The 72,089-nt window shown below is 33.9% G+C and overlaps 2 protein-coding genes across 2 annotated transcripts in view; both read left to right on the forward strand.

The window, feature by feature from the left end:
• The first annotated feature begins 10,095 nt into the window (after window positions 1–10,095).
• On the forward strand, window positions 10,096–58,860 carry LOC145243647 (divergent protein kinase domain 2A-like). Its single transcript, XM_080106688.1, has 4 exons — window positions 10,096–10,298; window positions 30,039–30,700; window positions 48,603–48,900; window positions 53,737–58,860. The coding sequence occupies exons 2-4, from the start codon at window positions 30,113–30,115 to the stop codon at window positions 54,060–54,062; spliced, it is 1,212 nt and encodes a 403-aa protein (XP_079962814.1). The 5' UTR covers window positions 10,096–10,298; window positions 30,039–30,112; the 3' UTR covers window positions 54,063–58,860.
• A 7,839-nt stretch (window positions 58,861–66,699) lies between these two features.
• LOC145243651 (uncharacterized) overlaps window positions 66,700–72,089 on the forward strand; it is a 75,961-nt gene continuing 70,571 nt past the window's right edge. Inside the window, exon 1 of the mRNA XM_080106696.1 lies at window positions 66,700–66,935. Coding sequence (XP_079962822.1) covers window positions 66,891–66,935 — 45 coding nt within the window. The 5' untranslated portion in view covers window positions 66,700–66,890. The remainder of the gene's footprint in view (window positions 66,936–72,089) is intronic.

Below are 72,089 nucleotides of genomic sequence, written 5' to 3' on the forward strand. Positions count from 1 at the left end.
TAACGATGAGCAATTAAATATGATATCAATAACGATGAGCAATAAAATATGATATCAATAACGATGAGCAATTAAATATGATATCAATAACGATGAGCAATAAAATATGATATCAATAACGATGAGCAATAAAATATGATAACAATGAGCAATAAAATATGATATCAATAACGATGAGCAATAAAATATGATATCAATAACGATGAGCAATTAAATATGATATCAATAACGATGAGCAATAAAATATGATATCAATAACGATGAGCAATAAAATATGATATCAATAACGATGAGCAATAAAATGATATCAATAACGATGAGCAATTAAATATGATATCAATAACGATGAGCAATAAAATATGATATCAATAACGATGAGCAATAAAATATGATATCAATAACGATGAGCAATAAAATATGATATCAATAACGATGAGCAATAAAATGATATCAATAACGATGAGCAATTAAATATGATATCAATAACGATGAGCAATTAAATATGATATCAATAACGATGAGCAATAAAATATGATATCAATAACGATGAGCAATTAAATATGATATCAATAACGATGAGCAATAAAATATGATATCAATAACGATGAGCAATTAAATATGATATCAATAACGATGAGCAATAAAATATGATATCAATAACGATGAGCAATTAAATATGATATCAATAACGATGAGCAATAAAATATGATATCAATGAGCAATAAAATATGATATCAATGAGCAATAAAATATGATATCAATAACGATGAGCAATAAAATATGATATCAATAACGATGAGCAATAAAATATGATATCAATGAGCAATAAAATATGATATCAATAACGATGAGCAATAAAATATGATATCAATAACGATGAGCAATAAAATATGATAACAATGAGCAATAAAATATGATATCAATAACGATGAGCAATTAAATATGATATCAATAACGATGAGCAATAAAATATGATATCAATAACGATGAGCAATAAAATATGATATCAATAACGATGAGCAATTAAATATGATATCCTATTGTTTTAAACTGAACTTCTTTGCTATTATCATTACTTCTTTGCCTTGTATCTGCTTTATTAGTTGTACGATCGATTGGTACGTTCATACCTCTCCCTCCTCTGCAACAATATATATATATATATATATATATATATATATATATATACACACTAGCTGTACCCTGCCACGCGTTGCTGTGGCTTAATTTTGTGTAATGGAAAATTCTAATAAAAAGAGAAAATGCATGTTTCTTATATTCTTAGTACAGCAATCCACTCCAAAAAGTAAAAAAAAAAAAAAAAAAGGCGAAAATGAAAAAAAAAAAATGGTACTCTTGCAGAATTGGATCCGGATCCTCGGGAGTTACCATCAATCATGGCTTGGGCTCGACCAACATTCAGTGGATTAAGCCGAAAGTTGCTAAACCATTGAAACGCTAAATAATTTTCTTTTTTATTGTATTCAAAAATGTGAGTTTTTAATTAATATTTGGGTAAGGGGGGTGTTACTATACACAGATTCGAAAAAGTTGTCCAAAAACGAATAAATGAAAGCAAAGATAAGGTAAATTACGTTTCTATCTAACTGGATAATTTTTTAGTGTTTTTGTTTAATGTTTAATCGGCTCAAAAAACTCAGTGTTTATCTATGTATTTTAAAAAGACGAATGGTCGCGGACTCTGTTGAATACGTTAAGTTTGGGAAAATCAGTTAAAAACTATACAAAACAGTGTCAGACACCTACTGATTATATGTTATTGTGACATAGGCTGACATATTCGGTGGGTTTCTGATAGTATTTTGTATAGTTTTTTAGTTTTAAATCATTTTCTCAAACTTAACATCATCAACAGTGTCCGTCATGGTTGTATTTTTCAAATACACTGATAAACACTGTTTTTCGAATCGACTAAATGTTATAGTAAATAAAACGGGTTTGTATTACTAAACACAGAAACGAAAATTTGTTGAAAAATAAATATAACAAATAAATGTTATCAAAAGCAAGATAAGTTACTTTTCTACCTAACTGGATAAGATTTTAGTGTTTTCATTTAGTGTAAAATGTTTAATCGGTTCGAAAACATGTAGTGTTTATCTGTATATTTGAAAAATACAAATGGCGGCAGACTGTTGAACACATTAAGTTTGGGTAAATGAGTTAAAACTAAAAAACTATGCAAAATACTGTCAGGAACTCACTCAATATATGTTACCGTGACATAGGCAGACACGTATTCGGTGGTTTTTAACAGTATTTTGTATAGTTTTTTAGTTTTAACTCATTTTCCCAAACCTAATGTGTTTAAAACAGTCTGCCGCCATTTGTAATTTTCAAATATAGCAGTAAACGCTGTGTTTTTTGAGCCGGATAAACATTTTACATTAAAAAAACAAAAAAATTATCCATTTTGGTAATAAAGTAACATATCTTGCCTTTGATAATATTTGTTATACATTTATTTTTGACAACTTTTTCAAATCTATATGTACAGTAGTACAAACCCAATAAAAACACTAAAAATTATCCAATTAGGTAGAAAAGTAACTTATCTTGCCTTTGGAAATATTTACTTGTTATATATTTGTTTTTGTTGACAACTTTTTCAAGTCTTTGTGCAAGTACAAACCCAAAGGTATATTTTTCTGTCTAATTTTATTTTTAGTACCGCGCTTAAATTCAAATTTCACAATATCTTTTTTGGGGGAGGGTATTTTTTTTACATTAGGTCCACATCCACAATTTTCGACTATGCTGAATAAGAAAATCTCATTTAAAATTTGCAGAGGCAATTAGTTTTTGAGATATAAAGACCTGTACTATGCACTATAATTCACTGACGGCCATGAATAAACGCTCCCAACCTCCTCATATTAAGAATGGCTTTCGGAATAAACAACACCCATGCCTAACCACATGTTTTAACCTTTTACCTGTCTTTCGTCTTTTAAAAACATATTTTGAAATAAATAACATCATTTTCCCATGTTAAGAACGGCTTTAAGAATAAACACCTCCAAACTACCCATGTTAAAAATTGTGGAGGTGGACCTAATGTGAAAATTTACCTTTTGTTTTTTTAATAAATTGTTAGTTGAAAGAACAGAATAGTGACAAAATACCATCCCCTCCCCTTGGTAAGAATAGCAAAAAAGCTAATGGTTTTCTTGGTAGAAACTTTTCTGTATTTCACCTAACAATTTCTGGTGCTAATGAACTTACTGATCCACGCTATTTTTTAAATCGTATTTCCAAGTTTAATTAAAGTTTTATGATATGTTTTTTTATTCAATTGTAAGGTTAAAGTACAGAATAGATACAAAAACCCTCCCCTCCCCATGTGAAGAATGGCTTTTTAAATAATAATGTTATTATTTCAGCACGGATCACTCTCTACATGAGTAGCTAATATTTTTTTCAGTCATTCTTACCATAGAGAAGGGATGGTGTTTTGTAACTATTCTGTGCTTTTTTAACTAACAATTTATTATTAAAAAAAGATATTGTGAAATTATAAAAAAATAAAAAGATATTGTGAAAGTTGAATTTAACTTGAAAAAAAAAAAAAAAAACACAATGTGAACGGTGCATCCAACATTGTAGCCGGAGCTTATTTGGCAATAAGGTCACGTGAGTCGATTAATGGGTGCTAATGCACTTACTGATCCGCGCTATTTTTTTAAATCGTATTTCCAAGTTTAATTAAAGTTTTATGTTTTTTTGGTATTTTTTTAGATTAGGTCCACCTCCACAATTTTCTTTTAAATGACAACTTTTAAAGGTTTCCGACTATGCTGAATACAGAAATCGCATTGAAATTTTGCAGAAATAAGTAGTTATCGAGATATAAATAGTTGTTTTATGCATTGTATTCTTTGGTGGCCATCTTTGTTACACGCATAGATTTGTTTATGACGTGCGCAAGCATGTAAAAAAGATGGCTGCCAGAGATTACAATGCATTATACAAATTTTTAATATCTCGATAACTACTTATTTCTGCAAAATTTCAATGCAATTTCCATATTCAGCATAGTTGAAAACCTACAAAAGTCGTTATTTAAAAGAAAATTGTGGAGGTGAACCTAATCTAAAAATTTACCATTTTTTTTTTTTTATTCAATGGAAAGGTTAAAGTACAGAATAGGTACAAAACACCCTCTTCTCCCCATGTTAAGAATGGCTTTTTAAATAATAACGTTATTATTTCAGCACGGATTAATAAATGCATGAGTACCCAATTTCTTTAAAAGCATTCATATTTTCTTATATAAAAACAACTTCTGTAAAAAAAAAAGAAAAAACGTGCGCTTTCAATTTTTGTTAAAAAAGGTTTTCTTAAAAAAAAACAAAAAATATGGTAAAAAAAGCAAAGAACAAAACGTTAATCAGTATTCATGCAGAGAGTGATCTGTGCTGAAATAATGTTATTATTTAAAAAGCCATTCTTAACATGGGGAGGGGGTTTGTACCTAATCTGTACTTTAACCTTACAATTGAATAAAAAACATATCATAAAACTTTAATTAAACGTAGAAATACGATTTAAAAAATAGCGCGGATCAATCTCTGCATTAGCACCGAAAGTACAGAATAGTTAGGAAACATCCTACCTCCCCATGTTAAGAATGGCTTTCTAAATAATGTTAATGCTTCAGTACTGTTCCTTGTCTGCTTAAGTTTAATTTTTGTTTATTAAATTGTTAGGTGAAAGTCCAGAATAGTTACAAAACACCCCTATTCCCATGTTAAGAATGGCTTTCTAAATAATAATGTCATTATTTCAGCAGGGTAGCTTCTCTGCATAAGTACCATGTTTTGTTTTTAAATTGTTAGGTGAAAGGACAGAATAGTTACAAAATACCATCCCCATGTTAAGAATGTCTTTCTAAATAACATTATTTCAGCACGGTATTTTCTATGCATACGTACTATCTATTTTTGTTTATTAAACTTAGGTGAAAGTATAGAATAGATGCAAAACTCCCTCCCCATGTTAAGAATAGCTTTCTAAATAACGGTAGTACTATCTTTTGTTTATTAAATTGTTAGGTGAAAGTATAAAATAGTTACAGAACACCCTTCCTTTCCCATGTTAAGAATGGCTTTTATTTCAGCACGGAGCCTTCTCTGCTAAAGTACCATCTTTTGTTTATTAAATTATTAGGTGAAAGTATAGAATAGTTACAAAACGCCCTCCCCATATTAAGAATGGCTTTCTAAATAACGTTATTATTTTAGCACGGTACTTTCTCTGCATAAGTACCATGTTTTGTTTATTAAATTGTTAGGTGGAAGTACGGTACTCATGCAGAGACTGATCCATGCTTAAATAATAACGTTATTACTTTAAAAAGCCATTCTTAACATGGGGAGGGGAGGGTGTTTTGTACCTAATCTGTATTTTAACCTTACAATTGAATAAAAAAAACATATAATAAAACTTTAATTAAACCTGGAAATACGATTTAAAAAATAGCGAGGATCACTCTCTGCATTAGCACCAAATATTATTTAAGCAAGTTACCAATCCATAAAATTTATTCGAAAAAAAACTGTACTTTTACCAAACAATTTATAGTGTTAATAATAAAAAAAGTTAATATTTTCTTATATCGAAAAATAAAAAAAACAAAAACAACAAAAAACAAAAAAAAAAACGACTTCGACTCAAAAAGCAAGCGACAAACTTTTTTTTTGCCTGATATAATAAAGAAAAAATGTTTAAATTAAAAAATTTGGAACATAAACAAATGAATTGTTTTTTTTTTTGTTTTTTTTATCGAGTAAACAGAAAATGAAATGTTCTAGTTCGTTTCGTCAATTCGTGGGTGTGAAATGAATCGAACCGGAAGTTCAGTTCTATCAACAAAACAGGTTTGCACTAACGGCTTACGAAAATATATTTATTTTATTTAATATTTTAATAATTGGCGATGTAAATTTATTTTAATAACATAAAAACATCCCTCGACTCCACAGATGGATTGTCTGAAAATTTCAAATAAATTGGTAATGTAGAAATATGGTTGTATAAACTTTGAACGAACCAAGAATTACATTTTTATATATATAGATAGAATGTTAAATGTCCACGTATGCTTCTAGGATAGTGATTTAAAGGTTATGAGGGTTTTTTGAAGCATGAAAAACAATGTTACTTTTTGTATTTAATATGTTTATTGCTATTTTTTATATTTCAAGCGGAGCTCCTTGTTTTTTTTTTCAACGGCTTTCTTTTTCATTTCGCTACTTTTTTGTGACCAAGGGTGGAGGTCTGCTTGAAATATAAAAAAAATAGCAATAAAAATGTTAAATACAAAAGTTAACATCGTTTTCATGCTTTAAAAAACCTTCATAACCTTTAAATATATATATATATATATATATATATAAAATATATATAAAAATCTGATGAGAAGGAGAGTTTCATTAAATACTTTTACATGCAAAATCCGATCCCGCATTTTGCTAATTCCTGCCCTCTGATGAGAAGGAGAGTATTTCTTCGAAACTACGCGGATTAAGGACTATCCACTTATCTTGTGCTTCCTTTTTTAAAATTAAATATGTTTTTAACTCTTTTTCAAGATGTCTTTTAACATATTTTATTAATCATTTGTTCATATATATATATATATATATATATATATATATATATGGGGGAGTTAAAGAAAGGGAATAAGAGCAATTCTTTAAGAGGATACTTATCAGGATAATGCAAAGCTCAATAAATTGTTTTGGAGCATATAATAGAAATCAATGAAGAAAGAAAATGATGATATAAAACTATATGCTAATATATATATATATATTTATTCAATTAGGGGTGTAGGATAAGTAAAACTCTTGATACCAAGGTATTTCGAAGCTTAATGCTTCTCATCACAAGAGGAGATGCTAGGTAACATAATAGGGATGTTGAACCTTGTCAATGAGCGAGAGACTAGTAGCAGATGCACCAGCCCAAATATGACAGCAATACTCCATACATGGGCGAATGGTGGCCTTATAGAGGTACAGGATACTTTCGGGTGTTAGTAATTTTCTAGCACGGTAGAGAGAGCCTACCTTCTTTGCAGTGGCCCTGGCAATGCTTTCAATGTAATTGTTCCAACTCATGTTTCCTGTGAACGTTAGGCCAAGCAGTTTGAAAGATGTACTCTCTGATAAAGTGTCGTTGGCCATTGCTATAGGTGGTAGAGAAGGTTTCTTGTATTTATTGAAGGAAACTAGTTTAGTCTTGGCGGCATTGAACGTGACCATTCATTTTTGTCCCCGTTCCACTACAGATCGGAGGTCGTCCTCTAGTGTTTTTGCCATTTCTTTAGATATGTATTCATTTGTTTTCCTGTCATGCCTGTTATAGAGCGTGGTGTCATCAGCATATACACCCATCTCAGAGGCAATTTTGTCGGGGAGGTCATTAGTAAATATCAGGAACAATAGAGGTCCAAGAATAGACCCCTGAGGAACTCTCGCATTTATATCATATTGTTTAGATGTACGACCGTCGAGGACAACCTGGATTTTTCTCTTATCTAAGAAGGATTTAATTATGTTTAGTATTCTACCAGTGATACCGTATGATTTAATTTTCCTGAGAAGACCCTCATGCCATACCCTGTCAAAAGCCTTAGATATATCTAGAGCTACCGCTCTGCCCTCTCCGGCTTTGTCCAGTGAGTGGTATATACGTTCAGAGATTACAGTTAGGATGTCTGCTGTGGAACGGGCTTGCCTAAATCCATATTGTCAGTCAGTCAGAAGTTTAGCATCTGTAAGGTGATGGACTAGAGCATGGTTAATTAAGGTCTCAAATATTTTGGAAAAAAGTGGGAGGAGGCTAATGGGACGAAAATTTAATGGGTCCGTTCATTCTCCAGAATTCTTGAATACTGGTACCACAGAAGCAGTTTTCCAACAGCCCGGAAAGTAAGATTCATTAAAGCATTTGTTGTATAGTTTGGAGAGAACTGGAGCTACTTCAGCTGAGCACTTTTTTAATAGCACAGCTGGGATGAGATCGGGTCCACATGCCTTTGAAGTGTCAAAGTCCTTTCCTACTACTAACCCTAAGTATGAGTGGCAATACAAAAAATATAGCAATTACATGTGATTTTATGATTTTGCTGATCGGCCTTAGAATTAGTGATAAAAATTTTTTAATTGCTTAAAAAGTTATAATGTACCGAAATGGGATCAATTTACATTATATTTATATGCACAACTGAACCCCCATTCTAAATTCTAAAATAACGTTTCGGTGTGCTCACACATAATCGCCTAAAAAAGTAGAATCTCATATGTTTTGGGTATTTTAAATGTAAATGAAATTTTTTTTTAAGTTAACAAACTCAATGTTTGCTCTTCCAAAGTTTTGTTGATAGTTTTCATCTATATTTTCACTTGTGCCAAAACCAAACAAAATATAAGGAAACATGAAATATTTTAAAGAATGTGATGATCATACAAAACCAGCACCAGAAAAAAAATTCCAACCATGTTAAATCTTTGATAATAAAGTCCGAAGGCTCTTATAGACACCATATGTCCATTTATCAAATAGGTGGGGAAAGCTTTTAAAAATCTGTGATATTGAATAGCCAAGTGAACTCTAGAATATTTACTTTGCTTACAATAAAAACAAATTAAATTATGTTTGGAGAGTATGAGGATTTTTTTGTGTCCAAAAAGGTGCCATAAAACTAATTATTTCAGAAGAAGCTGATGACAAACATCCCAATGTTCAGCTAGCGCCAATGGAATTTACCCCCCCCCCCGCCCCCTGCCCGCCCAGAGCATTTAAAACTTGTTATTAATCATATGAACTTTCTCAGATGAGGGCACATAGACATTTTAGCGAATAGATGCTAAACGATTACAAAAATGACTAATAAATAAAATAAATTAAATTTGCTAATCAATGTTAAATCTGTAAATGAGATTTATAACTCATTCTGTGGCCCTTCTAAGTTTATGTTGTAAAGGAAAAACTTCTAATTGAAAAAAAAAAAAAAAAAAACAATTTGAGCTTGTTTCATTTTTCATTGAAAAATTTTAAAGAACCAGTTTGGAATTGGAAATTACACTATAATTTTTCTGATTCCGATTTCGATACACCCAAAAGTTCTGATTTTTTTTATTCCTGATTCTGATTCCGATTAATCGTCCCAACACTAATCTATGATGATGATTGCAACGTCTTGTCAAACGAGTACCACTCCCTCAGACACTTAAAGTCCATGAGCTCAAAAATGACTTCCATCGCCACAGGACCATTTTAATAGGCAAATGCATGAGGGAGTATCTATACACAAATGATGTTACAGAGTCTTAGCTTTGTACGGCAGCTAAGTCTCTCTCTCAGTTAAAAATGTTGAGATCGAGTAACAAGCAAGAGCAAGATAGCCAGCAACAAGTTAAACTGCCACCCAGCTTAATGCTGGTACTGGTCTCCCGCTTTATGGTTTTTTAAATCAGAGATTTGCTTCTCCTAGAAAGGTTGCCTTCACCAAGGCTTACAGGAGCCCTCTCGACCCCAACACATACATACATACACACAAACACACATGGTGCTAGTTGGCCGTTACCCCGAAAAAGGGTTCATTCGCCCTTTGGAAGGTCTTGTTTTTAATCCTTCAGGGAGACTAGCCACCCTCCTCACCAAACAAGTCTGGTGGGAGAACCAGTTTATTCGCCAGTGACCCGACCATGAGGCAGGTAGTACTGGGTTACATGGTACCAGTAGCATATGACATGACCTGACGTGTATATATATATATATACACACACACACCCACACACACACATATCCGATATATATAGAGTTCCTGATATCAGTTGACTTGACCACATGCCTGTCTGGAGCGATATCTCCCATCTCCCATAATAGTAGTTGGAATTAAAAAGAAAATATTTTTATTATCTGAATACACTAAAACTACTGAAATTTAAAAATTAGAATATTAAAAAACAACATAAAAAAAAGTCACTTTGATTTCATAACGGGGTTATTGTAAAGAAGTATCATCCAAATTCCGGACTCTTTTTAGATGCGGGACAGAATTTTGCTTTTCACCGTTTATTCCATATAAAAACTCAGTCGCTTTATTCCAATTTCAGAATCATTTCAAAACGATGAATAATTTTTGTCATGGGAAAAATAAATTTTAATGATAATTTGTGAATTGATTATATTTTTCAAATCGACGAGTTTATTACTAGGAACCTCTTATTGGAATTCGCAATTAATGACGCCGACGACCAAATGATGTAAATATATACTTTTTGGTTTTGTTTTTTTCATGAATTACACATTTATTGACAAAATAGAGAAAGTATTTCTTTAACTTGATTTTTTTTCTTTCGTTTTAATAATTAAAAAAAAAGGGGGGGGATATTTTTTTACGACCTGCTGGAGCGTAGTAACACCTCCAACCACCCTATGTTAAGAACGCCTTTCGGAATACCCCCCTCTCCAACCTCCCCATGTTAAGAACGGTTTTCGAGGTTGGGTAGTGTTTATGGTGTTAATGCACTTACTGACCGCGCTATTTTTTTAAAATCGTATTTCCAAGTTTAATTAAAGTTTTGATGTTTTTTATTCAATTGTAAGGTTAAAGTACAGAAGGTACAAAACACCCTCCCCTCCCCATGTTAAGAATGGCTTTTTAAATAATCGTTATTATTTCAGCACGGATCAATAAGTGCATGAGTACCATGTTTATTCCGAAAGCCGTTCTTAACATGGAGAGGTTAGGTTGGAGTGTTTATGCTGGGGCACGTCGTAAAAATTTACCAAAAAAGGTTCCTCAATATGGCTTGCTTCTCACTGAAGACTTACCTGCAAAGGGTGTTTATTCCGAAAGCCGTTCTTAACATGGGGAGGTTGGGGGTTATACTCCAAAAAGCAACTCTTTGCAGATAAGTCTTCAGTGAGACAACACGTTCTCCTGCAGCAGTGCAGTGCAGGCAGCATATGTCCCCCTGATTCTACTTTCGTTTTTTCTCGCTCATATGCTCCTATTCCGAATTCGTAGCAGCGGGCCGAGTGGACTGGTTTTGTTTTGTTTTTTCTACCCAATTTCAGTTGTGTGCACTTATGTTACCGAACTAGCGGGTGTTTTGTAACTATTCTATACTTTCACCTAACAATTTAATAAACAAAGATATTGTAAAACTTGAATTTAACTTGAAAATACTATTTTAAAAAATAGCACGGTAACATAAGTGCATAAGCACCACTTTATTTTACATGACTTGCTAAGTCACTCCCTCCAAATTATATAAGTTTTACGATATCTTTTTCATTTATTAAATTGTTAGATGAAAGTACAGAATAATTACAAAACACCCACCAGCCTGGTAACATGTCTATAAGTACCAATGAAATGATTTTTAATATCGTATTTAGCTAAATCCATAACAAGCGGCATTTGAATGAATGTTTTATTTTATTGTCGCTACACCGTAATCACATGGTTAAATTTTTGCAGACGAAAAATTGGGAGACAAAAGGATCAGGAGAACCATATGTGGTTTTAAGCAATAACAACACACAACAGTATTTACGTAACACATGTCGAAAATATTTATATATCCAAAAATGGCAGCTTTGCCGTTCAGTTGTACAGGTATCCTCGAACCATTGAATCACTCGTTCAATTGACACCGCTATCTCGCTCAATGTAAACAGAAGTTTGTTTACATTTATGTGATTATTGAAAATGTGATCATGTGATTAAAATTTAATTTAAATTTGTTTTACAAATAAAAAAGAAATAATGCAAGACGAAGTTGTAAAATGATTTTATTTTATAATTTAAAAGTAAAAAGCATTGAACAATAAAAAATAAAATTTTGGTTTTATGTTATAGTTTTTATTTTGTGTGTGTTTATAATTAGATGTGAGAATACGAGAGACATGTTATATGTAAACAAAATAAAATAATGAGTTTAAAAGGCATATATTCACGAGAGATATTTTATATATGTTTAAAATGAAAGTTTACAGCAATAGGAAAAACAGAATGTTCGTGAATAGTTTTAGAGTTCTTGTAAATAAAACAAGGGAGGGGGTCATTAGCTGGGACATTGAAGAAGTATTAATCGATTAATTAGAGCCGTATTTTACAGGCGTCGAAAAATCGTATTCAAAACTTCTCTGCTCATTTAAATAAATTATAATTCATTGAAAGTTGCTTATAAGAGTCAATGTTCATTTGTTTTTCTATTAGAAAAGTAGTTCAGTGAGGAAGATTCGAAATATTTCAATAAAGTTTATACAGATTGGCAGACGATAATAAGTCAGTGAACTGTGTGTGTCTGTGTGTTTGCTAATGTTTGTATCTGTATGAGATTAGCATCCAACAGAGGGGCATCCAGCAACACCGATCCGTAGACTTGAGCCAACTGGGTTCCACAGAAAAATCTGGCTTTTTAAAGGATTTAGGTGGTTCCCAGAAGAACCATTTAGAATAAATTCAGAAAGTTCTCTGATTAGTCCAAAATATAATTATTAGTTTTTATCCAGGATAGTGTATGCACAGACAATGTATGTACAAACAAATTTACGCATTTTGATTTTGGATTCTCCACACAAGCAGAAAGGCCCTGTGTACAATTAAACTATGATACTTAACTTTTACATTTAATTCAAAATAATACAAAAATAATCTTATAAAATCAACAGTAAGTTCTCTGCAGTGCAATGTAGACTACAATGTATTGTGGACTAAGTCACTGTGGGGAGGCATGTGAAGCTTCCTCCAGTTACAAAGTTTTTTTGGGTTTTTTTTACATGGAGGTCACCACTTATCAAGGGCCGGAAGCCACTTGGGGATAAGGGTTATTGCGTGTACAGTAATCAATGGGACAGTATCGTAGTAATCGTCAGTATTGGAGATTTGATAACATGTCTTACCTAAGGGGGTGATTCACCAGGAATTTATTTATGTTGGACTTGAAGACATTCAAGTTGTATTCAGGTGGGAAACAGGCAAACGGAAGAGAGTTCCACAGGCATGCAGTTCTAACAAAGAAGCTTTGTTCATGGAATCTACGTTTTGAGTGGGGAAAATTATTGACAGTGGTTTCAGCTAGACGGGTGTTTTTTGTGAAAGATTGGTGAGGAGGGACCAGAGATTGGAGCTCGGACAGGCACTTGCCACGGAAATAGCGATAAAACAAAGACAGGCTTGGAATGTCTCTTCTGTGGGAGAGAGGTTGCAGGGAAGAGAAAAGGGCATCCCCCACTAGGGTACGGAGTCTATTTTGTACTCTGTCAAGGCAGGATAGGCTGTTTTTAGCAGCTCCAGCCCAGACGTGGCAGCAGTACTCTATCCTTGGATGTACTTGGCTTTTATACAGATAGAGAATTGCATCAGTAGTGAGATATCTTCTCGAGCGGTAGAAGGATCCCACCATTTTCCCAGCGACCTGGGTAACAGACTTGATGTACGTGTTCCATTTCAAATCAGGAGTAAAGGTCAAACCCAGAAACTTGTCAAAACATGGAGCCTCCCCAAGACGAGAGCTATCCATTTCAATTGATGCTAGATGAGGATCAGAGCATTGATGATGTAAAGATAGGAGCTTGGTTTTAGATGCATTAAAAGTAACCAGCCACCAAGTTGAGTGCGAGATCTCATTTCGATTTATGAAGCTTTCTCGCAAAGCAAACAACAAATTAGCAGTATACAAATACAAATACAAATACATTATGGAATTAGAAGGGACAGCCCCAACCATGACAAATAATAGCAGCAGCAGCTAAAAAAAACAATATTTACAAATTTTTACAAAATACCAAAATACTCAACTCTGATTGGTTAATTTCCAGCACTTCGATTGGCTGTCAAAATCCAACTTTGACCAATCAGAAAAGACTTGCCGTGAGAGCCAGGCACCTGCTACATTTATGTTTAAATAGAGAGGAGCCAAGCTGATCGATGGAGATTGGCTCTATAGAGCCCGGCACACGCTGCACGAACCCTTGTCAGTTGAAAACCCAACTCAAAGACTCAAGGAGAGCAACCAACTTTAACCCTGGCCACTGGTCTTGACTAACACCAAGAGATGAGAAATACAACTTTGCCGGTCTACCACTGGCCAATTCTGACTTCCACACCAGACCACTGGTCAAATCCCGAGCCTCCTTTGCGAGGGCTACAATACAGTACAAGGATCAACAAATCTTTGAGGATGCTACTACGTACACTAGGAGGCCTTATAGCTTGCCCAAGGGAAGAAATGGTTGCAGACAAAGTTTCGATATCACTGACTGGCAGACGACAAATATGTACCATGAAGGATCAACAAAGCCGTGAAGCATAATTGAATAAACGCCCCATCTAAACGTGAGAGGAACAAAATTTTCATAACAAGCAGAGGACAAATCTGCTAAGTTGATAACATTAGACATTTCTTATTGAAAAACAAGCTTTTATCCTTCGATATTGTCAACAATAACACCACAAGGAATAACGAATATTGACATTTTATCAACAAAGATGCAAACAATATTGACACTTTCCTATCGCCGATAAATACTTTTACTAAAGTTATGGTTTTCTGTATTAAAAAAAATGATGAATTTATTTTTGCTTTTTTTATGAAAAAAAAAGCATCGTAAATTATAACAAAAAAAAAATTATTTAATTTTTAGAGGAACATTACAAAAAATCCCCTATGAATTCGATATAACTCGAAGAAAAATGAATTTCTCGAACTACCGATATTATTAATTAATTAAGCATTGTTTATTTAATATTTTCACACAAAAAAAATTATAATAGCAAAAAATATTTCTTTTATTTTTTTTAAATTACAGGTTTCGCATCAATTTATATGTAAGGTTTTAATATTTTCCTTGCTTGCATGAATGTGACACTTTTGGCGTAACATAATTTTTATATAATCTTGAACAATAATTGAAAAAAAATTTAATTTAAAAATAGGAACATAGGAAAAGAATTAAATTAAACAATAGTAAAAATGATACAAACGTTCAGGATAGGAATGTACAGATGAACATCTGGGGGAAAAAAAAAGAAAACTAGCACCAGCTACCTACTTTTAATTACATGACGTCATTTTCAAACAGTCTTTTGACTGGTTGAAATTTTGGGCTTCCGTATAATCCATGTTTACAAAACTTCTGTTTGTTGCAATTTTGCGAAGAGCAGAATCCCTCGCTTTTTCAGCTAATTAAGCTATTTTTTGTACAAACAAGGTGTTTTTTTTTCATTTGATTCAATATCTTAGGACTTTACTAATTATGTTTGAAATAGATCCAGAAAACTAATATTTATCTTTTAAAGGATTTTTACAATGAATTTATTTAACTTCAAAATTTAGCTGAATTGGTTAGCTCACCGTGAAAACATTTTTCATAACTATTTTTTTTTTTACATTTTTTTCCTTTTGGAAATTAAGTTTAGTCTTTAATCTTTCAAATACAATCAAAAAGTAGTCGGAAATCTACAAAAAAATTATAAATCGGCTTTCAAAACTATGCACTTTATTCGTTCATTTTTGTCCGTACCTAGCCTACACAATCGTGTTCTTCAAATTCTATTTTCTTTAATAAAAAAATTTCTACCTTATCGATTTTTGTAATTTTTGGATATAATCATCGCAAAAAATATGGGGAATACGCAGATGCTGTGTTTTCATGTGAAATTTAATATTACAATTTCTGAAATCTCATCCCAATAGTGTAGAAACACCAAAAATAGTTAAGAAAGGATTTTAAATTCAATTTTTATATTTTTTGTTTATTAAATTGTTAGGCAAAAGCACAGAGTAACGTTACTTTTCCATAATAAAGTCGTTATTTTAGCACGGTCCATAAACTGATGAAGTACCTTTTTATTTCTTTATTTTTTACTAGCGAGGGTACCTGGCGTTGGCCGGGTGTGGAGAGGTGTGTGTGTGTGTGTGTGTGTGGAGGGGTTTAAAATAAGAGTAGGAAGTCCGGGTGGAGAGAAGTATTAAAAAAAGTGGTAGTAGCGGGAGGAGGGGGGGGCGATCAAAACAATAGTAGGCAGTCTTGTTAAAAAAAAAAGTGTTAGTAGACGGACAGGCTCGAACCCGTAACGCAAAGGAGGAAAAAAAAACAAAACACATAATGTCTTGGTTGATGCATTCATGGCAGAAGTCAAGAGCGTTGAAATTAAGTGTAGTAATCCAACAGAGACAATAATTTGTGAAAATGTTGACGAAAAAAACGACCCCCTCCTTGTAAAAAACTGCCCAGTTGAAGGTGAAGGAATTAATGTTTTTGGCCAATTTTCCGATATTTGTTGTCCAAAGGATCGAGCTTCAAAATGATACCGATCTTGTGAGGATCCGTCACGTGTGTTGTAAGTTTTTGCAAGACAAACACACACACACACACCCACACATACACATACACACACATTTTGCCTTTTATATATTAGACTAGCGAGGGGTACCCGGCTTTGCCCGGGTGTTTGGAGGTGTGTGTGGAAACTCCGGGGGTGGGGGTGTTAAAAAAAAAAGTATGAGGATCGAACCCGAACCGTTGAGGCAAAGTTGTAAATTAAAGTGTGAAAAAAAAACGTGCGATGTTAACCATTGCCCCACCGCGAGATGCTAACGGAAACATGTTTGAATTTATTTAATTACTTGGATTTGGCAGGTGCCCGTTTTAATGAGTTAATGAGGTCAAGTTTGACTGCGGGATAGTATTTTCCCAAGATGTTATAGGAAAAAGACTAACCCACATGCGGCGAGCGACAAATGTTGAATATTTATCTTCCTAAAATCGAGCAAATTAAATAGACAGGCGAGCTTCGTTGTTAACTGTGAGATATTACGATTTATATGTGATATAAAAAGTTTTAAAAGTTTCTTCTCTGAAAAAAGCCTTTTGTAGACATACAGAAAAAGCGAACACACATACATACATACATACATACATACATACATTTTCGCTTTTATACTTATAGAAGAAGATTTATATTCGTTGTGTTTATGTTAGGAATGTAGAAAAAATAAAATGTATAAATCTATTAAAAAATAAAATGTATAAATCTATTAAAACATAAAATGTATAAATCTATTAAAAAATAAAATGTATACATCTATTAAAAAATAAAATGTATAAATCTATTAAAACATAAAATGTATAAATCTATTAAAAAATAAAATGTATAAATCTATTAAAAAATAAAATGTATAAATCTATTAAAACATAAAATGTATAAATCTATTAAAAAATAAAATGTATACATCTATTAAAAAATAAAATGTATACATCTATTAAAAAATAAAATGTATACATCTATTAAAAAATAAAATGTATAAATCTATTGAAAAATAAAATGTATAAATCTATTAAAAAATAAAATGTATAAATCTATTAAAAAATAAAATGTATAAATCTATTAAAAAATAAAATGTATAAATCTATTAAAAAATAAAATGTATAAATCTATTGAAAAATAAAATGTATAAATCTATTAAAAAATAAAATGTATAAATCTATTAAAAAATAAAATGTATAAATCTATTAAAAAATAAAATGTATAAATCTATTAAAAAATAAAATGTATAAATCTATTGAAAAATAAAATGTATAAATCTATTAAAAAATAAAACATAAATCTATTAAAAAATAAAATGTATAAATCTATTAAAAAATAAAATGTATAAATCTATTAAAAAATAAAATGTATAAATCTATTAAAAAATAAAACATAAATCTATTAAAAAATAAAATGTATAAATCTATTAAAAAATAAAATGTATAAATCTATTAAAAAATAAAACATAAATCTATTAAAAAATAAAATGTATAAATCTATTAAAAAATAAAATGTATAAATCTATTAAAAAATAAAATGTATAAATCTATTAAAAAATAAAATGTATAAATCTATTAAAAAATAAAATGTATAAATCTATTAAAAAATAAAACATAAATCTATTAAAAAATAAAATGTATAAATCTATTAAAAAATAAAATGTATAAATCTATTAAAAAATAAAATGTATAAATCTATTAAAAAATAAAATGTATAAATCTATTAAAAAATAAAATGTATAAATCTATTAAAAAATAAAATGTATAAATCTATTAAAAAATAAAATGTATAAATCTATTAAAAAATAAAATGTATAAATCTATTAAAAAATAAAATGTATAAATCTATTAAAAAATAAAATGTATAAATCTATTGAAAAATAAAATGTATAAATCTATTAAAAAATAAAATGTATAAATCTATTAAAAAATAAAATGTATAAATCTATTAAAAAATAAAATGTATAAATCTATTAAAAAATAAAATGTATAAATCTATTGAAAAATAAAACATATAAATCTATTAAAAAATAAAACATAAATCTATTAAAAAATAAAACGTATAAATCTTTTGAAAAAGTAAATAAAATAAAAAAGAACACAATCTGCAAATTGTCAATTAAATAAAGGCTTTTATGGCTTTGTTTTTTGCAGAATTTTTAACATGGAAGTCGTAAATCCGATGAATGTTTATTTTATTACAAATCTTTTTCTTTATAATTAGATTTTGGGGGACATTTTTACTACAGAAAACAAAACGAAAAAATGGTCAAAACACACACACATATATTTCATTAAATAAATTAGACGTTTTTGTCTATTAATTCTGTTTCGTGATCCTTTCCAACTTCCGAATAACGGTCTTCACTTCTGGCAGGAACTAGCTGATGTAATCGCCATATTTGTTATAAGTCTGGGTACATTCCAATCCTTCTGGATTCATCGTCACCTGACTAATCAACATTCCTGTCCCGTGTTTCAATTTAGGAAGATTTTAGTTAACAACACTTCTATACTTGAACAGATATTATACTTGATAATGAACAAAAACTTGAAATGCTAAATGATAATGAACAAAAACTTGATATGCTATGTAGACCCGTGCTAGGGGTCACAAATAAAAGAAACCACAAGTAGTGTAAAGTGTATAAATATGATATGTATTTATCATAAAGAATACAGGAGCCACTTAAGTGGTATAAAAAGAACGTGCTCGTAGCATGCGGTTAAACATGGTATGAATGTCTTCATCTAGACTCTGAAACCAGTGGTATTTATAGGACTGGTAAATTCCACTTAGTTCTCAAATAGAGCTGATTTGTCCCCCCCCTCCCGAACCATTCCCCTGGAATGATCATATAGCTTTTTCCTGGGGTTGATCTCTATCGGGTCAGTCATTTTCCTTTTTCTGGAGGACTGGTGTTATCCGGCTGCTTGTGGTGTTATCAAGTCAAACGTGTCATATATCTTGTCCATTACCTCTTCTTGTTCAGCAGGAGGTTGTCTTTCGTCATCTGTGATATGTTTCCGAATTTGGTTCAAATGTTTCTTGTGAGTAAATCTTTGACCTTCGATAATGTAAACCATCCACCTGATCCTTTTCTGGACCTTTCCTTGTTCCCACATTGTGCTATTATTTTTGTGTACTTGGAAAAATACCTTTTCACCAGGTAAGTACCTCTTTTTCGGAACTATAATATTTGGCAGTTTTACCTGTTTTGGCAAAAGTTTTTCAAAGACTGGCCTAATTTTCCTTGCGAACATTAACTCTGCCATGATGGAGCATTTTCATTTGGTATAATTTGGTAAACTTGTAAAAACTGCTGTAGCGCCTTTTCTGAGGGTGTTCCTTTAGCCTTCTTCAGGACTCTTTTCAGCGTGTCTACAAACCTCTCTGCCTGACCATTCGATCAGGGATGATAGGTTGGTGTCGTTATGTAGTTAACCTGGAAATTCTCGCAGAAGCTTTTAAAATCTGGTGAAGTGAATTGTGTGCCATTGTTTGACACTAGACAATCGACCACACCAAACCTAGCATACAATTCATGAAGAGCATTGATTGTAAAATCCGTAGTTGGACTTTTACATCGAAATACCTCAGTACTTCATTGCATATAGAATAAACTTTGCTGTCGATTCATCTGATTAAATTTTTTGTTTCATTTCTTTGATGAAACTATCTTCTTCAGCCTCCCTTATTATATCTTCCAAAGTTACTGGTAGTTCCTTGATCGTATTACACAGTATTTGTGTATAGTCCGTTTCACTTTTAGTGATGCTATTACTGTGTCTTCCAGCAGTTCCCTTGATTTTGGGATTAATCGCGACAATCCGTCTGCTTGACTTAACTTCACAGATGTAAGAAATTCCATACTGAAATCGTAATTCTAGAGAATGGTCTCTCATCTCTACAGTTTGTTGGCTGTGTAAGTTGGCAGACCTTTTTAAAGCCAAAGATGATTATAATCGGGTTATGGTCAGTTTGTAATTTAAATTTACAACCCTGTAAAAATCGGTAGAATTTTGTAACCCCAAATATGATTCCCAGTGCTTCCTTTTCGATTTGGGGGTAATTCTTCTCAGCAGGCAGTAAAGTTCTTGATGCATGGGCGATCGGGTTAGTGGACCAATCCGGCATTTTGTGTAGAATGCATGCCCTGATCTAAAACTTGCGTCTGTTGCAACAATAATCTTTTGTTCCAGATTGAAATGAGTCAGGAATAAATCTGACATTTATACATCTTTTAACTTAAATGCTGCCTGGCACTCAGGCGTCCAGTCCCATTTTTTGTCCTTTTTTAATAGTACATTCAATTGCGCATGCAATTCATGCATGTTCTTAATGAACTTTTGATAAATCTCTGCAATGTAGTTACATTATGAGGCTCTACCATGTCTTTTATAGCTGTGGACCTGTCTGGATTGGGTTTCCTCCTGCTCTTATCTATTATATTACCTAGGTATTTAATTTGTTCCAAAAAAAATTCGCATTTTACTTCCTTCAATGCAAAGTCGTATTCTTTTCAAACACTTGAAATACATGATCTCTGTGTTCTTCAACATTTTGACCACGCATAAGAATATCATCCAGATAGTCTATTGCGAAATCCAAACTGCTTAGCAAAGTATCGATTACCTGTTAGAAAATTGCAGGCGCTACTTTTATACCAAATGCTAATCTATTGAATTTATAAAGTCTTTTGTGCATTGAGATACACAAAAGTTTCGAGCTATCTACATTTACTGGTATTTGTAGGTACGCCTCACTTAAATCTAATTTGGAAAAAATTTTTGCGCCATTTAATGTAGCGAATATTTCGCCTGGGTTTGGTAGCAGATAGTGATAGTCCTTGGATGCTGCATTCAATCCGGTAGAGAAATCTGCGCATACTCTAATCTTTTTAGATTTTTTTTCACATATATGGTGGGGGCTGCTCACTCACTATAGTTAATAGGGGTCAAAATCCCAGTGTTAACTAGTCTTTCCAATTATTGTTCAATTTTTTCCCTCAAAGCGAATGGTACGCGCTAAGGTTTTTTGAATATTGGTTTTGCTTCATCCAGCAATTCGAATTTAGCTTTTATTTTTATGCAGCATCCAAGCTTTTCAGAGAAAACACTTGGGAAAGATTTTTTGAGATCTCTTTTTAGTTTTTCAGCTTCGGCCGTTAGGTTTTCGACTTTGTGACAAAAATCACTCATTGGCAAGACCTATAATTCAAATTCCTGAATCCAATCAGTCCCAAATAAGTTTGTTTCGTTCCTTAGAATGAACACTTTCAGCTTTTTTGTTGTTCTTTTTAATGACACATTAATAACTACCTTACCCTCAAAATTTCTTTTTTCACCAGTTACCGATCTTGCGACTTTATTTGTCTTTGTCATCATGGGCTTTCCTATTCTCTTCCATGTGTAAAAATTTATAATTGATAAATCCGACCCTGAATCGAGCTACAGTTTCACTTCTTTATTTCTGATTTTCACCATAACATATTTCTTTATGTTCTCTGTTGGTGAAGGGTCCATTTTTGCAGTTTTTACGTAGCTCTGTTTTGATACTTTTGCTCTGCAATATGAGGCCTTGTGCCCTGCTCGCTTGCATAGGTCACATGTTATTTTCGTTTGGTACTGACATGCATTGTACCCATGAGGTCCTCCACATTTGCTACAAGGGGTTCTAGAATTTTGTCTATCCTGATAATTTTGTAAAAGGTTCTTTTTGCCTCTTGGTTGCTAATTGCTGGCAGGCAGGCAGGCGTCCTTTATTTTTGAAGCGTATCTTTTTAATGTGAGCGATACCTGCTTCCTCTATGTTTCGGGAATCTTGCTTCATTGCCACAAACTGCTGATTATCTTCAACCAGTTTCTGATGCATCAAATCAGGGTCTAATTCCACTTCATTTAGAGCACAACGTCTTATATCAGCGTCTTTTGTGGCTATCAAACCTTGTGCGAATATTAGGCATTTGAACTTGTCTGCTGTTAGTGACGACAACTTGAAATCGTCACAGTGCTTATTAACTATAGACGCAAAAGTCGTATAGTCCTGTTTCTCCTTCCGTGTAAGTTTCATGCATTCATAATAGTAGGTAGACATGCTCACACCCGTAACACAAAGGAGGAAAAAAAAACACATAACATCTTGGTCGATGCATTCATGACACAAGCAGAAGTCGAGAGCGTTGAAATTAAGTGTAGTCAATCCAACGGAGACGATAACTTACAAAAATGTTTATAAAAAAAAACTGACCCCTCCTTGTACAAAACTGCCCAGTTGAGGGTGAAGGAATGAATGTTTTTGGCCAATTTTTCAATATTTGTCATCTGAAGGATTGAACTTCAAAATGATACCGATCTTGTGAAGATCCGTCGTGTATGTTAAAAGTTTTTGCAAGACATACAAAGACACATATACAAACACACACACACATTTTGCCTTTTATATATTAGAAGAAAAAGAAATTTGGACCAGATACCAAAACTGGAAACTCACCCTAGTTTGTATACTATACATGAAGGGCTTGTCTGAAAAACTTCAACGAATATGTAATCTGTATGACCTGAGGACCGTATTTAGGAGTGATTCAGTTATCCGGAAACAGCTTGTGAGAGTCAAGCCCCCTACGGAAAAAATCATGACTAAGAACTGTGTATATGAAATTCCATGTAAATGTGGAAAACTGTACCAAAGTGAAACATGTCATCCACTAAAAGTAAGGTTAGAAGAATATCAAAAAGCCGTAATACGTGGAGAGATTGAAAAATCGGGTATAGCTGATTATATCTTGAAGGAAAAGGGAAACCATCTACCAATATGGGACAAAGTAAAAATTATAGAACAGTGGAGAGTAAGTCGGCTCAAAGAAGCATCAAACTGTTCATTATAAATAAGTAAACAATAATATATATAAGTAAACAATACTATATATAAGTACAAGAATTTAATAAAATATGTTAAATAACATTTATTTTTCAGAAAGAAACAAATAAAATGGATTGTCCTTAATCCGCAAAGTTTCGAAAGAAATACTTTCCCTTTCGGCACACACATACACACACACACACACACACATATATACAGTAATAATAATTAGTAATAAATAGTGATAGTTACAACTAGAAATAAAATAGGCTTAAAGCTTTTAAAATATATACTAAAACTGTTCACAAGGACTTGTGATGCAATGGTTAGCGTACTTTTTTTTTTTTTTACATGGTAGTTACCACTTATCAAGGCCCGGAAGCCACTCAGGGATAAGGGTTATTGCAAGTACAGTACGTTAGTGTGGAGATTTGATGAAGTGTTTACTTAAGGGGGCGGTTCATTAGGAATTTGTTAACGTTGGACTTGAAGACATCCAAGTTGTAGTCAGGTGGGAAGCAGGCAGACGCAACAGAGTTCCATAGGCGTGCAGTTCTAAGAAAGAAACTTTGTTCATGGAATCCACGTTTTGATTTAGGCACAGATAAAGAGTGGGGGAAATTTTTCACATAGCGTACTTGGAAAAATCAATTGTAAACGGTTGAAGGTTCAATTCTCAGTGTGGGCCACTGAGAAATACAATTGCTTAGGACCTATACAAAATATAACAGCATGCCAAAAGATAGATTGACTCAAATTGAAACAGATTTTATAATGGAGATAAATAAGGAATATCTGCCTTACTCACGACTAAAATGCTAGTTTTATTTTGGTGTCTTTGACTGCACCCCCCTCCCTTCTTTTTGCTGATGAGGAGACTTTGTTTTTAAAAGACAAAACTTTTGTCAAATTATTGTCAGTATTTATTGTTAATTTAAATAAACTGAACATTGTTTCTGAAAGGATCGTACAATCTAGTTAACTTTGTTTGTTTTTTTCCTTTTGAAACTGATTTTTAATTCAAAATTATGAATCGTTTTACTCGATATATATATATATATATATATATATATATATATATATATATATGGTGCAGCATAAATAATACCTTCTTATTTTTGTTAATACCTAATTGCATATGGTAGTTGATGATTAATACCACCTTTTATTTTTAATTTTAATGAATAAAACTGCATTACGGTAGATTTTCAAAGGCACCAAAACAAAAGTAGCATTTTAGTCGTGAGTAAGGCTGATATTCTTTTTTTATCTCCATTATAAAATCTGTTTCAATTTGAGTCAGTCTATCTTTTGGTATGCTGTTATATTTTGTCTTCTAATTAGAATAATTATTTATCGTTTGTATTACTTTAAAATACTGTGAATCGTTTTACTCAATATTAAAATAGCTGTAGGATATCTATACCTATTGAGTTTATCATATATCTACAGTACAATGAGCATTGTTTTCTTTTAAGTTACTAATGCATTAAAATAAACTTTGCTCTTTAGACTTCAGATGTAATTCCCTCTTGGAAGTTTTTTAACCTTTAAAACTATACAAAAAAAAAATATATATGTATATTTTTGTTCGTTAGAAAACTATTTAGTCAGTAAGTCATTAAATAACCTGCAATCACTGCATCAACTTGCTCTCTCGAATTTATTATAGTACTAATATAATTTAAGGGATCATCAGTTGTTTACCATGAAACACTGTTTCGGGGGATTTAAAAACAAAACAGTATATTACATCATGGCTCCCCAGCAGTGTTGATCAAACACCACCTCCCTTAATCTTAAGAAGAAGAGATGTTACAAATATTAGATCTAGTTTCCTATTCTTAATCAATTTAGCTAACCTATTTGTTATAAAAATGAATTTCTTACCTGTGAGATTCATCTGTTTCCAAATTCAAAATGGATATATTTTTAATTTACCAGACTTGTATTTATAAGATTAGGATTAATCTATTTGACTATTTATCACCCCCACTATGATTAGTATTTTGTATATTTACATTCTTATTTATTGAAAATTAAATATATATATAAAGGTTAAAAATATTTATAAATATATACATTTTTTTTTTAATACATTTTATACATTACTAATATAGTTTTGGATTTCCTTCATTAATATATTCTGGTTAATTTTATACGATTCAAAAGCATCAGGATTACGAACAAATGCTTTATTTAACTGTTTAAATATTTTAGCTTTATCCCCACCTTGTTTTATCATCCTTATTACTAAGCTAGAAACTGGTGGTATAAAATCTATTAATTTTAAAGTAATGCGAGCTATTCTCAAAAACTGACATAATGGTTCCATAAAACATAAAAACAGGGCAGGTAATATCTTTATGCAGCATACAAACTATTTGAAAGGGGAAAGAGTTTCTTTTATCAAATATTTTATAAAGAAAAATCCCATCCTCAGTTTTTATATCTAAATCCAGAAATGTAGCTTGTTCTTTCTTTCTTTCTCTCTCTCTCTCTCTCTCTCTCTCTCTCTCTCTCTCTCTCTCTCTATATATATATATATATATATATATATAAAGTGAAAGTGTGTGTGTCTGTGTACATTTCCCTACGCAATAACTCTGTCAATTTTAAGCCTACTGATTCGAAATTTGATATGCAGGGTACTGAGATTTGAGAAAATCGATGTGATTGGTTTTTGGGCAGAAATTTGTCGATTAAGGGGTCAAAGTTCAACGATTTGACCTTTGAGAACTCTACCAAACTCCTCCTACAATTTTGGATCCAAACACCTGAAATTTTAGATATAGATTCCTTGGACATGGATCTAACTTAATAACATTATTTGAGCCCTAAACAATAAATTTTAAGGGGTCATAATAGGGTTCAAAGTTAAAAAAATTGACCGCTTTTTTTTTTTTTTTCTTTTTTTTTTTTTTTGCTCAGCATACACCTCAAAACACCCGGGCAACACCGGGCTGAAATGCTAATATATATATATATAATATATATATATATATATATAATTAGTAATAAATAGTCATAGTTACAACTAGATATAAAATAGGTTTCAGGCTTCTAAAATATGTACTTAAAACTGTTCACAGGACTTGTGGTGCAGTGGTTAGAGTACTTGGAAAAATCAGTTGTAAAAAGTTGAAGGTTCAATTCTCAGTGTGGGCGACCGTAAAATACAGTTGCTTAGGACCTATATCCAGTTATGGCTGACAGAACAAGAGCATGCTATTCTTGTGAAGTAAATAAAGGGTTCTGTTTGAAATTCCATCCAAATTCTTGAGTTCTACAAGATGCACTTGAAGAAGGTGGGAGGTTACATTGACTGAAACGTTGTGAAAATAACACTCCAGATGAGAACAGTAGTTTGAAGAATCCAAATAATATGAATAATCAATCCTCATCTCAAAAAATTCAGAAACGTAAGACAAATTGATTTATCTCCCTTGTTTTCTCATCACTTTTACTATTTCAAATTATAAAATGGCAGATCGCTAATATCTGTTTTTTTTTTTTTGTAACAGAAATAGTTCTAGCAAATCTTTTTTGTTTATTTCGACGTGACACATAATTACATAATAGTATTTTTTTTTTTTTTTTACTTAAAATGCATTTTTTTTTTATATCAGCTTATAATTATTCTTCTCTAAGACCCTTTATCCAGGCAACACCAGATAAATGTAGCTAGTTTTTGAATAAAGTATGGCACATTTTAAATTAGGGATCTACTTGAGACTCTCTTTAAAAAATACTTACCCGATCCCTAGAATAAACGAGCACCCCCTCTCCTCCGTCAATTAATGTACGCTGGCGGCATTTCCCATCTTGCGTCATTAAGTATCTCATTTATTTCCGCAATCATGTTCTCTCCTCTCCGATTTCAGTTTTCCACTCATCTACGCACCCTTTCATAAAAGTTCCAATAATTCGCTGCTGTAAAATGACTTGTGTTTAATTGATGTTTTACGTCTGAAAATAATAATTGTTCCTCATTTGTTGACTGTAAAATTGTGACCTAGCTGGCGAGGCAGTGTGACCCAGCAATTGATTGGAAGGTTTGTATTCAAATTCAAGGATAGGTTTGCTCACATACCACCCTAGTCTCCATATTTCAGAACACTAGGTGAAAGCTTGCCCTCAAAACAGTGTGCTCTGTTCTTTTTTTTTTTTTTTTTTACTCTTTCACTCCAAACAAGGCGTATTGCCACTTTGTCATAAGAGGCTACTGTTTGGGATCATGTCTAACAATTGTGGGGAGTTGAGTAGCGAGATATCTGTTCACATTACATTTAAACTTCTGCATGTCAGTACAGTCAGGGAAGCAAATAATGAACAAAATCTGGCACTCCGATGGAAGAAACTATTAGAGTAGAAGGCTCTCCAACATCTAGGGACCTCAAGAGTGAAGTGGTGGGATTTTGTTGACTGTTGGGTTGGTTGGATGTATGTCGAAGGGGGAAACAAGTGCTGTGAGTTCATCAGAGCACATTCCATTAATACTTGTAAAACAGGCACAAAGATGCAACATTGCGGTGATGGGACAGAGGTTGAAGCTTGGCTGATAGCGTGGAACCTATTAAATTTGAGACTCTTTTTTGGACTGTGTAAGAGAGAGAGACTAGTGGTAGAAGCACCAGCTCAGATGTAAAGGTGCGTTGGTGAATAGTGGCTTTGTAGAGGTATAGAGTAATTTTCTAGTATGGTAGAGAGCCTACCTTCTTTGCAGCAGCCTTGGCAATGTCTTCAATGTATTTGTCCCAATGCATGTTGCCTGTGAATGTCAAGCTGAGGAGTTTAAAGGATGAATCCTCAGGCAAGCTTTATTAAATATGCCTGTTCGAAAGTAGATAACTGTAGTCTCTGAACATATATACCATTCACTGGACAAAACAGGGGGGGTAGAGCGGTAGCCCTTGATATATCTAAGGCTTTTGACAAGGTATGGTACAATGGTCTTCTAAGAAAAATTAGATCATATGGTGTCACTGGAAGAATACATAATGTAATTAAATTCTTAAGTTAAATCCAAGTTGTCCTCGACGGTCGTACATCTAAACAATATGATATAAATGCGGGTGTACCTCAGGGGTCTATCTTTGGACCTTTATTATTCCTGATATTCATAAATGACCTCCCTGATAAAATTCTTCTGGAAATGGGTATATTTACCGATGACACCACTCTCTATAACAGATATGAGGGGAAAACAAATGAACACATATCTAAAGAAATGGCAGAAACACTAGAGGATGACCTCCAATCTGCAGTGGAACGGGGGCAAAAAATGGATGGTCACATTCAATGCTGCCAAGACTAAGCTTGTTTCCTCCAATAACTACAAGAAACCTTCTCTACCACCAATAGCAATGGTCAAGAACACATTGCCTGAAAGTACATCTTTTAAACTCCTCGGCCTAACGTTTATAGGGAATATGAACTGGAATAGATACATTGAGAGCATTGCCAAGGCTGCTGCAAAGAAGGTGGTCTTTCTCTACCGTGCTAGAAAACTACTTACGCCTGAAAGTATCCTGTACCTCTATAAGGCCACCATTCGCCCATGTATGGAGTATTGTTGTCACGTTTGGGCTGGTGCATTTGCTGCTTATCTCTCACTCCTGGACAGCGTTCAAAAAAGAGTCGCCAACCTGATAGGTCCTGAACTGTCATCTAGGCTTCAGCCTCTGTCCCATAAACGAAATGTTGCATCCCTCTGCCTGTTCTATACAAATACTTTAATGGTGAATGCTCTGACGAACTGCAAGCACTTGTACCGCCTTGACGTGACTACCCCCGACTAACCCAACAAGCTACGAAGTCTCATCCCTTTACAGTAGAGATCCCTAGGTGCAAGAAAGCCTTTTACTCCAATAGTTTCTTCCGCAGAACTGCAAGTCTTTGGAACTCCCTTCCTGGATTCTGCTTTCCCAACTGCAATGATATGCAGAGCTTCAAGTGTAATGTAAACAAACATTTTGCTACTCATCTCCCTTCATAATGCCCCCGCAAATTATGTCCCCGATAGTAGCCGCCTACTTCAAAGTGGCACTGTGCCTTGTTTGGGGTGAAAATAAAAAAATAAAAAAAATATATATATATACCAAAGCTTTATTGTTGATACTTTTGAATGTTTAATCCTCATCAACATTTTATTTCATTTGATTCTTTTTTTTTTTTTAATTTAAATGTTTGCAAATAGGGTCTTCTACCCCCCCCCCCCCCAAAAAAAAATGAATACTTTATTTTTGTTTTCTTCACTTTCCAATGTTTGACTAAAAAAACATTTGGTGCCAGCAAGTTTGCTGTTACTAAAAATCGTCTTAGAATATTCTAGAAGACTTGATCAAAGTCAGTATACAAAATGATCCAGACAAGTCTTTTGTTGAAATATCTCTATCGCTCTTGTTGTGTCTCTCTATATGGCATTTTGTAAGAAGAAAGCCAAAAATAATTAAAGAATAAGTTTGGAGATGCCTCTTGAAGAAGAGACAGGAGTTTTTCTCAAATTCACGGGTTGCCACGATCTTTAAAAAGGGTTTTAAAAAGGGTTTGTGAAACAGTTGACAAAAAGATAAAAATCCAATGACCTCCAAGTATCAATTTTTTCAATTTTAATCCTTTAGCAGTTTTTTTTTTTTTTTTTTTTTTTTTTTTTTTTTTGGATGAAAACCGATTATAAAGTGTTCCACATGACTGAATACTCTATATATCAAATTTCAAGTCATTCGTTCAGTATAATAGGTTGAGAAGTGTCCTCACATACACACATATTCTCACTTTTATAAATTACCTAAAAAAAAATTTTTTTCTCATTTTTCAGTAAAACTAAGTGTGATTGCTGCGATCGAAGATGCAAAGAGAGCCCAATGAAAGGAAACATTTGCCTCGACGTGAATGATGCAACGACAAATCTTCCTCTTTTTCAGGCGGCACAAATTTTTTTTCATTCTCCTCGTTTTTATTCCTGCCCTCTTCTTATTCAAAAAGCTTGACATGGACTTTGCCGAGTTGCAGTACTGTCCTATCTGTTATGGCAACGACTTCTGCCCCCCGATCCTAAATGGCTCCGTTAAACTAACCAGGTTCTCCTCGTGGTCGTTCATCCAGCTCTTCAACTCTAAAAACGTCTTCTTTGCTACCTACGGTCAAAAGAAAGTGGTCCTGAAGAAGCTCGGCCATAATTTTGAGATCCGAAACGCACGAGAAAATATTTGTACTACGGTTTTCAAAAAGGAAAAGGGCTGTAACGTCAGGGAGTCCTTGAAAGTCTTGCTGAATGAATATTATGGCGATGTTGTGGAGACATTTCCTTCGTTAGGCCTTCGTTCTGCGGATATCTTCCAATGCCCATCACAGCGATTGGTCAAGGCCATTTTAGAAAATTACGTGAACCAATTGACGGATCTTGATGAGAGATCCATCACTGGAATGCTAAACTTTATCGCCGTTTCTTTGGTCAACCAAGAACCATTGTTGCTGCAGGTAAGGACATTCTTATTTTAATGGAGCTTTTGTGTCTGCATTTTTGTTATTAAAAGATGGTTGAAATTTATAAAGGTATTTTTTTTTCTGTTGTCTTTTCACTTCTATGTAGCACAATATTACTTTCTGAATATTTATTTGTATTTATTTATTTCATTTAGTCAATTCTGTATTTAAAATACAAATAGCCTGGGTGCCCGGCGTTGCCCGAGTGTTTATAGGTCTATGTTGAGCAAAAATCAAAAAAAGAAAATTTGTAATTGGCAGGCAGGCTCGAACCCGCAACGATGGTTGAAATTTATAAAAGTATGCTATTTTTTTTTCTTCTGTTCCTATGTGGTCAAATCACAATAATAAAAAAAGTATATTGTGATCATGCGCATGTCTTTTCACTACTATGTAGCACAATATTACTTTCTGAATATTTATTTGTATTTATTTAGTTCATTTAGTCAATTCTGTATTTAAAATACAACTAGTCTGGGTGCCCGGCATTTCCCGAGTGTTTATAGGTGTATGTTGAGCAAAAAAAAAAAAGTTGTAGTTGACAGGCAGGCTCGAACCCACGACGTGAAGGCAGAAAAGAACGTGGAGGTGGTGTAAGGGTGTTGATTGAGCAAAAAAAAAAAGGAAAAATTGCTAGCGCAATAAAAAGAAAGGAAAAATTGCTAGCGCAATAAAAAAAAGGAAAAATTGCTAGCGCAATAAAAAAAAAAAGGAAAAATTGCTAGTGCAATAAAAAAAAAGGAAAAATTGCTAGCGCAATAAAAAAAAAGAAAAATTGCTAGTGCAATAAAAAAAAAGGAAAAATTGCTAGCGCAATAAAAAAAAAGAAAAATTGCTAGCGCAATAAAAAAAAAAGGAAAAATTGCTAGCGCAATAAAAAAAAAAGGAAAAATTGCTAGTGCAATAAAAAAAAAGGAAAAATTGCTAGCGCAATAAAAAAAAGAAAAAATTGCTAGCGCAATAAAAAAAAAAAGGAAAAATTGCTAGCGCAATAAAAAAAAAAAGGAAAAATTGCTAGCGCAATAAAAAAAAAAGGAAAAATTGCTAGCGCAATAAAAAAAAAGGAAAAATTGCTAGCGCAATAAAAAAAAGGAAAAATTGCTAGCGCAATAAAAAAAAAGGAAAAATTGCTAGCGCAATAAAAAAAAAGGAAAAATTGCTAGCGCAATAAAAAAAAAGGAAAAATTGCTAGCACAATAAAAAAAAAGGAAAAATTGCTAGCGCAATAAAAAAAAAGGAAAAATTGCTAGCGCAATAAAAAAAAAAAGGAAAAATTGCTAGTGCAATAAAAAAAAAAAAGAAAAATTGCTAGCGCAATAAAAAAAAAAGTGGTAGGCTCGAACCCGTACCGCAACGGAGGAAAAGAAAGTGAAAAAAAAATCATGACTCGTTAGCTGTTGCACCCATCGCCAAACCGGAAGTGACGTAGGTTTAAATTAAGGTTAGACAATCGAAAAGAGGCAGTGGCTTTTGAAAATATTGGTGAAAAATGCGCTCTTTCCCTGTAGAAAAGTGCCCAGTTGAGGGTGAAGGAATTAATGTTTTTGGCCAACTTTTCGATATGTCGTCCAAAGAGTCAAGCTTCAAAATAATACCGATGTTGTGAAAATCCCTCGCCTCTGTCAAAAGTTTTTGTGAGACATACAAACAGTCATACATGCATACATTTAAACAGACAGGTGAGATTTATATTATAGATGGACACTATTTTCATAGAAATGTTTATAAACTCATATTTGCTTTGTGTTATTAGTTTTTCTGTCCAAAAAAAAAAAAAATTTTTTTGCTATGCAGAAAAATATCAGCTTTATCAAACCATATTTGTTGATTAAATATATTTCTTATTTCATGCATTTTTCACGGGTCCTGCTATATAAAAAAAAATGGGGTTTACTTTCTTTACTTCTCCCCTCCCATAAAATAATTATTTTTTGGCCCAGCCCTACTATTCTAAAAAAAAAAAAAAAAAAAAGGAGGCCTGTCTGATTGGTAAAGACGGTTCTCCTTAACCAATCAGAAGACACTCTATTTGTCAGACTGAAAAAAAAAAAAAAAATCTTGTTCTTGCTCTTTCTGAATGTGAAGCCATCCAATCCACAAGTAAGGCAACCTTTCCTCCTCAATTTGAATGTGACTTACTTTGAACGTAAAAGAACTTTATAGTTGGATTTTAAAGCCGCAAACATAATCAGTTTTGCAAGCACTTTTCTTTATTATTGTTTGACTTGTGTGACCTGTGGAAATTCCACAGGGGACTCTTATATGTAATATATTGATGTTGGCATTCTGTAGATGTTCAACGTAAATGGAGACGCTCTGATATTAATGTAGCTCTTTTGTTAAAACTGCAAAAAAAATATAACTAAGCTAGTACAAACGCTCGGCGTAAAGTATGCTTAAATATTATATTTAAGTTCCTACAGATTTCATATATATTATTATAGAGTTAATGTTCTATCGATTTTTATATACTATAAAGTTGCTATTTAAAAAAAAAAAAAAAATATATATATCCATATGACTTAGGTGCATCAGCTTAAACTGAAACCAAAACTTATGGGGAAAAATATGTGTGTGTGTGTGTGTGTGTGTGTGTGTGTGTGTGTGTGTGTATATTAATGAAAACAAAGGGATGTAGTGTTTACCTGATATACACAATGGTAAACTTCAAACTAATATAAATGACAGTATTTATATATAGAAAATGTAATCCCAACCGAACTGGACTACTGCAGTGCACTGCCCAGAAAAAAACAATTTTCATTATTTCAGCTGTTTTGTAAACTTTCCAATCGGATTTTTGAAAACTTTTCAATCGGATTATATGCACCGTCACGCTGGATTTATCTTGGAATACATTCTATCTAAAGAACTATTTTGCATTTTTGATCAACTCGAGAGGAGTTTCATTCAAGCTGAAATATTATGCGCGTTTTTTTTTATATTAGTTTTTTACATATCCAATATTTTTTCATTTTTTTATTTGGCAATTTATAACTACAATAAATTGCGGTTTCACTTACTGCCTTAACTGGCAAATTCTAGCATTGCTACAAATATAATTTGCTGATTTCTTTATGTCCTCTGATGAGAAGAATAACAAGAATAGCATTCTTTGAAACTCCTCGGAATAAGGACTTTGTAAATTGTTTTTTGGAGTATTCAGTCGAACAATAAATTTTGATTGTAAAGTTCAACTTACAGTTTTAATATTCTTTCTCTTATATATATATATATATATATATATATATATATATATATATATATATATATATATATAAACTTGAGTTCCTTCAGCTATAATCGAAACCGAAACCAAAACTTATGAAGAATTCTTGGTAAAATTATTTATGACAAGAAATGGAAGTCCATGACAGTCACTTGGATGTAATGTAAGTGTGACATACAAAATAGATACCCTATTTATATATAGATTTAACAATTCAATACATATATTATCTTTATTTCAGTCTTGTGTGTCTTCTGTACTTTCTTTCAGCGTTTTCCAACTTCGGCAAGTGAGAATTGAAACACTCCCTTTCCAAAACATTCTAGCTCGTATATAACGCCATGTTATTTGACAAGTAGTATAATCAAAGCATTGATTTCAGATTTAACCTTTTGGTGGAATTGCCTAAAATAAAATAAAAGTGATGCATGAATCATAGTTATGATCATGACAATTAGAATCAGTCATTTTTAAGAAAGCATAAAAATGGCGTTAACCCCCCCCTCCCCAATCTAATGGTGGACGTATTAACACATTCCAGTTCATTTTTCTTTTCACCGAAAATGGGCCCAAATTATCGGGAGTGTTCCCACCCACCCCTCTTTCGTTTAATTCCTATCTGAATTTTTATTTTCGAAATTGATGGTTTTTTTTTTTTTGTTTTTTTTTTTGAGAAATAGACTTATTGGGCACTATATTAAATGTTGTACGGCATAATCACGCTACCACACCGGTTCTTGCTAGATCACCGAAGTTAAGCAACTTTGAGCCTGCCCAGTACCAGATGGGCGACAATTAGGAAAGGCTAGGCTCTGTATGTACCTTCTGGGAAGGTTGGGCGTGTGACCAGCACTCTCATCCCGAAAAAAGAACTCCTTGCTTCAAAAGCATCTACAAAAGTTGTGGATGGATGTCCCCCCAGGGACTCAAGGCTATGAATGGATGGATGGATATTAAATTGTTTTTTTTTCATGTCAATACGTAATTAAAGCAAAATAAATAACACAATACCATGGAGCTGTTTCCCGATTATCTATAACATGATCGTTTTCAAGTTCAACATAAACAAATTCATGTTTAGCTGTACTCATAAATAATCAATTTATACCCATTACCGATTATCGATTATCGCAGTAATTCTAAATGAGGAAGAGGGATAGAGGAGATAGGAGATAGAAAGAGGCGATAGGGAGACAGGAGGGGTGAAGAAGATAGAGGCAAAGGAAGATAAAGATAAGGAGAGAAAGAAGGTAGGAATAAGGAGGAGGAGATACCTAACTGCAGATTAAATAGTATTATTACTATGATGATATTTCCTTTTATTTATTATGGATTATTCAGATCTGTAACTTAATAGTTTTATTATTTTCGACTGTTTATAAAGAGAGAGTGATAAAAGCGTGAGTGAAAGACACCATATAAAATAAGACTGATAGGGGTAGGGGGTATAGCAACATACAGTGAGAGTGATAGACAGGAAATTGTAATGGGTGAGTCATTTGGTTAGAAAATTGCAAATTATGAATAAGTATAACACAGTTATTTGCAAATACAGAGCCGTGAGTGAAATGACGTCATGGTAAGGGGAAAAAAAGACTATAAAAAGGAGAGAGAGCATGTTCAAGAAGATGTTCACGTTAGAGACGTGGATGACGTTCAAGAGCACGTTCAAGAAAGTGAACACGTTTAAGACGTCGCATCTATAATGAGAACATGAGGAAATAAATATCTTTGTTACAAATAAAAAGGAGTTGGAGTTCTTTCCTATTCTTTGTCTACTTTGCGACTGAGGTTACAATGTGTTGGGTATCATCAAATAAGTAGAATGATTAAAACAAACACACACGTGATTAAAATATACAGGAAAAAAAACGCTTGGGGAAACAAACGCTTATCTTTGTCATATTTGGCATAACGTTTGCTTTGATGGATGGTTTTTAGAAATTGACTAGCAGGAAGATCCGACGTTGTCCAGGATTGAATGATAATCAACGAAAATTATTTTTTTATGTATAATGGCTTGAATTAAGGTTCAAAATGGAAAAGTCAAGTACCATGGTTTAATTGTGCTCTAAACAGAAACCTCCATTTCACACGGGCCTCTGTCATATCAAAAAAAACTTACTGTTGATTTCATATGTTGGGTCTTTCAGCTTGTGTGGTAATAAAACTTCTCAAATGCACTTGTGATGTTAGACTGTGTAAAGTGTTAACTTTTGTCAAAATCGTCTGCGTCTTCTTTCATTGGATTATTTCGATTATCGATACTTATCAAAGGCATTCCGATACAAAACCTACCTAAGAACTCTGCCAGTCACATGAAGTACCTTCACGTGAAATTTCATAAAAATCGGTTCAGCCATTTTCGAGTTCATAGAGAATGAACTTCCAGACACACAGACAAAGTTCCTTTTATATAATCTATATATAAATGTGAAAATGTTTGTTTGTTTGTGTCTGTGTGTCTGTGTACATTTCCCTACCAAATAACTGTCGATTTTCGGTCTACAGACTCGAGATTTGACAGAACGAGTATTGAAATTTGTGAAAATCTTCAGACAGAAATTTAACTGTCAAAGAGTCAAAAGTTCAACGATTTGACTTTTGAAAACTCTACCAAACTCCTCTGCCAATTTCGGGTCTAAACACGTGAAATTTTAAATGTAGGTTACTTGGACATGGATCAAACTTTTTAATTTGATTTGAGCCCCAAAAAATAAATGTCAAGGGGTCAAAATTAGAGTCAAAGTTAAAATAAATTTGACCTCTGCGGTCTCTTCCAAATTACTCAACCAATTTCTAGTCTAAACATTTGAAATTTTACATAATGAGTATTCAGAGATAGGACAACCTTTTTAATTCGTTTAGGTCGAAAATTAGAGCTGCCAAGGGCCAAAGTTCAAAAGATTTGACTTTTGCGGTGTCTAGTAAATTAGTCAGCCAATTTTGGGTCTAAACATTTGAAATTTATACATAACAGGTATTCAGACATGCGGCAAGCATTTTAATTAGTTTTGGGATGAAAATTCAGCTGCCAAAAGGTCAAAGTTGAAAGAGTTGCCATTTGCAGATTCTACCAAATTCCTCCACCAATTTTGGGTCTAAAGACTTGAAATTTTAGATATAGGTAACATGGGTAAAACTTTTTATTTTGGTTTGAGACGAAAATAATAAATATTAAGGTGTCAAATTGGGGTCAAAATTAAAAAAAAAAAATTGATTTCTGCGGTCTCTACAAAATTACTCGGACAAATTTTGGTCTAAACATTTGAAATCTTACATAAAGTGTATTCACACGTAAGGCAAGTTATGAACAGTACATAGGGCCCAAGCAAAGCTGGGCAGAACTGCTAGTAGTATAAATTTTTAAACTAATCTATCTCTGCCCAGGCCTTTATTTATCCCTCTTTTTCTCCAATCTATCCTAATTAGTTCTTCCCATGTTTGCTTTAGCCTCCCTCTTTTAATTGACCATGCTATTCAAACACTTTCATCCTTTCTTTCAATGTGACCAAACCAACAAAGTCTTCTGTTGTGTACGCATCTCCCTGTACTGTACAGATTTAATCTTCTGTTGAGGTCATTAGACCTAAGTTTGCCTTTAAGATTCTCATTATACATCCATTGTATGATTCCCATCAGTTCTCTCCATGCAACATATATCCTCAACCCTCATTGGCCAAATTTCTCTTCTATAAATAACTAAACTGTGTGCAAGTTCCTGATAAACTTTGATAGTGTTGTTTCTTTTCTTCTTTTTCTGAGATAAAGGAAACCTAATATATAAATTCAACCAGATTATAATGGTTTAAAAAAAAAGTCTCCAATCTAATAGGTCGCACACTATCAACCAAGCTCAAACCTCTGTCCCATCGCTGCAATGTATCATTTCTGTGCTTGTTTTACAAGTGCTTTTTTTTTTTTTTTTTTTTTTTTTTACAAAGGCATCACCACATTATCAAGGCCCAGAGGCCACTCAAGGATAAGGGTTAAAGAGTGTACAGTAGAAATTGGTCAATATAGTAATCATTAGTAATGAAAATTTGGTAAATTTAATAACTTATATGGAACGGCTCATCAAGAACTTATTTACTTTAGACTTGAACACAACCATATTGTAGTCAGCCGGAAAGCAGGAAAACGGAAGACAATTCCACAGGCGTGCAGTTCTAAGAAAGAAGCTTTGTTCATGGAATCTATGTTTAGGTTTAGGCACAGATAAAGAGTGGGGGAAATTATTGATAGTGTTTACAGCTAGACGAGTGTTTCTTGTGAAAGTTTGGCGAGGGGGGACCATAGATTGAAGCTCAGTTGAACACTTTCCATGAAAATAACGATACATCAGAGACAAACTCGCAACATCTCTTCTGTGAGATAGAGGTTGCAAGGAGGAGAAAAGGACATCTCCTACGAGGCTACGAAGTCTATTTTGAACTCTATCAAGGCAGGCCAAGTCCTTTCTAGCAGCTCCTGCCCAGATGTGGCAACAGTATTCCATCCTTGGACGTACCTGGCTCTTATATAGGTAGAGAATAGCATCAGCAGTGAGATATCTACTGGATCGATAGAAAGATCCCACCATTTTTCCAGCGGCCTTGGCAACAGATTTGATATACGTGTTCCATTTAAGATCAGGAGTAATGGTCAAGCCCAGAAGCTTGTCAAAACTTGAGGCCTCCTGAAGACGAGAGCCATTCATTTCAATTGATGACAAATGTGGATTAGAATGTTGATGATGTAAAGAGAGAAGCTTGGTTTTAGATGCATTAAAAGTAACCAGCCACTTCTTTCCCCATTGTACTACGTGCTCAAGATCAGAGGAGAGAGAATTGGAGAGAACTTGGTCGTTTACTGTCTTAGATGTGCTACCATAAATGGTAGTGTCGTCAGCATAAATGTCTACAAATGATGTAAGGATATGATTTGGAAGATCATTAATGTAGATCAAGAAAAGAGTTGGGCCCAGGATGGATCCCTGAGGGACACCGGCATTAATACTGTGAGCTTCTGATTTTTGCCCCTCAACTACTACTCTTATGAACCTATCAGAAAGAAATGATTTAATAATTGAGAAGACTTTTCCAGCTATACCATAGCTAGCGATCATATGAAGTAAACCTTTATGCCATACCCTATCAAAGGCTTTAGATATGTCAAGAGCAATTGCTCTAGAAAGATTGCCACCGTCGAGAGATTTGCTAATCCTATGCGATATAACTGTAAGGACATCTGCTGTAGATCTAGCAGAACGGAAACCATATTGAGTGTCACTAAGAAGGTTATTTTTGTTGAGATGTTTGATTACTTCTGTATTTAACACAGATTCTAGCAACTTACTCATGACGCACAGGAGACTTATTGGCCTGTACTGAGAGGGGGATGAGCGATCACCTGAATTCTTAAATACAGGGCATACTGATGAGATTTTCCAGGGAGATGGGAAACTATTCTCCTTAAGACAACGTTTAAACAGTTTTGTAAGTATGGGCGCTAATTCAGGTTGAAGTTTTTTGAGTACTATAATTGGAATACCGTCAGGGCCAGTTGCTTTACTCGAATCAAGGTTTTTGATTAGCTTGGCAACATCACGTACAGATATACGTATATCACATAGCGTGTTTTCTGATACAGGAGGAAATATTGGGGGTTGGCGGTCTTGGTCGCAAAGGGTAGAATTAGCTGCAAAGTTCTTGACAAAGAGTTTGGCTTTGTCTGATGCTGACGAGATTACCTCAGGTCCATTGATAATAGTTGGGATGGAGCACACGCTTCTGTTCAGGATTCTGTTTGCTATTTGCCAAAACTGGTGGGAACCAAGCTGCTGCTCACCTACTTTGGACTTAACAGATTGAGCATACAACACTCTTGCGTTCCTTATTACTTTCTTACAATGGTTGCTGGCAGTCCTGAAAACGGCTTTAGTTTCCATACATCTATTACGTTTGAAGCAGTGGAAAAAGTGATTTCTGTGCGCAATGGCAGCAGCACATTCTGGAGAGAACCATGGCTGGCTGTTAGGTTTTTGCTGAAACTTTTTAGAGGGTATGAAATGGTCAATACCTACAATTAACCATTCAGTTAGGTCTAATACTATAGAGGACACATCCTTTTTAAACATGGAATGCAGAGGTAGATCAGATATAAATGTACAGAAGCTATCCCAGTCAGCCTTAGTGTATCGATATACTGTACGATGAAGAGGTACGTCTGGGGACTTATTACATTTCATTTTTATCTTAATTGATACAACAGAGTGGTCGGAAGATCCAAGAGGCGACAGAACAGAAACTGAACATAGTTCAGGGCAAGTTGTGAGAAAAAGGTCTAGTAGGCTCGCATACTGGCCGTCATTATCGGGCACACGGGTAGGTTCCTGAACAATCTGAGTGAGGTCATAGGCAATGGAGAAATCATGACAGAACCTCCCCTCATCATCGGTCTTGTTTGAGTGGGTCAACCATTCGACGTTGTGAACATTGAAGTCTCCACATACGTGAATGTTAGCTGAAGGATAAGTAAAAAGGACTTGGTCAATTTTCTCAGATATGCTTTGAAAGATAGTAACTCCGCTGTTGTGGGGGCGATAGAGAGTAAATATAAATGCAGTAGTGTGAGCTAAAGCAACCCGGAAGCACATATAGGGTAAGTTAGGATCTTCCCTGGAGATGTCCCTCCCACATGGAAAGCTATCTTTAATATAGGCACATATTCCATGCCCATGGCGATCTTGGGGGTCAGATTTAGAAGTTAAGTTAGAGTATCCTGTAATTGCAAACTCATCTAGGGAAATAGCCTGTCCAATGCCAGTTTCACTCAAAAATAAAAGGTCTGGTTTAGTCTCCTGTAATTGGGTTTCAACCTCTGGAAGGTTAGAACGAAGACCCCTGATGTTGGAGAAGGAGACATGGTAGTAGGGGTCTACGTTGGAAGTTGGAGAACCGGGTTTAATCGTGTATTTTTTCTTGAAACTTGTCATGATGAAATTTTGGAATTTGTGGACTAGGTCGACAGATTTACTTAGAGCAGGACAGAGAGGGGAAATTAAGAGAGAAAAAGAAACGAAGAATTTTTTTTATTTGTAGCTAATGATAAGGTAAAGCCGTAACAATTACCCACTAGTATGGCATCGAGAGGCCCCACCAGAAGCTACTGCATGGTCCAGAATCCATTCACCAAATGGCAATACAGCAGCCCCAGTACTTTGCACCTGCTGATAGGACAGCCTCCTTAGTGGTTAATCCAAGGTTCGGGTCCCTGACTATCAGGCGGATAACGTCAGCCCAGACAAAACGTTTACCTCCAGCACCCTTACTAGTGACATGGCTACAAGGATAGACATAGAAACAGAAAATTTCCGCCATCTCAGCCAACTGTTCGCAAAAATACTGCCAACCTAGAAAACAGCTTTTTCTTCTCCCTTTGTCCGAAAAATCACTCATTTAAAAAATGAGGACTGAGGGACAAATAAGAAGAAGCGAGAGTAACAGGAGCTGCCGATAACGCATCCACAATGCGTTTTCTACTCTCCATTAAAAAAAAAAAAACAAAAAAAAAACTATTAAGTATTGTACTTAATAAAAGTCCAACAGACGTGTTTAAGGGAAAGTATGGTGATAGATTCCCCTCACACGAACTAAAAATGAGAATAATTCGTAATTTTTGCTATCAACTCGGTAGATAAATAAACATATGTACGAGGAAAAAAAAAAAAAAAAAAAAAAAAAGCTAGCATTTAATAAAACAGAAATACACAAATTAAATACTGAAATAAAATGGAGTTGTTAATATTTTAAATCTAAAATAAAAAGCATGATTGAAATCACTTATCTCAACAAAAACAATTCCGTAACCAAATTGCAAACTGCATTGAAAGAAATTCAGTTAGTAGCGTTCAAAACATTTTTTTTTGAAATTAGCCGTTAAAAGAAAATCGTGATTTTATTCTGAACTTAAGCTAGTAACGTTTTAAGAAGCTTACGATATAAAAGAAAAGGCTGATGGGGGGGGGTTCTTCCGAAAGTAAGTTGGTGCCGTTATAAGTAATTTCGAGGTAAGATGGAAGCCGGTATTGGACTAGAAAAAAGCTAGCATTTAATAAAACAGAAATACACAAATTAAATACTGAAATAAAATGGAGTTGTTAATATTTTAAATCTAAAATAAAAAGCATGATTGAAATCACTTATCTCAACAAAAACAATTCCGTAACCAAATTGCAAACTGCATTGAAAGAAATTCAGTTAGTAGCGTTCAAAACATTTTTTTTTGAAATTAGCCGTTAAAAGAAAATCGTGATTTTATTCTGAACTTAAGCTAGTAACGTTTTAAGAATGATCTGATGAACCCCTAGCACTTGTGCCCCCTTGATGTAAATACTCCTGACTAACCAGACAAGCAATAAAATTCCACCCCTTCATGTTGAGGTCCCAGATGCCTGGGAAGCCTTGTAGTCTGATAGTTGTATACTGCTAGACTTTAGAATTCCTTTCCTGTTTCTTGCTTACCCAACTGTACTAACCTACAGAAGTTTAAATGTAACATGAACAGACATCTTGCTGCTCAACTCCGTACAGCCCCTTATTAGACATGATCCCAAATAGTAGCCCCTTTATGTTCTAAGTGCCAATATGCCTCAGTATGCCTTGTTTGTGGTGGGAAAAGAGTAAAAATGAACTGAATATATCAAGAAAACCTAATATATAAATTCGACCTGATTAATCAACATTTCAGTTGCATGAAAACACAGTCGTCAACAATTTATCATTCTGCCATTTTCAAGTATCCCTCTTGCCCTGTTCATTTCTTGCTAACCTTCCATTGTCATTCCGAACACACTTCAACAATATTCATATGCCTTAATGTAGTATAATAATATAAAAAAAAAATGATGGATGAGAAAGGGGGTGAGGTATGGTTAGGGGGTTATGCTAACACTTGGTCAGGAAAAACAGATGTCCATGAGATTCTGTCCATCAGAAAAATATCTGTTTCAATGAAAGGAAAATCTAAATCTGATAATGAGATTCTTTGGAGCTGGGGAGTTGGGGAGAGAGATTGTTTTTCTAGTTGGTTTGGTAAAAATGGATTTTAAATAACTAATTGTAGGGGGACAAGTACAATAAATTAGATTTTAAAAAAACCTGCTTTGTATCGAGGAAATGTTTTCATTTGGTCCACCTGTTATATTTAAGTGCTAGACCACCAAGTAAGTGATGGGAATTGAACCTTGAAAGATGATACAGTTTTTTTTTTAGGGAAAAGTAATTTGAGTTAAAGAGAAAGAAAAGGGGAAAAAGAGAATTAAAGAGAGATATAGTTATGAAAGAGAAAGAAGAGATTCACAAGAAAAGAGAAAAGAAAAAGAATATGAAATAATGGGAAACAGAAAGGAAAGAGTAATCTTCAAATGACAAAGGAGGAAGAAGTTGATTTAATAAAAAAACTATTGTGTTTTTAGAAATAAGAGATTTTTGGCGTTGAAGAGAACGCACCGCTCTAGGCCCGGGCTTTAAGGGCCAGAAACCCCCAGAAAAACTAAGTTGAAAAGCTCTTGTTCCTAGCTGAGATATTGTCTAAACGAACCTAGTTGTAACAACCTGCATCAGGAAGCGATTAAGAAACCAAAGAACTTAGCTTTCCATATATGAAGTTTATGGTGAAGATTTTTTAAATAAGCACTTGTGTCCCCACGATGTGAACACCCTCGACTGACCCGACAAGCTGCAAAATCCCACCCCCACACTGTAGAGGTCCCTAGATGTAAAAGATCTTTCTACTCCAGTAGTTTCTTCCCCAGAACCGCTAGACTTTGGAATTCCATTCCAGGTCACTGCTTCCCCAACTGTACTGACATGCAGAAGTTCAAGTGCAACATGAACCAACATCTTGCTGCCCAAATCCCTACATAGTACCCCAGTAGTTGTTGCCCCTGATAGTAGCCCCCTATACCTAAGTAGCAATGTGCCTTGTTTGGGGTGAAAATTTAATAAAAAAAAATTTTTTTTAATTATTTTTGTTCATAAGAAATGGTCTCAGAGTTATTTTTGAATTGTTGACTTGAAACACGGTTTGTTACAGCACCGACGCCAAATTGCAGCTGAGATGAGTAGCATACAAGCCATTCATCAGAGCATCTACGAAGGATGAACCCAGCAGCAGCATCTGACAACGAACAGCCAGCTGAAGATAAGAGTTGCCACATAGACTTAGGTTTGTGCACGTTTTGCATGCTCAGAGCATCAGAACAGTATTTTCCAGTGATCAGTGAGAGTCTGGTCACCCTTAAAGGATCCACCACTGGACGATTAAGAGCGTAGCCCCGCTTGGTTGCATCTATGGTCGTGTGGGCTGGAATCAACAAGCACGAACTGGGGTATATCATAAATATGATCCCGTGAACCAGGATTGTGATGAATGCAGCCCCAGAGGATCTGTAGCATTATATGATCCTGGGCAACGTCGGGTCTGCCTGCTAGTACTCCTATAAATTTGGATTTTTTGTGTATTGATATTCATGTTAAAAACTGTTTTTTCTATTTATTTAAAAAGAAAATACAACTTTTTTATATATGGGTCATGGAATTGCATTCGCTAGCAGAAGATCTAGCTAATTTGCATATTCTTTTAAACATTCATTCTAATTAATTCCCTATTAGTTTCTTCGGTTTTCTTATGGGATGATCATCTTTAGTTAACTATTACACATAATTATATTCATGCAGATATTCTACATGATTTATACTTGCGTAATATTTGCATAAAAAGGTTAACCTCTTTCCATATATATTTATATATACATATATATTTTTGTTTAAAAAAATTGCCTACCAAACTCCTCCGTCAGTTTTTGGTCTATGGACATGAAACTTCATATATAGGGTATTCGAACACATGCAAAACTTTATATTTGGGTTTTAGCCAGGGAAAAATCGGTACAAAAATGTGAAAATTAAAGAAATTAAATTTGCCAGGTGAAGGTCAAACAACGGCATTACAAATATGCATGTGTAACGTAATAGCCATACGTTCATCTTTTGAATTTTTAGCCTTGCAGCAAACATGTCTTCATAGCTCAGGCATTAATGTCAAATGAAAAAGTAAATCGTAAGCTAAACGTTTTGGTTTTGATTCTCGGTGGTGGAGCACAAATAATTATTTTTTTTAACTTTTTAAATCATCCGTTCCTTTAAATAACCAAATTTTACCCAACTTATTATATTGTATTGGGTCCAATATAATATAATAATAAATACAAAATCTGCATTAATCAAAACGTCATATTTAAGCATATTTTACGACCAGAAGATGCCGTGCGGCCTACTAGTAATATATATATATATATATATATATATATATATATATATATTATATATATATATATATAACTACTTAATTTACTCACATAAAATTAATATATGAAAGTATAGATTTATGCGTAAACTTTAAGTATTTACTTCAAAAGTGCTCAATACGTAGGTAGAGCTAGTTAGTAAGTTATAAAATGTATATGACGATTAAGCATTACAAATGTGCATGTGTAACGTAATAGCCATACGTTCATCTTTTGATTTTTAGCCTTGCAGCAAACATGTCGCTTAATCGCCATATACATTTTATAACTTACTATATATATATATGTATACGAGGTGCCTTCAATAAGTTTCCAGATTTTTTTTGTATGGGCACTTATATTTATAGTATGTACATGAAACTCTAATCTCCTTCAAAGTAATCTCCTCCGGCTGCAATGCACTTATTGTACCATTCCAACAACTTCTGAAAAGCCCCATGGAAGTTCTCTTGTGTGAGCATGTCAGTGACCCTCGTCACAGCCTCTTTCATTTCCTCAATTTTCTCATAACGACAGCCTCTAAGGTTTTCCTTGAGCTTAGGGAATAACCAAAAGTCACAGCGAGCTAGGTCTAGATTATAGGGAGGGTGAGGAACTGTTTTGATGCCCATCTTGGTCAAATAGTCTGTGACAAAGATGGAGTTGTGGACTGGCAACAGTGCTGGCCTCTTCTGATGGGATCTCTTTCTGAACTCCCTTAAAACCTCAACATAGTACTCCTTGTTGACTGTCTGTCCAGAGGAAACCCAGTGCATGTAGACCATGTCTGTGCTGTCAAAAAAAGGGATTATCATAAGTTTCAGAGCGGATTTGCTCTGTCTGGTCTTTTTGGGTCTGGGAGAGCCAACATGCTTCAACTAGGAACTCTCATAGTCTCTGAGTCATAGCAGTAGATCCAGCTTTTATTGCAGGTCACCAGAGCATCAAAAAATGTGGGATCTGAATTGATCAGCTCAACCAACTCCCTACTGTCATGACAATGTCTTTCTTTCTGATCTTCTCTGAATACTCTTGGGACAAACTTTGCACAAATCTTCCGCATCTTCAGTTCCTCGCGAATAATTGTGTGGACAGTTCCCACACTGACATCAAACTGTGCACTTATTGTCTCTATAGACACACGACGATCCTTATCCATGAAATTCTTTATTTGGCCAATCAAATCTGGTGTTCTAACTTCCTTATTCCTCTTACACCTCTCATCATCCTGCTTTCCTTGAATCTCTTATGCCACTCAAAAACTGATGCTTGATTCATGCAAGATAATCCAAAAGTAGCCTGAAGCATTCCATTGGTTTCTGTGATATTTTTTTCAAGTTTAAAACAAAATTTTATTGCATATCATTCTTCTAAAGTGTCCTCACATCCAGATTGTATTTTAGAAATCCACCAGTTGTGACTATCAGGCTTTAGTAGGGTGTATTCCAGTTCCTGCTGTAGCTGTTCATTTGAACCTGAAATCATAGAAATTGATCAGTCATATCATAAGATGTATAGCATTAACATTCTCACACAAGAGGACTTCCATGGGGCCTTCCAGAATTGTTGGAATGGTGCAAGTGCATTGCAGCTGGAGGAGATTACTTCGAAAGGGACTAGAGTTTCCTGAGTGTACTAGCAATAAAAGTACCCATATGAAAAAGTCTGGAAACTTATTGAAGGCACCTTGTACACCAATGATTTGCTTATTTTCAAAACCATAGTGGATGCTTCTTCATCAATTACACTCTTTAGTTGGCCACATCTCAAACAGTCAGCAACTGAGCCAGTTTCTTTGAAACGTTTGATCGCGCTACGGACAATGGTATGACTCAGTGGTTATTCTCAAAAAAGTTAAAAAAATAAAAAAAAAATTTTTTAAAGTCAGCTATCTCTGACCAGGCATTTATTTATCCTCCCTTGTTTTTTGTTCCTGGATTTTTGAGATGAGAACTCATAAAACACTGCGCAACAAATTTCAGATAAAAAAGTACATGCCATATAAAACCTCTGTTTTGGTGTAAGAAAAATATCCTGATACTAAATCTGACCTTTATTTCTCTAGATTAAGCATCATTTTCATGTACTATAAATCATATTTTTTTATTATTGGTTATGAATGAAAAACAGCATCATACATTTGTCCTCTTAACCCTCTTGTGCTAAGTGTCACCCTCCCTTTTTTATATTCCAGCAATAGTCTGCCAATATGTCAGCGTTTCATTTGTTTAAAGCATTTCTCCATCACTGAAATCTCCCGATGAAATCTCTTGCCATGTTCATCTCTCGCATCACTAAGATTCTCCACAAAATTTTCGAAAGTGAAAATTTAGCAAAAAACTGTACCTAATTTGACAAAAGGAAGACCAGAAATGGATTTTTCATGCCATTCTGCATATAAAAATGATCACAGATGTCCTGTACCTTTTTTTTTTTTTTTTTTAGTATTGCACAGTGTTATTAGACATAGGAACATGAAATTTGTTGCACAGTGTTATTTATATTATTTGGATTCTTCGGACTATTATTCTCGTCTTCAATATTATTTTCAAAACATTTCAGTCAATATAACCGCCAACGTTCTTTAGGTGTATCTTTCTGTCAAAATCAGGAATCAGTATGGAATTTAGAATGGAACCTTTTATTTCATCTACAAGAACTGCATACTCTTATTTCGTCAACCATGACTAGATAGGTGTCCTAAGTAATTCACAATTATATTTTGAATGTTGCCCTGCACTGAGGATTGAACCTTCAACTTTCAGAAGAGTGTAACTTACAATTGAACTTTATCGATTTTCCTTGGCCTTCCCTTGTGAACTGGACCTGCTGGCTTAACTGTTCTATATCTACTGACATAAGAACTCATTCCTTCTTTCAATGTGGCCATACCATCAGACTCTCCTGTTTTGCATGTATTTCCATATAATGTTCACATTTAATCTCCCTATGAGTTTATCAGATTTAAGCTTGTCTTTAAGACATTGCACATCTATAATATCATTCTCTTACCATTTGGGAATAGCAAGCGTTGTATGTGCCTAGCTTGTTTCGGCATTGTTTAGTCAGTCTTCAGCCTATATTTGCTATTGGACCCAAGCAATGTCGATTCAGGATAGGTGTGGTTGGGAATTACACAACCCTTGCCTCACACTTACATGCACAGTTACCCTGTCCATTGTCTCTCGTTGAGATTGAACGGAGGCATCACATTCACACTGATTGATTTGCATACCATTACTTTCCATGCAACGCATGTCTTCAACTCTCGTAGACCAGGTTTCACTTATATATATATTCACACTGTGCATTCATGCCTAATTGTCCATTACTTTCAGATGTTTCCTGCCTCAAAAGGATGGCCTTTTCCTGAATACTATGGTTCTTGCGGCTTGCTTTCTGCCGTTAGTGACGAGGGAATACCTTTGTTGAGATTTGTCAACAAACCCTGGCACTTCCGGGCTGAGCTTGTTCTCCAGATCCTCCATCTTGCTGACCGCATGTCCAACACAGATGGATGGTCACTCTATGCAACGGACATGACGATCGATAATTTGTCTGTCGACCCCAACGGAAAAGTCAAGTTTATAGATTTGGAAAACATTATTGTTGTTGATCGCTATGAGCTGACAAATCGTGAGTATGGCTTATCATACTGCTCTCTCTCCATTAATCAAAGTCTCTCTGTCACAGTTTCTATACCTTAACCTACATCTCTCTGTTTTCGTATCTGTATGTTCATCTCCCTCTTTCTGTATCTCGGATCTCAGCCTCCCTCTTTCTGTCTTTATCTTTCTGTCTCTCACCCCCCCCCCCCTTTCAGTTTCTATATTTCTCTCTTTCTGTATCTTGGAACTCAGCCTACCTCTCTCTCTTCCTCTTAGCCTCTATCTCTCTCCCTCTCTCTCTTTCTGTATTTCGGATCTCAGCCTCCCTCTCTCTGTCTTTATCTTTCTGTCTCTCAGCCCCCACCCTCTCTCTCTTTCTGTATTTCTCTCTTTCTGTATCAGCCTCCCCCCCTCTCTCTCTCTCTGTATCTCGGCCTCTTCTCTCTCTCTATCTCATCCTCTCTGTGTCCATCTGTCCTTCTGTCTTTTTATCTGGGCTGGCCTCCCTCTTTTTCTCTCTCTGTCTCGGCTTCCATCTCTCTCTGTTCCCTTTCTTTGTCTTAATCTGTATCTCATATCTCAGTCTCCCTCCTCTGTCTCTGTCTGTCTGTCTCTCTCTGTATCTGGACCTCCCGCTCTTTCTCTCTCTCTTTCTGTAAAACATCATTGTATGCCATTCCATATTAATGTGTGTGTGTGGGGGGGATGAAGGTGAGATATGTCACAAACTAAAAATTAGGCTGGAAGAACACTTGAATTGAAAATTTAGATATAGTTGAGCATGTATGGAAGCAAAATGGAAACCGTTTACTCTTGTGGGACAAAGTCAAAATCATAGACAAAAGAATGGTGGAAAATATGATGAAATAAAGAAGAAAAAAATCAAAGGGCAAAGAGTTACTTTCCTTTTAAATATAAACTGTCTAATTATTTTTTTTAGGTGATGTGTAATCACCAAACACATACATTATGCAAAAGACAAAAACATATGATTATTGGATTAACAACACCAAAAGCAAAGTTGTCTGTGTCACAGCACGGTTAAACAGTTGATCCAAAATAACTACAGATTTGGAATCAACAATTTTTCATCAGAAGTTTGGATTATTCAGACTACTGTTCTCATCTTCAGTAATATTCACACAACATTTCGGCCGATGTAACCTCCGACCTTCTTCAGGTGTATCTTCTGTCGAACTCTGGAATCTTTCTATCAAACTCGAGGAATATGCATGGAATTTCAAATGAAACCCTTTATTTAATTCATGGGGATAGAATGTTCTCATTCCATCAGCCATGACTGAGTAGAAGTCCTAAGTAATTCACGATTGTATTTTTAATGTTGTCCGCACTGAGGATTGAACCTTCAACCTTCAGAAGAATTTAAAATTTATAATACAGTGAATAGAGTAAAAGTTACAGAAAGATTCTCGAGTTCAACAGAAATATACCCGAACTTATAGAAAGATTTCTGAATTCAACAAAAAGATTCCTAAGCTCAACAAAAAAGATTTCCAAGCTCAACAGAAAAATTTCTGAGCTCAACAGAAAGATTTCTGAGCTCAACAGAAAAAATTTCTGAGCTCAACAAAAAAATTTCTGAGCTCAACAGAAAGATTTCTGGGCTCAACAAAAAAGATTTCTGAGCTCAACAGAAAAAATTTCTGAGCTCAACAGAAAAATTTCTGAGCTCAATAGAAAGATTTCCAAGCTCAAAAGAAAAAGTTTCTGAGCTCAACAGAAAAAATTTCTGAGCTCAACAGAAAAAATTTCTGAGCTCAACAGAAAAATTTCTGAGCTCAACAGAAAGATTTCTGGGCTCAACAAAAAAGATTTCTGAACTCAACAGAAAAAATTTCTGAGCTCAACAGAAAAAAGATTCTGAGCTCAACAGAAAAATTTCTGAGCTCAACAGAAAGATTTCTGGGCTCAACAAAAAAGATTCTGAGCTCAACAGAAAAAATTTCTGAGCTCAACAGAAAAATTTCTGGGCTCAATAGAAAGATTTCTAAGCTCAACAGAAAGATTCTTCCCAAGCTCAACAGAAAGATGTCCGAGCTCAACAGAAAGATTTCTGAGCTCAACAGAAAAAGTTTCTGAGCTCAACAGAAAGATTTCCAAGCTCAACAGAAAAATTTCTGGGCTCAATAGAAAGATTTCTAAGCTCAACAGAAAGATTTCTGAGCTCAACAGAAAGATTTCTGAGCTCAACAGAAAAAGTTTCTGAGCTCAACAGAAAGATTTCCAAGCTCAACAGAAAGATTTCCAAGCTCAACAGAAAGATTTCTGGGCTCAATAGAAAGATTTCTAAGCTCAATAGAAAGATTTCTGAGCTCAACAGAAAGATTTCTGAGCTCAACAGAAAAAGTTTCTGAGCTCAACAGAAAGATTTCCAAGCTCAACAGAAAAATTTCTGGGCTCAATAGAAAGATTTCTAAGCTCAACAGAAAGATTTCTGAGCTCAACAGAAAGATTTCTGAGCTCAACAGAAAAAGTTTCTGAGCTCAACAGAAAGATTTCCAAGCTCAACAGAAAGATTTCTGGGCTCAATAGAAAGATTTCTAAGCTCAACAAAAAGATTCTTCCCAAGCTCAACAGAAAGATGTCCGAGCTCAACAGAAAGATTCCCAAGTTTAATGGAAAGATTCCTGAGTTCGACAACATACGCTTGAAGAAGATCTGAGGTTACATCGATCAAAACATTGTGTAAATAACACTAAAGATAAGAGCATTAGTCCAAAGAATCCAAATAATATGAATTATCAATCCTCATCTCAAAAATTCAAAATTGTAATGTCAGAAGTTCTTAGTAAATAAGGTAACAAGACTCCAGCCATAAAAACAAAATGAATCAATCCTTGCAGGGCTGTGATGTTCAAGACAAACTTACTCGACTGTCTGTTCAAATGGAAGCCTAAAAGACATTAATCAAGATTAGATCCACAGCTTCGTTTCCTTTGTTGAACGAGCATTTACAAACGCAGAAGATTGAACTTCCTATCAGAATCAAAAGTTGCATCACTGCGCATCTCAAAATTCATTGAGTTCAAATCTTATTTTGAAAAAGCACCACTGAATATTCCACGACACAGAGACCCTTTCAATAGTGAAATTGAATCTACTGAAGATGAAGCCAGAAGGCATCCATAATGTTCATAAAATTCGCTAGAACACACTCTTGTGAATGTGGATTTTCTGACCTGCGGACCATTAAAACAAAATCCAGAAACCATCTTGATGTTAGGAACGATATTCGTCTTGATGTGTCTAAGACAGAGCCGAACATAAGGAACCTTGTCACATGAGCTGAACAGCAAGTGTGTCATTTTAAACAAAATTTTCACTTTGATTTATAATTTTAGAGTAGCAAGATAAAACAAAATTTGCATTTTTTATTTTAAAATGCAGGAGGCCACTTATAGAGTATCTCAACAATTTGTAAGGGAGCCACAAGCCATCAAAGGTTGAGAAACACTAGTCTTTATCAACATAAATGTAATAATAATATAGTAATGAAGTCTGAGAGGCACAGATCAAAGCCAGATCCGCAACCTCGTTTCCTTTCTTGGATGAGCATTTGCAAATGCAGATTATTGAACACTATTTGTATTTCTGTGCCCAAGACTCTTCAGCTCTGGACATAAGAGGCCTCGTCGCATGAGCTCAACAGCAAGTGTGTCATTTGAAGCAAAATTTCCGTTTTGATTTATAATTCTAGAGTAACAACATAAAGCAAAACCTGCATTTTTTTTATTTTGTTGACATGCAGCGGATCATAAATGTTGAGTTACTTCGTAAGGAGCCCCACGGGTCATTAAAGGTTGAGAAACCCTGTACTAAGCAATTATTTTTGGTCCCCCAACAAAAGGAGGATGGACCTGTAAATTAACTCTTGTCCATTCATCTGTTCGTCTGTCCGCACTTTTCTCAATAACTACGGCTTGGAATTTTTTGAAATTTTGCACAAACATTAAACATGATATGAGTAAAAAAATAACAGAACGGATTTTCCGGGAAAACTCCGGTTGCCTCCCTAGGGGCGCCTTTTGAGTTAAATGGCTAAAATTGACACTTTTGTGCTTATCAAAAAAAAAAAATTGATGCCTTGGATTTTTATAAAACTTTCTGAAAAGTTGTAACTAACTGATTTCTATATAATTTTGTTTGTCTATACTTCACGATAACTCTTGGATGTGACCCAGGGGCTCTTTTAGGGCTAATAAAAACACTCCAGTTTTTAAACTATTTTATCATATTTGTCCAAAGTTTTTAATGTATGTCTATTTAGCTGTTATGAATGATGCTGAACTCAAATTAAAAAATATGTTAAGGCCTTGGGGACTTTTGGAGCTAAATCGGGGGTAGGGGGGGGGTGATGGGCTTAGTCATTTTTTTTTTTTTTTTTTTTTTTTTTTTGCATGGTGCAGAACTCAAATTTACATATGTTAAGGCCTAAAATTTCACCGTTTGTTCATTTTCACCAGGATTTGACGTCCCCTGGGGAATTTTGGGGCTAAAGGGGGGGAGGGGACAAATGCTGAACTTAGTCATATTTTTATGCCTTGTTCACTGTGCACTCACGGGGGACCATGCATGCTTCACTTGTTTTTAGTATTTTAGTTATTTTGTAGCTAATATTGATAATCATAAAAATATTTTTAATATAAAAAAATAGATAAAAATATTTAACACAATTTCTTAACTTCTAATCTTGATTATAAAATTTAAGACAAGCTGAAAAATCCAGTATATACAAATAGCTCAATCGAGATAATTTATTTTTGTTACATTGGTGAGACTGTAGAGAAACAGCACTTTTCATGAAACAGGAAAATAATTGTCTTCCCCTTTTTTCTTTTCGTAGGGAGACCTGCAAAATGGTTGAGGCTTGCTGAAAGCGTTTATGACGAATGCGACTCAAATTGTTTGAGCTTCTCAACAGAGGATCTGTGCAGTCACCTCAATGCCGATCACAACTTTTATGCAGTCTGCCGCAGCTTGCTGTCATCATACGCTTACCGTGGAGCTGGGCCGCATGGATTACTGCATGGCATCCCTAAAGAAGTTGAAGCAAAATGGAAACTGAAACATTGGTTACGGGAATGCCAGAAACCATCGATAAAACGGGGAAGATTAAAAGCCAAAAGCCAACTCATAACGGCCTTGGAAGAAATACACCGGGCACCATGATGGACATTTTAGGGAATTGAGCAGCGAGATGTCTGTTCACATTATATTTAAACTTCTGCATGTTAGTACAGTAAGGGAAGCAAGAAACAGAGAGGGAATTCCTAAATCTAGCAGTCCGTGAGAATAAACTATTAGAGTAGAAGGCTTTCTGGCATCCAGGGATCACAACAGAGAAGGGGTGTGATTTTGTTGTTTGTCAGGAATATGTACGTTGAGGGGGCACAAGTTCTATGAGTTCATCAGAGCACATTCCATTAAAGTACTTGTAAAACAGATACAGACACAGCATTGCGGCAATGAGACAGGGATTAGAGCTTGGCAGATAGTGCGGGACCTATTAGATTGGAGATTCTTTTTTGAACCCTGTCTAAAAGGGGTGAGCCTAGATGTGGCAAAAATATTCCATACATGACGAATAGTGGCTTTGTAGAGATGTAGAGATGTAGGATACTCTCAGGTTTCAGCAATTTTCTAGCATGGTAGAGGGAGCCCACCTTCTTAGCAGAAGGCTTGGCAACATCCTCAATATATTTGTTCCAATTCATGTTATCTGTGAATGTTAAGCCGAGGAGTTTGAACAATGAGCTCTCAGGTAGAGTGTAATTAACCATGCCTATTAGTGGTTGAGAAGGTTTTTTTTGTAGTTTTTAAAGGAAAGAAGCTTAATCTTAGTAGCATTAAATGTTGCCATCCACTTAGGACTCAGTTCCACTACAGATTGTGTTAAAATGTTTTTGATTAATAATGAGGGAATGACCCCAATGATTTGTACGATCTTACTTATAACTACGGTTAGAACAATCAACCAATGAGAAGCCTTCGACCTTATAAAAATATTGAATTTTTTTATTCAAGTCAGTTTGCTGTCAACCTCCATCTTGAACCACTGCTGATCCATTGATTCTTCATCGATCTAATGCTGCAATCTTTGTTCTAAAGAATTACTCAACACTCGAGATCATGACTGCATTGATTCTTCGCTGATTTGATTTACTGCCGCCATCTTTGTTCAACATAATAATGTCTCAACATGGAAGTAGTTTTCAAAGGTTTCTGCCGTTGCCTTGGATATGTGTACATTCATTTTTTTCCTTGTGCCTGTTATAGAGGGTAGTGTCATCAGCAAATATACCTATCTTGGACACAATTTTATTAGTGATGTAAAGACTGAAATGCATTAAGGTGGAATTTAATTTCATAAGATTAATGGGAGTGATGAGATACCTGCAGACTTGTTTATTTGGCTGCGGTGCATGTTTTGAGGGAGGAGCGGGGGCTCTTTTTTAAAATCACAATGTAGACCAGAAATGCAACTCGATAAATTGATCCGATAAGACTTGAATTGAATCTCTCACTCCATTTATCAGCTCAGCTGTACATTTTTATCTTGAATGGCTCGGACAATCTTAACTGACTACAGTAGGGTTCTCCACTGTCCCATAGTTCTCAATGTTATCCACCTAGTCCTGAATGTTCCTCTTGAATGTAATCTTTTCCATGTCTCCACTTTGGCCTTTAGATGGGTAATCGGAGAGACCCAATCTGGTCAATCAACTGGTCACATCATGTTGTAATATTTCATGTCTTAACCTCATCCCCAACTGTACTACTCTGTCTGATTCTTCAAAAAGTTAAAACCTTATTTCTAATTTTCCTTAAGTGGGCAAAACTCGGTCACAGTCATGCTGAGGACAAAGATTACCAATTCCAAAGAGTAATGATTTCTTGGAGTAATACCCTTACACTATCTGTAAAACAGAGTCACCTGTAGTACATGAGTAACGAGCTGTGATGTCTTAGGATGGGATCCTGGTGCACGAGACATTCTTCCACTTTGGCCCTTATTCAGAAGAGAGGCCTGATCTGATCGATCAACAGGCCATGTCATGCCGGGGTATCTATAAGTTCATCCTCAACCATATTGTCCAATTTGATTCTTCTATTTTTTATTTTTTTATTTTTTTCCCAAATAAATACTAGGGAAGGTTGTGGCTGAGGGTCAAACCGTTTATTCTTTAAAAAATGAAAACCTTATTTCTCCTCTTTACTTTCTTACCAAATAGATGCCAGAAGGCAGTGAATGAGGATCAATCGTGTTGAGAATGATAAAGATTACCGATGCCAAGGAGTAATGTTTTCTAAGAGTACTGTTCCCGCTCACTGAAATTTACATCCACAAGTAATATTTTCAAAGAGCAATTTATTCTAAATCTACAGGTTTCTTTTTTTTTTTTTTTTTTTTTTGTCACAATGCCTAAAATTCCCTTTAACAAATAACGTTTTCAAAGAGCAATTTATTTTGGGAGTAGTTTCTTTTTTCAAAGATGATGGTACCCTCTCTAAAATTTCCTAGAAATAATGTTTTCAAAGAGCAATTTATTTTAGAGTAGTTTTTTTTTTTTTTTCTTCAGAAATGATGGTACCCTCTCTAAAATTTCCTTTTTAAGAGTAATGGAATGTGTTCTAGGAGTTATTTTAACTCTTGACTCATATTGACTTGATTTCTTCCAATTTTTTGGGAGTAGCAAAACTTGCATTAAGACATGAATATGCAGAAGGGTTGGGGGTCCTGGATATCTACATGAGTAGGGGGGGGGGAAAGATAATTTCAGTGAAAATGGGGGGAGGTGACAAATCAACTTTACATTCCATAATTAATCATTCTGTCTCTCAGATTTTGAATATTTATACAAATGTTTAACCTCAAATTATGCCTCCATTTTACAGACTATTTCTAAAAACTAAAACAGAATTCAATAAATCATTAAATAAAGCAAAAATTATTTTTAGAAATAAATTATTTAAAAAAACAAAAACAACAAAAACAAGAGCAAATAAAACATTCCATCCATAAACAATTTCTCATATAGGATACTAACCAATATACCTGGCAAAAACTGCACTATATGCATGTTTGAACTAAAGTCAAACACATCTGAAGAAGGGTATTTTTCCTGAAATATCATACGATACAAAACTTCCATCAGATCACATTGACGCAAGTAAGAACACATTGCAATTTTAAAAGTATATTAAAAAAACAACAAATATATATTGTATTAATAAAAAAGTGAATTTTCATAGTTTATTTCACCATTATATGTTATAATTTGCTTCAGTTTGTGTTGATCCATTACAACTCTGCATTATATTGCTGTCTATAAATTATCTTTTTATACTATACCACTACTTCTATTTATCTACAAGTGTATCATCTTTGGTTGCTCAATTCAGTTTACTAAACTATTTCAGACTAATGTACGATATTTTAATGCTCAATTCAAAGGGGTAGCGTGGAATCTGTTGAAATAAGAGTATCCTCCCAGGCATTACTTCCTCTTGTAGATGAGGATTATTGATGACTTAACATCTGTGCTGTTGTATGTCTGGATAACAATTATCACCAGGATATTTTATTACATATATGTGAGATCAAGCTTCATCATCCTCCTCCTCATCATCATCATCATCATCATCATCAGTTTAAAAACTAAAATGAAATTACTTAACGACTACTTCATCGTAAAAAATAAAAATGAATTCTTGCTATTTTTATAATTGTTTTCCCATGACAATTTTGCAAAAATCGATTTTTAAAACTTGCAAATCATTCTGAGATAAACAAAAGGAAACTCCCTGAAAAAAAAAAGGAAAGAATTTACTTAGCTGGTGCAATTCATCTACAGCAATCGATTTACAACTACCGTTCATCTAAAATATGCCTCTAAAAACCATTTGTTTACAATATGCCTCCAACTGCCCTTCATCTACAATATACCTCCAATAACCATTCATCTACAATCCAACAACCATTCATCTACAATCCAACAATCATTCATCTACTATCCAACAACCATTCATCTACAGTCCAACAACCATTCATCTACAATCCAACAACCATTCATCTGCAATCCAACAACCATTCATCTACAATCCAACAATCATTCATCTACAATCCAACAACCATTCATCTACAATACATCTCCAACACATCTCTACAAGTTTAGTATCTGTTCTTCAGATGCTGCACTTCCATTTCTTGTTCTCTTTCGGTGGAGGAGAAATCCTTCACGACTGAGACAATTTTTATTTTTGTACCTTTTCTCCACGTTAAAAAACGACCCTGGTGTCTAACTCTGTCCCGTGGGGAGGCATAGTAAATAGGTACAACCATTCATCCACAATAGGTCTCTGACTACCCTTTATCCACATTAGGTCTCCAACTACTATTCTACAATTCATCTATTTCTAACATTCCTCTACAACTACCATTTATCTTTAGAATCATAAATACATTTATAGTATGACGTATGATGTTCAAAGCTATTTTGGATGCAGGTCAGGTATTCACGCTAATAAATAATGATCATTTAATGTAAATGATCATGAATGTTGCTGGAATGGAAAATTACTGTCTTTTTTAACATTTAATTTTCATTTATTGTTTGTGATATTTTTGCAGTTTTAGAATCGTGATATCATGAAATCAGCAAAATTATAATTATATCATGAAATCAGCAAAATTGTAAGTTTATTTATTGTGAAATCAGTAAAATGTGTCTTCTGTCTGTAATAGTGAAATCAGCAAAATTGTCATCTTTTTTTCTTCTGTAATGAAAGCTACAAAGGTTTTGTTGGTTTGTTTCACTGTGATATTTTTCTTTAAAGATAAAGAAAAAAATAAGTAAAATGTTGTTTATTTTATTTATTTATTTATTTTATTTTATTTTTCAAGTAACAGTTTTTTTGTAAACTTACAAATTTTCTTTTGGCAAGTATTAAAGAATTTTTATATGACTGACAAGTTTTTATTTGTATTTTTATTGTGTAATAACTATGCAACCAATTTTGATGTAAGTACAATCTTTTTTAAATATAATGATGAGTAAACCATTTAATAGTCTAATAAATAAAACAAGTCATGGTTAAACCTAAATAAATCGATATTTGATTCTTACTAGCCAATCATTTATGTACATTTACAGTGTTTCTTATTTAGATAAAATAAATTCCAATCCTTTTCATCAATTAAAAGAAGAGTTTCAAAACTAATGCCACTATTTTCTATTCTGCATGAATGGATCAGAAAGGATTACAAATTGCATTGTTATGATGACTGAACTTATGCATTCATGACCTGAAAGTTTCATCTCTGTTGAAGATATTAACGGTGTGAGACTCTAAGAAAGCAACTCTTGCCATGGATGTGCGTCAGAAGTAGAGATACGTCATTGAATTCCTGTAGAATTGAACAACAACATTAGAGAAATTGATTACACGGTGAAAGTAATGAAGGAAGTGACTTACACAAACGGGTGTGCCTCTCTCGGATAACAGAATGAGGGAAGGAAAGAGAAAAAAAAGACCTTCATTTGTAGAAGGCTCAGTAATATACATATGGCATTAATTTGCATAAGAGGACAAACCCGACAAGCAGCTAAATCCCACCCCTTCACAGTAGAGATCCGTAGATGTAAGAGAGCCTTCTACTCCAGTAGTTTTTTCCCCAGAACTGCTAGACTTTGGAATTCCCTGCCAGGTTCCTGCTTTCCCAATTGTACTGACATGCAGAAGTTCAAGTGTAACGTGAACCAACATCTTGCTGGCTAACTCCCCACCTAGTACCCATGTAACCTGTGTCCCTAATAGTAGCCCCCTACATCAAAGTGGCAATGTGCCTTGTTTGGGGTGAAAATGTGGTAAAAAAAAAAAAAACTGTTATGAAATGGACGAGTTGGAAGCATGAGGGGAAGTTAGTCTTTTGACAGCTGAGAGAGAGAACCCTGGTGGAAATTACAGCTGAATTTAGTCGTGGGAAAACAGGAGTTCGAACCAATATTTTTCTTCATTTAATTTCCTTTCTCTTTTCATTGAACTCTGAGCAAAACTGCATGGAGAATGGTGGTGACTTTGTGGAAAAATAAATTCTGGAGCACAAAAGGTTAATGTTTTAACTCTTCAACTTTTTTGAATCAAAAAAAAAAGAAAAGAAATTTTACTTTTGGAATGCCCTTGTATGATAAAACGTGCTCTGGATGCCCATGCACAGCCATTGTTCATCGCCATTTTTAATGCACTTTTGCTCAGAATTCAATGACGCATCTCTGCTTCTGATGCATGTCCATGACAGGTCATGAATGCTTAAATTCAGTCATCATAACAATACAATTTGTAATCCCTTCTGATCCCTTCAGGCGGAAAAAATAGGAGGCATTATTTTTGGAATGCCCCTAATACATGTAAACTCTCTAAAATCCAACTTCTCCTCACCATGTGGATTTGTTCTTTTTTTGAGACGTTCAGATGAGATATGATTAAACAGTAATTATCGCTGTCTCCCTTTACCCCACCTCCATCTCACTGGAACAACTCTAGAGTGAATAAACCACTTCTTGTCTTCAACTGTTTGTCTCAACTTGATAAATAGGGTATGAACGAACTTGTTTGCAGGTCACGTTAAGGAACAAACGAATAGAAGCCTTTACTTTTGGAATGCCCTTCTACGATAAAATGTGCTCTGGATGCCCATGCACAGCCATTGTTCACGAAACAAATAGCAAAATTCGTTGTGAATATTCATGTATTTTAATTGATTTTGACTTATGATACATTATGATCTCCCCTAAAAGGGGAGGTATAATGTATATTAACAGTTGGGCAAGATCATGATAAGGGTCATATATCAGAACGAACGACCGACCAGCAAGGTATATCATGAACATTCATATATTTTGATTGTTACTTGACTTCTCCTAAGAGGGAAGGTATATGTAACAGCTGCGTCTCTTAGTAATGAACCAGGTTGACAAATAAGGATCTCATGGCATAAGGCCTGAATTCTTGAGAGTTATGGTCTTGCCTCTTTGAACAGAAAGGATGATAAAGCGCCTGTGAATTTGCTTTGTTATTTTGACTTTGTTGAGACCGTGGGAAGAGAAGCCAACATCTTTTGATTTCTGAATTTTGAAGATGAGGATTAATTGCTTGTATCATTTGGATTCTTCGGACTACTGTTCTCATCTTGAGTGTTAGTTTCACGACATTTCGGTTGATATAATCTCCAACTTTCATAAGGTGTGTCTTGTTGAATGCAATAATCTTTCTGACAAACTTGGGAATCTGCACAAAATTTCAAACGGAACTCGTTTTGTTTGCAAAGACCGGTGGTGTAGTGGTAAAAATCAGTTGTAAGCTACACTCTCCAGTAGGTTGATGGTTCAATCCTCAATGTCAGCAACACTCAAACTTCAACTACGAATTTCTCATGGCTGATGGAACAAGAGCATGCTAAGCTTGTGGATTAAATAAAGAGTTGCGTTTAAAGTTCCATGTAGATTACTAAATTCAACAGAAAGATTCCCGAGTTTGTAGAGATACACCTGAAGAAGGTTGGAGGTTACATCAACCAAAATATTGTGAAAATAACATTCAAGATGAGAACAGTAGTTAAAAGAATTTGAATGATATAAATAATCCTCAACTCAAAAATGTCAGTTAAAAAGTTGTGAAATTAACATTTAGGATGAGAACAGTAATCCAAAAAATTCAAGTGATATCTTTTGATTTACATGCTTCCCAATGCAAAAAGATGTGACACAAGGCCGGATGGTGAGGGAGAAACATCAAGTATTCCCAAATGTGTGCTCTGGCTCTGCAACAAAATAATATTAACAGACTTGTTAGCATTACTCAGTAGGGGCGCTTCAGGCAATCAGTAGTAAACCAACCTCTTCTCAATAAGAAAGTAGGAGAATGTAGTTGTTAGAACTGAGCCGGACTATATGTGACTCCAACAGAAGAGGATCTGGAGCCCACACGAAAGCCTCTGTTCTGTTAAATTGATTGACAAGGAGAACATTGGTTAGTATCCAGATCCAGAGCAGCCATTGAATTGATTGAACTCACTACACGAGTTTGTAGCGTAATTCATATCTTGTTGGTAGCTGAGTACTTGATGCTTCGCCAGGGCTATCAAGGGTATTTTTTATCATGACGCCATCACTAGATTGGTTAGTATGACAGCTGTGAAGAGACTATACCACAAAGAGGAAGGTTGTGAAATGGTATATATTCTCTCCTGATAACCCAACATTATCTGGAGGCCGAAATGAATACACCTCAAGTGTAAACAATCGATAAGCACAATTATATACAAGTCTGCAAGGTAAAATGTTTCTTTCAAACATCATCTTCTGTTGTCTTCTCACTTTATAGTCTCTGCTTCAATTCTGGCAGCAAATTTCATTCTAAAAAGCTGTATCACAAAATCTAACCTTATTTTTACAGATCCGCATCTAAATATTAATACAGCCTAAGAACTACTAGACCATGCATGACCCAAAGAACCGATTCTGGTCGTGAATGTTTGAAATGTGTAAATATGCAAGAATAATCATTTTTTTTTTTTTTTTTTTACCAAGTGGGTAAATATTATTTTATTTTTACAAGATGGTGTCTATCTTTACACATTTCAAATGTGATTTTCTTAAGATTATATGCGTAAACTGAATAGATGTTAACTCAAAATGGTTCCTTATTCAATATGTAGTTTTTGTCTAGTATTGCACTTATAGAAAAAAAACAAAAATAAAGAAATATCTGTATGATGTACGTACTCTTGATGAAACGAAAATACCATATTGCAAAAATCACATCAATTCATCAAATAATTTTTCTACAAAAAATCATTTTAAAGCGATTAATAGAAATTTATAAGCATTACAACATAAGTCTAGTAAGTATGAATTATGTGGAGTTATTTCCTTTTTCTTTTTAGATTGTTTTTAAAAATGGCGGACAAAACAGCTGCCCTTCAGTTACTCATAAAATTTGATTTTCTTATTATAAATTACTTAATCAATTTACGTGGCTTTTGGAAAATGATATTTTCGTCACAGGTACATACATTATACAGATTTTTCTTTATTTTTGTTTTTTTAATATGGAGAAATTCTGGACAAGAACCTAACATTAAAAAAAGTGTATTTTTATCGCCTATATACAATTTTCGGTTCTTATTTAGAATTCGACTTAATTTTTTAAAAAGATTTTAAGCATACAGAAAATATAGACAAATTTTTATGATGTATGTAACCATCATGGAACAAAGATGTCATATTCCAAAAATCAAGTATTTTTTTTTAACTAAGAAAATAAAATTTTATGAGGAAGCAAGATGGGAGTTAGGAGCCGCTACGTTGCTTTAGAATTTGTGAAAATTCAAGGGTGACAATTCAATTCAACTACTAAGATTTTATTTGTATTCAAAATATTTAAAACTCTTTAATTGCTAAAAATCGTAAAGTAGTTATCTTTAAGTAAAAAAATTCAATTTTATGAGGAAGAGAGATGGGAGTTAAGAGCTGCTATGTATCTTTAGAAACCAGGAGCGACAACTCAATTTGATTACCAAGATTTTGTTTGTATTCAAAATAATTTTTTTAATCGCTACAAAATAGGCACAGCCAAAACGAAAGGAGGGAGTAAGTATTTTTGACAGAGTTTCTCTTTAAAAATCTACCAAAAATTAAGTAATCATCCAATCAATACAAAATTTTCACCGATTAAGTGAAGAATGAACTTTATAACGGTGTAACTTTTTTTTTCATAATCGATATTTATATATTTTTTTTTTTGCCTTCAACACCCCTTCTTTATTTGTGAGTACAAATATGCTTTAAATAATCAGCTGAAATTGAACAAAATATATTGTATTGTGAGGAGGGTGAGGATTGTAGATAAAATAAAAAAGCAAAGAAAAAAAAACAACTGTGCACGTATCAGATTTTAAGGTTGAAAATCGGTATTTTGAATGTGTTTAATTTCTCATCATTTGTGTTTTGAAGCGTGAAATTCATTGAATATTTTAATAATAATTATTATCTTTCAGATTAACAAAAAAGAAAATATATACATTTTCATTATTTTTATGGAAAACACTATTTTTAAATTTTTGAAAAATAAATTAATAATTTTCTTTTAGTGAAATAATGCTAATATACCATTAAATATGAAATGATTTGAAGAATTGATACCAAAAAAAGAAAAAAATCGATAAATAACTGCGCATTTTGCTAAAAATACGATAATTTATTTCGGTAATTTGTTGTTTACCTCAGCTATAGGTGTGTCAGAAATTTCGTGAAAAATATTGAATAATTCCACCCCCTGTCTTTCCAAGCTTATAGCTACTCGAAAAATGTAATTCAAGCCCCTATTTTTTTTTTTTTTCAATTAAAGGAGCAAGGACCAAGGTTTCATTAAAAAGAAACAACAAAAAAACAACAACGTGGTTTTTAAAAAAAAAGGTTTTAAACTTCGGACTTTACAGGTAAATTTCTAAAAAACACTACTTTTTTTGTTTTAAATTTGAATATATTATTTATTGATCGTTTATCTTCAATTTGTGATATATAAAACTTTGGTGAGTAAATTACTTATTTACTTTTTAATAGACATTTGAAAATGGGGGGGGGTGAATTTAAAAAAAAACGCTTGTCTAAAATATTATATTCGGTTTATTGGAAAGAGCATAAAATTTCACATTGACCCTGAAAATATCGTAAAAATAGAATCAGTAGAAAATTTTTGATAGATTTTTAAAGTTTAAAAATTGAAAAATACTGAACTCGTAAAATTCAATTAATTTCATTACTGTATTTTTTTTAAATAAAAAAAATAAAATTTCTATTACTTTTTAAACAACTTTAATAGTTTATTTTGGAAGTATAATCCACAAAGAAAATAAACAACCCCCTTTTAAAAGAGAAATTACGAGTTTTTTATATTTTATTTGCAGTTTTGTGTTAGGGGTGTCAAAAATTCCTACAAAAATTCTGATACACCTACCTCAGCTATGGTAGACCATAAAAAGCCTACACACAGTTGTTATCTCCCCTTTTCCTTTTTTTGCTATGACTTGCGCTTGACTTAGTTCAAAATGTGTGTGTGTGGGGGGGGTGCGTTTACCAAATTCTCTCGTCCAGAAACACTTGGTCCTGATGGGAAAATAGGATCAAGACGACCAAGAATGATACTAGATGCAGGGGTTTTCTCCAACACATACGGCACCTAGCATTCCCAAAATGGTAACCCATCTGATACTGGTCAGCCTCATCATTGCTTAACTTTGGAGGTTATGTAGGCAATAAATATATATAATGCGTGTATCGCTTATGAAAAAAGGATTAAACCCTTATAAAGTTGATTCTTCAGTTAATCGTCAAAACCAACGTTAAAAATACATGGAAATTTACAAAACTAAATGAACTTATTTAGTCATATAAAGGCTACCGTAGTTTCTTCCAAACTATCATTAAATTTTGGATTTTTTAATTTTGCCACGTGAAATCTATAGAGTGAAATAAAAGATACAATTATTTGAAATTCAGGTACTTATGTTATATTTTTGCATATTCTTATAGCAAATAATCCTAAATCTTATTTAGACAAAAATAAATAAATAATTGATTCAAAAACCTTTTAATAAAAACAAAAATTAAATGTGTTATTCATTAACACAAAAATGTCAGTGAATGTTTTTTTTTGGGGGGGGGGTAAATTTAAAATTCTATTAAAAAATATTTATTGATTCAAAAACTTTTTAAAAAATATTTATTGATTCAAAAACCTTTTAAAAAATATTTATTGATTCAAAAACCTTTCAAAAAATATTTATTGATTCAAAAACCTTTCAAAAAATATTTATTGATTCAAAAACCTTTCAAAAAATATTTATTGATTCAAAAACCTTTTAAAAAATATTTATTGATTCAAAAACCTTTTAAAAAATATTTATTGATTCAAAGACCTTTTAAAAAATATTTATTGATTCAAAAACTTTTTAAAAAATATTTATTGATTCAAAAACCTTTTAAAAAATATTTATTGATTCAAAAAGCTTTTAAAAATATTTATTGATTCAAAAACCTTTTAAAAAATATTTATTGATTCAAAAACCTTTTAAAAAATATTTATTGATTCAAAAACCTTTTAAAAAACATATTTATGTTAGATTTATGTTATGTTGTAAGATAAAAATGGAGGTGTATGGTGTTTTTTTTGGAAAATTTAAAATTTTAAATAGAAGAAAAAGTTTTATATTATTCTGCTTTTCATATGATAAAATTTAGGCTTTTATCTTTCTGGAAAAAAAAATGCTCATCTTTTTGGGGAAAATAAGTTGCTCAAGAATAATGGATTTTAATAGATTTTAATTCATTAAAAAAAAAAAGAAAATCTTGGTTTTTCTTCCATTTTTTTTTTTTTTTTTTTTGCCGTGCCTACTAAAAATCGTAAATTTTTACTTTCTTAGTTTAAAAAAAATTACTTGATCAATTTACGTGATTTTTGGAATATGACATCTTCGTTCCGTAGCGGGAACGTACATCATAAATATTTTCTTTTTCTGTATTTTTTTTTTTTTTTTTTTTTTTAATTAAGTCGAATTCTACATATGAACCCATTTTTTTTTTATCGTATTCTGTTCAGGCATACAGTTTCGTCATTTACTCCTTTTTACAACTGATTCATCCTCAACTTGTCATCCCATTATTGGGCAAGTCAGCGCCAATCAGATCCCAGCAAGTTATGAAAAAAAAAAAATTATTATCGATAATTAAGTCCCCGCAGCCAAACGCACCAATCATTATATAATAAGTCAGACAGCAGACACTGAAGCCGAAGCCCTCCCCTCAATACAATTAGTGCAAATTAATGACCGATTTGTTCTTATAAGGAGGCCATTGTTCATGCTTTCTGCTCATTTCTGAAGTTGAAGCCTTTTTTTTCTGATCAAATAATAAAAACAAAAATCCTTAAAACCACAGGATGAAGGCAGGAAATATGTTGGTACTTCATCTCGGCATTCTTTGGGTAAGTTGATGTTTTATTATTTTCATGATCCTAACTTTATTTGGTTTTTGTCCAGAATTATTCCATAATAATTCAAACTTGTGAAATGTATGTTGCAATGCCTACGAATCCCCATTAATCGCTTAAAAATGATTTCCTTTATAAAAATAAAAGTACTTGATCAATTTACGTAATTTTTGGAAGATGATACTTTCGATTCGTCGCGAGTACGTACATCCTACAGATTTATTTATTTTTTAATATAGGAGGAATTCTGGACAAAACCTCTTTATTTATCTTGGGTAGAAGCACGGTACCAACTTGAAAGATAAATTTGGGACGCTACGACTGCGTAATTGAAAAATAGACTCAAATTCACGGTCTACCTTTTCTTCTTCTTTTTTTCATGTAATTAATAATTAATTGGAAGAAGACAATGTTTCTTTTTAAGGTAAATGTTACCTTACAACAGAACACCGACCACTCTAATTCGTTTTTTTAGGGGTATTCGAGGTCGCTGACAACGAATCTGATAATCAAATCCGTCGCAAATTTACCGGTTTGCATGGTATGAACCCCTGGACCATGGAACTTTTTTGCGCCATTTCACCACCAATAGTGTGTTCTTACATGATGCGTTTGCGCATGCACGGAAGAATCTTCAGCAGACATTTGAAATAACAAAGTTTTTAAAAAATGTGGTTCATTTTTTTTTGTTACATAGTTTTTAATGCCTTTTAATTGATCTAAAAAAAAGTTTTACGAGTTTACAAAAACGTATTTTTATGTTTTTCGTTTTTTTTTTGGGGGGGGGGGGGTATTCAATTATAGAACGTGTAGGCGCTTCTACAATTTAATTAACCGCTTTTCCGTAAGTAACGCGCCAACATTTGCCGAGTAGAATACTGTTTAACATTTCACATGAAGGTGGTGAAATGGCGCAAAATAATCCCAAGGCCCAGAGGTTCATACCATGCAAACGGTAAATTTGCGACAGGTTTGATTATAATATTCGTTGTCAGCAACCTCGAATACATCTAAAAAAACAAATTAGTGGTCGGTGTTCTGTTGTGCGTAAGGTAATATTTACCTGTATTATTAATGTTCCTATTTACAATGCCTCCCCACGGGACAGAGTTAAACACCAGGGTCGTTTTTTAATTTGGAGAAAAGGAACAAAAATAAAAATTGTCTCAATCGTGAAGGATTTCTCCTCCACTGACAGAGAACAAGAAATTGAAGTGTAGATCTGAAAAACAGATACTACACTTTGATCTTGACCCGAAGGTCAGTGTTGTCAACTTTGTTACATAAAAAAAAAATCCGTTGCTGTTTTTTGTTTTATTTAAACGTCCTAAATTATGAGATGAAAAAATGAACGAAAACGAGTTCTCTCTACTAGTATAATGACAAAGTAGCAATACCAGAAACCATAACGTTCAGTGTTAGACAAGGCACACACTGCTACTTAATTTGACACTCATAGTCTTTAAATCAGTAATTAGTACATTTCTCCTATGTCCATCAAAATAAAACTTATATAACTGGATTCACAATAAAATTTACTTTAAAATGGTATTTTAATATTTTTGTTGTGATTTGTATATTCAAAGAAATCACGATTTAAATCCGACTATTGATGATGAAACATGCCAGCATAGCATATCCACTGGAGTGGCGGTCAAATAAGCGGTCGGGGTGTGTTCACAGGGGTTCATACCATGCAAACGGTAAATTTGCGACGGGTTTGATTATAAGATTCGTTGTCAGCGACCCCAAATACCTCTACAACCCCAAATTAGAGTGGTCGGTGTTCTGTTGTGTTGCGTAAGGTGACATTTAAACTTTTTATTTTTATTTAAGATCAACGAAAGTAGGAAACAATGTTTTTTTTCTTTGAGTAATTTAACTTAACATTAAAAGACTTAAGTTAAATATGATCATGCAGCAATCATACATACAGATTTATTTTATGATACAGAGAAATGTCCCTGCTAGGTGATTTGGTTACACACTGAACAATCGTAATTTCCTTCTTTAAGGAGCAAATGGAATCAATGTACCCTACATTGATTCCATTTGCTCCTTAAAGAAGGAAATTACGATTGGTATATCTACGATTGGTATAGACTACAGTATTTGTGGTCTGGTAGATTAAATAAAGATTTACAAGCAAAAAGTTAATTTTTAGGGTATTCCGATCTGTTTCGAATGAATATCACATTTAAAACTGTCATCACCGAGTAGTTCTCATAATATTAAGACATTCATTTTTCGATGTATTCCTTATAAATTCACTGATCGCCATTTTGAATATTGTTGTTTTATGTTAACAAGTAAAACAAATTAACCCGGCCTCGTTTTCGAAAACAAGTCAAGTCGGTTTCGTTTTCGATTTTCCAAAATTTTATTATTTATTTTTGGGGACGGGGAATTGCCATAGGAAAGTTCCGTCTGCGCAAGGAAAGTATTTTTTTTTTTTTTTTTTTAGATTGTGGAAGCGTCATTTTTATTTCTCAGTATTTCTGCCTTTTTTGCTCTCATTTATAATTTAATTTGAGGAAGGTACAAATTAGTAAGCCCCCTCCCCCTAAAATTTTGGAAAATCGAAAACGAAACCGGTTGACTTATTTTCGAAAACGAGGCCGGGTTCATTTGTTTTATTTGTAAACATTAAACAACAATATTCAAAATGGCGACCAGTGAATTTACCAGACCAAAAATACCGAGATAACACTGAAAGCAACAAGAAAAGACGCCCCTTCTCTCTCTCTCTCTCTCTCTCTCTCTCTCTCTCTCTCTCTTTCTCTCTCTCTCTCTTTCTCCCCCCCCCCCTCTCTCTCTCTCTCTCTCTCTCTCTCTCTCTCTCTCTCTCTCTCTCTCTCTCTCTCAGGTATTGACTATCTTCGCCGGAAAATAACTGCTGACAAACCTTTGACAGCTTGAGGAACTTTCTACCATTCTTTCCTTCACTTGAACACTGTTCAACTTTCCTCCACCTATGCTAAACGATGTAGATAATTGAATAAACCTTTTGTTGTTGTTTTCAAAGTTCATTGTGCATATAGCCGATGCTGCCGTCACACAAACCATCAGAGACAGTAAAATATTATAGACAGTCACATATACGATGAAATAAAGAGAGAAGAAAAAAATATCTTCAAAGAAAGAAAAAACATAAAGATGAGGATGTTTTTATTTTTTTATAAATTCATCCATGTCCGCCATTTTGCCTTATTCGTCCGTGCACAATGCCACAATGCTCAGGTATTCCAACTATGATTGTTATCCGAGTGCTGAGAGCACACTTACTGGGTGTGTAACTGATCTCGGAGATCCTCCAGGTGACGGTATGTTCCGGTTGAAAAATCCAAAAAGGGAATTTATCCCCGAAACCGTATGTCGTGAAACTATTACGACCAAGTAGCATTTTACCCAGATTCTGATCAGTATCGCCGGCGTGGAATACCCCAATGTTGACGAAATACAAAGCAATGAAATGACGAATTAACACGGTTACATTTGTGCATCATATATCTATCATTTTATTATACATTATTTTATTATTCGACAAACAAAAAATAATAATAATAAAAACATGCAGAGTGTCCAACGACTCAAGAAGTGGGAGAGGAACAAACGGCAAAGAAAAACTATTCAAATAAACACTGCGTCTTTCTCTCTCTTTTTTATTTTCTTTTTTATCTTCTTTTTTTATCGTATGAAATAACAGTTAGGTGATACGAGGCAAACAGAAAATATTTTGAAACTAAAAGAAATCAATTCAGTTCAGTAAGTCAATATAGATGAGATAAGATGAGTGATTGAGTGAGATGCTAGATGTAAAGTACTTACCTAATAGGAGTTTACGTCCAAACCAATGAACATTAGAAGAGTCATTATTCAAATGTTTATTTTTTGTTTCCCGCCCGCCCTCGACACAAATGAATTATTGTATTACCTTTATTGTTGTCTTTTTTGTTTTTACACGCTAATAAAAAATGTTTTAAAAATTGGGTGCTAAGTAGGACGTCCCCAAGTACGAAAGGGCGAATGCGGTATTATGGTGAAAGGAGATTCTAGCTAAGAGAAACTTTTGTTTAGTTCTAGGATGACAAGGATGACCAATGAACCCCCCCATTCCCCCCCCTTTTGAGTTGGCCTTGTGCCTAATTTTTTTCTTCATGTTCATTTTTTCCTGAATAAAAGATTTAATATCTCAGTGTAGTATCTGTTTTTCAGATGCTGTAGTTCAATTTCTTGCTCCCTGCCAGTGGAGGAGAAATCCTTCACAACTGAGACAATTTTTAATTTTTGTTCCTTTTCTTCACATTAAAAAACGACCCTTGTGTCTAACTCTGTCCTCGTGGGGAGGCATTGTTTTTCTCTTTAACCACCAACGTGTAGATGATCCGATGAGCAATCTTAGCAATTCTCCCTCACTTGGAGAGGTCTTTCCAATATGTTTGGGCCCAGGTGCGTCCATAGTTTTTGTATATTCCCTTTTTGGCTCAGTGGAAAGATTTAATTTGAGTGGACTATCGGCTCACCTATGCGATCTCTCTTCGCTGGTGTCGTCTCACATTTTTGTGCACAGTTGCATGACGATGCGGTCGCTTCCGCTCGTATCGTCCAACTGACTTTTTCGTTCTCTGTATTTTTTCCTGATTCGCGCTAAAAGTTTTTTTCAGCACACTTTTTCGTTTGAGGTGGGATGTCTGGATCTTCCGCTAATAGTTTGACGCGTGGTGTTCTCCCTTACTGAATGTTTCGATAGGGAATAGGAATGGGGATCTGGCTGACTTCCTTTCATGGATTTACGCGTGGATATTTTCGCTTGCCGAATGTCTCGATAGGGAGGGGTAGGGTGGAACAGAGTGTCTGACTGCTAGATATCTATAATATAAATCTCACCTGTCTGTTTAAACGTATGTATGTATGTATGTATGTATGTATGTAATTATGCCTAATACTTTCGACAAAGGCGACGGATTTTTACGAGATCGGTATCATTTTGAAGCTTAACGTCTCGGACGACAAATATCGAAAAAATTGGCCCAAAACGTTAATTCCTTCACCCTCAACTGGGCAATTTTCTACAAGGAGGGGGTCGATTTTTTTGCAAGTCATCGTATCGGTTGAATTAACTTTGCCTAATTGTAACGTTCCGAACTT

Source organism: Euprymna scolopes, chromosome 22 (assembly GCF_053919585.1).
Source record: "Euprymna scolopes isolate OS-2025 chromosome 22, ASM5391958v1, whole genome shotgun sequence".
Lineage (NCBI taxonomy): Eukaryota > Metazoa > Mollusca > Cephalopoda > Sepiida > Sepiolidae > Euprymna > Euprymna scolopes.

Bases quoted from the DNA above. Each gene is read 5' to 3' on its own strand.
- LOC145243647 (XM_080106688.1), top strand. From the start codon at position 30,113: ATGATGCAACGACAAATCTTCCTCTTTTTCAGGCGGCACAAATTTTTT. The intron at 30,701-48,602 runs GTAAGGACATTC...CATTACTTTCAG, and splicing joins AAGAACCATTGTTGCTGCAG to ATGTTTCCTGCCTCAAAAGG. The intron at 48,901-53,736 runs GTGAGTATGGCT...TTCTTTTCGTAG, and splicing joins TCGCTATGAGCTGACAAATC to GGAGACCTGCAAAATGGTTG.